At 41.8% G+C, this 72,089-nt stretch overlaps 1 long non-coding RNA gene across 1 annotated transcript; it reads right to left on the bottom strand.

The window, feature by feature from the left end:
- Positions 1-14,194: 14,194 nt before the first annotated feature.
- LOC136759589 (uncharacterized) lies at positions 14,195-41,942 on the bottom strand. The gene is made up of 2 exons (XR_010820055.1): positions 41,599-41,942; positions 14,195-14,793 (listed from the first exon to the last, which is right to left on the bottom strand). It is a non-coding gene; the product is annotated as an uncharacterized LOC136759589 (long non-coding RNA).
- Between the last annotated feature and the right edge of the window lie 30,147 nt (positions 41,943-72,089).

Below are 72,089 nucleotides of genomic sequence, written 5' to 3'. Positions count from 1 at the left end.
CCTCTCAGGTTTAAACACAATTGTTGTCAAGACATGTGTGTGTGTTTAATAATATGTGCCAGTCCGGTGATAAACAGGGAAATGTCTGAACTATTAGCAACAAGCTCTGCAATGAAAAATTCACGATATGTTGTGAAATATCACAAAAAAATATGGAATTGGTTAATGCTAATACATATTTAATCGGAGAGCCTTAATCTGCAACATGTTTCAGTGGCATTTGATATGAAATCATAATATATTAATACATTAAATAAATACTAAACAGACTTTTGTATACTTTAATTTTTACCTCTCTCTGTATTTTCTATAGGATTTCTGTCAGGACTCCCAGTGCTTCAAATATGGCGATTGTGCTGAACGCCACAAATATATAGACAGTGAATTCTATTTTATGTTCTGCAGTGGGTTGATTTTATTTGAAAAAGGACCCTTATAATGAAGAAGTATTGCTGAGCTGCCTCCTCACCCTATTACCACGAGGTCCCAGCGGCTGCCGTTGGAGCTCATAAGCAGAGTGTGATTATTTCAGAGGCTGTCTCTGGGTCTCGGGGGATCCCTGGCACTCCATTTCACTTCATAATGCAGTCATAAACAGTTAGACAGACATCACTTGCCTGTGCACAAGGACTCGGAGAGAGGGAGAGAGAGAGGGAGAGAGAGAGAGCTTGACAATGCTGAATACAATATGCATGCATACATTATATATAGGTGTGTAGATATATGCACGCACTCAGATTAATACACCGGTCACTCAGCGGGCAGGAGTACATCTTTATTTCTCTTACAGCCATTATTATTCCAGGCCATCAATTCTGATTCATATCGACAACATGAAATGCATCATATCTGGAAAACAGGTCAATAACTATATGTTGCATTTTAGGACTTGAAAGGAGAATAAAAGAGAAAGAAAAGGACAACAGGCACCCACACAAAGCACAAAATATGATGTATTGATGATTCCTGAGCATCGGTGCTAGGGCATCTTCAAATCCCCCATATTTGGGGAAAAGAAGGTTAAAAGCATCATATTTTCAGAAAGGAGGCACGTCTGATTACAAACAGAAGGAGAGAAGACAGGAACGGCCAGTATATCTCTTCTCTCATATTCAGACAGGTTTACATTTGACTTATGTGTCACCTGCTCGTCTGTGAAAGACAAATGTGTGTTCAGATTAACATTTGCAAGCGCTGCGAATAAACCACATGGTTAGCTACAGCACTGTTGATATAATAGTCATGCTCAGATGTAAATAATCCAGAAGAAAAGCTATTTAATTCATGCAATATACTTAGCTTAATTAGCTTTGGTCATGTACTGATTAAAACATACTGTCTTATATCTTCCTAATGTGATTGCAGTGTCTAATATAAGTGATATGTTGCTGTGTGCATCGCAGACACAGAGATGCATGTTCCGTGTGGTGGTGCAGGGTTTTGCATATTTTTTCTGATATAGTGGATTAATTAGTGTCCTTCACCTCTACATCTGCACTTTGACCCCTCCTGGACAGACGCACCCTACTGAGTAGTGATAACCTACAAACTACCGCCAGGTTTTTGGAGACAATCCCCAGTTGTCACTATTTCTCTGTCCCAAATGTTGCAAAGAGTTACACATAGTGGGGTCTCAGAACAGACAGTTGCTTTGGCTGTTTAAGGCACAACACACAGCATTTTGAATTACTTTGTTCACATCCTGATGGGTATTTTAACTTACAATCCCAACATCATCCCTTTGAACTTGCCCTCAAGAATGCTGTCCGACTGACGCCAATCAGACCTGCTACAGAGACACCTTTCTCCAGACCCGGATGTGAAGGACCTGCCTGTCTCTGGTCGGTAGCTGAGAAGGACATAAGACAGACAACAGAAACCACTCTGAGAAGCAACAGCAACCATTTCAAGAAGTTCAAAGACCATCGTGTACACATTACACATATTCATTAATTAGCAATAGCCAACACAACTTTCCTATGAGCAGAGTGTTCTGCACAGTTTCAGCCACAGAGCTCATCAAATTGATAGGTCATTCACAGAGCATGTCTCTGCTGCCGTTGTCAATATTTCTGTTGCCCTAAGAAAAGCTTCAGATGTCACGCAGATGAACATGACTCCAAATATGTACACCCAACAATAAAGTGCCGGATGTGAGGGAGATTCGCTGGGGTTATCTCTGAGCAGAAAACTAAAAGCAAACAAACCAACAACAACATTCAATCTGATCCTGATCTGCACTCGGAAAGTTGTGTTGAAACAACATGGGCACTAACAGTGTGCGGTTTGCGTTCTAGGGGATAATGAACAGAGTGTTTGTGTAAATTGCAATTTAATGTCTTTGCTTGTGTCAACCCTCGATGGCCGGAGACTGCAGGTCTTCACAGGGACGCTGACTGATTGCAGAGAGGGAAGCAGGGATGAAATACTGATCTCCGGACAGCAGAGCAATATGGATTCCCACTTAATTATTTTAACAAACGGGTTGTTAAATACATCTTTAAAACACTCAAACATTAAATAGTCATTTTGTATCCTCTGACCTCAGGCACATTGTCAGTATTCCCACAGAAGCCCAATGGAGCCGCTGTCAGCAGTTGCCGACTCTGGTCACATTATGATTGCTAATGATGTGATAATGGCTTTGACAGCGCTTATCTCTGTTAAGACTGTTAAACCTTACAAGCACCATCTAAGGTTTAATGCTCTTTACACTGTTAATCAATGCACAGGCAATGCTTTTACCAGTGGCTGACTATCCCTGGGTACTGTACAGACACTTGAACTTTATATATACATTCAAATCATTGTGGGAATGTAGTTTATATTTAAAGGCTTTTAAAGCATAGGTTCTCAAACCTTTTTACACGAGAACCCAAGACAAAAACTCACTGCTTTGTCAAGACACACCTTGCAAAGGAAATGTAAAAGGTTGGGAGTTACCTGAACTATACTACAGCAGCAAAGTCGCTGCACAAAAGCACACTGAGCTCATTTAGGTGATCAAATTGTACTGTTACAAACATAAGTATCTTTATTAATTTTACATTTACAATACATTTAAATAAAATGCACTTTGAATAGGTACTTGACTGCAGTCAGTCGTACATTATTTGGGGGGACAATTTACTGTTCTCTCACTCAACGTACACCAATGCAAAAGGCTGTGTGTTTTGTCTGTAGAAATCCACAGTAAAGTGTTGTTCTGCATCATTGTGTTATGATGTTAATGTTCTCAGTAGAAAATGCCATGAACCAAATCCATGTCTCTGATGAAGAAGCAGAAACAAATATCCCTGGGCACTTCAGCCCGTCGACTGCAGCAAAAACATACACGGTTAAGAAAAGGAAGTATAATATATACAGGGTGAAAATAACTAATGATTTTTCATTCTCTTAAAAAAGAGCAAAGATCTTTCATGATTACCTGAAGGGCAAACCAGCGAACAGAGCAGCCATTAATAAACCCGGCTTTATTGCTGGGTTGGGCTGTTTTCTCTGAATTACGAAATCCAATATCTGCCCGAACAAACACATTTCACATCGATAGAGCAATTCTTTGTTATGCATTAAATGTCTGACAAATTTGGTTTGAGCACCAGACTAAGCCCCTGTGGACGGGGAATCTGTAGTGCATTTGTAATGGTACTAAATACAGAGAATTTGGTGTAGAAAACTACGTAAAATGGAACTGTTTTTTTGATTGTATGTGAAATGTATTGGTATCCTCGTCTGTACTGTACTCTAGTTATTGTTATATAGACAGATCATCATGCTGTGACATCAGTTTCACTAATGTGAGGCTCAGTGCATTGCAGTCATTCATTTCCAATATCTCTGTCATCCAGTCGATGCTCACACAGCTACAGGGCAGCGTAGAGGAGCCAGTCGACAAAAGCAATGCGTGTTTGGGATGTGAGAGGAAACCGGAGCACCAGGCAAAACCCCACACGGCCACGGAAGCTCAACACTGGCAGATGCCCAGTGGGATCGATCCCAGGCACCGGGAGTTGTGAGGCTGGAGCGCTGACCAGTGCGTCACCATGCCAACCTGTATTTCTACATGTCAGACACACACAGACCTTAGAGACTGGCGTCTTGACGGAGCGACAGAAGTTTAATCTCAGTCGCTTGCCTCGACACATTAAGCCATTTCTCCCTTTAAAAAAAAGCTGTAGTAAAGATGGCCTCAAAGATGTTTCTAGTACATTATTAGAGACAAAACAGATTAATTTGCTACTCCATGGTTATTTTTAAGAACCAGAATAATGTTAATAAAGAAACAATATATATGTAATGTGCTGTAAAACACAACAGTAGACAAAAACTGGTCATTAGCGCTCAGTTTCTTCTAAGCGGTCATTGTCCTGGAGGCATCAACGGCAGCCAGTCACGGAGGCTTCGTCTGTAAACCACAGATCCACACTGATGACATGCAATCTGTGAGATTATCTTCAACATGATTTACTGCAGGAGGAAACAGGTCCTTGTGCTGTTATTTCACATAAGACAAACACAATATGAATGGCCTCCTGGTAATAATGTGTGGCGAACCAAGCTCATGAACACAATCCAGAACCCAGACTCGGTGCCGTCTGGACCCCATCGCTGCATGAGCCGAGGCTGGGGTCGACAATGACTTTAAACGAAAGCAGAATCTCTGGGGAGGTGGCTGTCACAGAAAGGACCATCCTCACATGCTGTAATCTAATCACGATGATAAGGACGTGGAAAGGTCTGCGGCGTTGGTACAATGTCAAGGGAAAGTTGTGTGATTTCTGGAATATATACAGCAGAGAGATTCACGCCTTGAACAGTGGGATGGATGGAAAGACTTGTGATGCGACACCTGGCCCTGATGGAAACTTCTCTCCACACATCCTCTCCTTGTCATCACATCTTCACACTTCAACCTGAGACCCAGCTTCACTGCATTTACTCACTTTTCACATCTGAATAGAGAGCATCGTGTGTAAGTTGTCATTTTCCTGCACATAATACCTCTGTTGCATTGTCAACCTTTTGTCAAACCCTTTGATAAGACTGCAGGTAAGGTGTCTACAAAGAATTAAATAATAATGACATGAAAATGATTTTAAATGCCTTCCTCCACAGCGACACTTCATTCTGCCACATCGCAATGTGTTAAACAATCATCATTCCACTTTCACAGAGTAATATTCCAGGAATGAAGATTATCTTTTACAAGGCTTTCAATCCAAACCACGGTTATTATGTGCCAAGCAGAAATATGCTGTTTAATACCTCTTTAGATTACATTTCTCCTTTTTAAATACATACACAGGTTATCCCTTCACTTCATGTGTTCCAGAGCGCCCAAGATTATGGAAAGTAAAGCCGTTCTCCATTTCTGATATTATTGTCCTATACACTCACCTAAAGGATTATTAGGAACACCATACTAATACTGTGTTTGACCCCCTTTCGCATTCAGAACTGCCTTAATTCTACGTGGCATTGATTCAACAAGGTGCTGAAAGCATTCTTTAGAAATGTTGGCCCATATTGATAGGATAGCATCTTGCAGTTGATGGAGATTTGAGGGATGCACATCCAGGGCACGAAGCTCCCGTTCCACCACATCCCAAAGATGCTCTATTGGGTTGAGATCTGGTGACTGTGGGGGCCAGTTTAGTACAGTGAACTCATTGTCATGTTCAAGAAACCAATTTGAAATGATTCGACCTTTGTGACATGGTGCATTATCCTGCTGGAAATAGCCATAAGAGGATGGGTACATGGTGGTCATAAAGGGACGGACATGGTCAGAAACAATGCTCAGGTAGTCCGTGGCATTTAAACGATGCCCAATTGGCACTAAGGGGCCTAAAGTGTGCCAAGAAAACATCCCCCACACCATTACACCACCACCACCAGCCTGCACAGTGGTAACAAGGTATGATGGATCCATGTTCTCATTCTGTTTACGCCAAATTCTGACTCTACCATCTGAATGTCTCAACAGAAATCGAGACTCATCAGACCAGGCAACATTTTTCCAGTCTTCAACTGTCCAATATTGGTGAGCTAATTGTAGCCTCTTTTTCCTATATGTAGTGGAGATGAGTGGTACCCGGTGGGGTCTTCTGCTGTTGTAGCCCATCCGCCTCAAGGTTGTACGTGTTGTGGCTTCACAAATGCTTTGCTGCTTATCACGGTTGTAACGAGTGGTTATTTCAGTCAAAGTTGCTCTTCTATCAGCTTGAATCAGTCGGCCCATTCTCCTCTGACCTCTAGCATCAACAAGGCATTTTCGCCCACAGGACTGCCGCATACTGGATGTTTTTCCCTTTTCACACCATTCTTTGTAAACCCTAGAAATGGTTGTGCGTGAAAATCCCAGTAACTGAGCAGATTGTGAAATACTCAGACCGGCCCGTCTGGCACCAACAAACATGCCACGCTCAAAATTGCTTAAATCACCTTTCTTTCCCATTCAGACATTCAGTTTGGAGTTCTGGAGATTGTCTTGACCAGGACCACACCCCTAAATGCATTGAAGCAACTGCCATGTGATTGGTTGGTTAGATAATTGCATTAATGAGAAATTGAACAGGTGTTCCTAATAATCCTTTAGGTGAGTGTATATCTTTTTAATGGAAGCACAATAGCGCTTACTGACACTCAAGAATTACAACACAACACGGCATCATTAAAGCACAAGTACTACACTGTGGATATTTTTTATATGTTTTATAATTACTGTCAGATATGACAATTCCTCACATCAGACTGATACACACAGACTGCCAATTGTGGTACACATTCATACATGTTTAGCACATACACAAATATTGTTTACCAATAGTTTTCACATTGCGATATATATATATAAGCATGACATCATCTTCAGTAGAAGATTTGGTATCGCCCAAGCTAAAGGTGGCGGCTGTGAAAACAATGGAGATCCTTGTCTTGGTCATAAATTATGGATAGAGTTTCTGCAACAACAAATTGTAAGTTTGCTTTTCAGATGCTGGGGTTGCAAACAGACACAGACTGAATAAAGGAAAAGCTCTTATCAAGACAGGATGTATTTTATTATTACATTAATAAATAGAAGTGTATTAATAGAAGGTGTTGATTATCAAGAACTTAAATTAAGAGGTATCTTGAGTGCAATGAAAATTATACAGACAAGATACATAATATAATATATAAACTATGTAGCATTGGTGCTTTTATTGTGTCTTATTGCATTGTGCTTGCATGTCCCAACAGAAGACATTACAACTTCTAACCCAAAAAATAAACCTAATCTCGTTGCCCTTCATTACAAAAACTGACAGTGAGAAGACGCTGGCAAAGACCAGCAGAGATAATGGAGGCCGTTTCCTTCAGAGATCAGACTCTGGGCATAAGTCAGCCTTGGCATTTACTCTCTTAGTGTCCAGCCAGACACCTCACCACCTCCGACCACCACTTGACCGGTGATTGTCACAGCGGGATGGCAATTCACTGGCCCTGGCACACGATCGCATCTGCCGTCTGACTCGATGGGAGTGTGTCAGCGTGCGTTATCATTCCAAGGCAGCACAGATATGACTGCCGGCATGTCAACATCACGAGAGCACAACGCCTTCGGTGGAGGAGGAAGGGAGAGGGCATTAACAGTTCATTAATGCCGACAGGAGTGATCGGCTCCCTTAGACCACAGAGTCGACCCGAACTCACCCGGGGTGATATTCAGTGGCTGGAGTGGAAACACCTGCCATAACATTGTCAAACAGAGTGGAGGGCCACAAGGGGCTTCGAGGAAGGAACTGATTTGACTGGACTGACAGGGCCGCTCCTCGGTGGGGCTCAGAATAGCAAGAGCTGGAAGAGTTCCCTTCGTCCTCTCCACACGCCTTATACACTCCAGAGAAATTGTCCTTGGGGGATGAGGGGGGGATGGCAATACAGCTGCTCTTTCAAAGATCACCTTAGTTCTGTCTTGAAATGATTCAGCCACTTATATTAGATCTCTCCGAGAGGATTTACGATGTTCTTGTCTATTATTCTGAGTCTATTATCATTAAGATCAGCTGCATCCTCCGAAGAGTTGACACCAGGAAACTCACTCTGCCCGGAGAGGAACCGGTCGCAGGAGTTGTTTATTGATGTTAATCTGTTTGCTACAGTATTTCTTATGTCAGAGCAGCTGAGGGAATCCCAAGGGCTCATAAATGCGCCACAGATTCATACTTGCATCGCCGTTGACTCGTCTGATTTTTTAAACCCTCTCATTTCATGCTACGTGTCAGATTTTACACTTTTCTTTTCTTGCTTGTTGGTTTTTCTGGACTGTAGTAATTTACAGATATTCCCGAATGCGCTGTGTGGAGGGAACAAAATGCATTCACTGCATATCTGTGCTAGGTGTGCCTGTAAGCAAGGAAAATTGTTTCGCAGCCCACATTTTTGGTTTTCCTCCTCACAGGAAACGTAAAGAAATAAAAAATGAAAGATGGTGTGAATATGAGTCTCCAGTGCCCCAGAAGAGGCCGGGTATGTTTTGTATTTATTTCGTGCATAAACATTGCTTTGTTTTATTTCACGGACTCTCCTAACTCCCGTGTCTAAATGAGCTGCAATCCCATAAGCCATGGCTGTTGGCAGACAATTTGTGCGCCTGGCCGAGGACTGAGGGGAACACCAAGCAATATTAACCAGCTCATATTTCGCTTATGTTACTTAGGGATCCAGAATAAACCTGTGCTATTACTTTCCTGAACTGTCAAGGTTCTGCATTTATATATTTTTACAAAATGCATGCCTTTCCAGACAAATTTGTTCTTCGAATAACATTAACGAGAGACATCCAATACCAATTTCGATTGTGATGGTGCTATGGTTAAAACCACACACAAACCAATCCAACGTACCAATGGCACACGAACACCCGGCGTGTTTCTGTCATCTGCCTTTTGTTTCAGAGAAAATGTTAGTTTTGTATTTCTTTATATAACGCTCACTTCTGCCTGTTAGATATCACAATTGACACAACCAGACTTATTCCAGGTCTGAAGGGAATGTCCTACTGAGAGACTGAGGAACTGAACCTTTTCACCCTGGAACAGAGGAGACTACGTGGGGACTTGATCCAAGTCTTCAAAATCATGAAAGGCATTGACCACATCAAACCAGAGGAGCTTTTCCAGATCAGCAGGGACACACGCACCCGGGGACACAAATGGAAACTGGGCTTCAAGGCATTCAAGACAGAAAACAGGAGACACTTCTTCACACAGAGAGGCGTAACAATCTGAACAAACTCCCCAGCGATGAGGCTGAAGAGACAATTTGGGAACATTCAAAAACAGACTGGATAGGATCCTTGATCACTTAGTTATTAATGGACACCAAACCAGCACGATGGGGCAAATGGGATCGTCTTGATTGGACACATATTTTAATGGTCTAAACATACGTACTTAAAATAATCATGTACCATCAATACAGGAGTACGGTCAAATTTGAAATGGTTGAAACGGAAGATCGGGCCATTATATCAAGGATTATTGCTGGATGCTGTGAAGAAGCTCAGTTTTAAAATGCCCTGTATCTTTACGCTCGGTCAAAGATAGTCCAATACACAGAAGAGCATTTTTCACAGGAATGAGACACAGATTGTGCAGGGGAAATCCGAACGACAAGGGCATCCGCCAAAGTGGTGTCTTTGACCCAGAAAACTTAATTTTTTTCACTTGTGTATGAATAAACCTCTTACCCAATCTCTCGTTAGAGGAGAATCACTCAAGCCCAGTTTAGAGTTGGACTTACTCTAGAAGTCTACATCGGTCTAAACATCTCCGCCTGGTTGCCTGTGAGATTCACTTCAACACAGAGGAGAGACCACGAGACATCCCCCAATCTCACACGCTGTCCGACTACTCGTCCTCCTCCTCTCCCCTTGAGTCGTTCTTCCAGTGGCTGACTCCATGTACGTCCCTCTCTGGTCTGTTCCCGTCGAGTCAAACTGTAAGCCTGGAAAGTAAGAGGTCATCTTTTGTTCCACCCAAGTGCCTTTAACGACGAGTGGGCAAGTGAAAGGCTGCTTCTCCGCCAAGCGTGAAGGAGAGAAAGAAAAAACGAAAACATGGTTACCTGAAGTGGAGCTTGTTAATTAAACTCCACCCCACTTCGAGCAGTGAGAGCCACGGCTGAATTATTATTCTGTCCCTTTGGTTCCTCTGCTCTCTACGAGATTGTGAATCCCAGGCTCTCGATATCTGTTTAAAGGTAGAGAAAGAAAGCGCAGGAATCTACTGATTATTATTGGACAATTGCAGGCGTTTGATATTCGGTGCTTTACATTGATAGGGTTTGTATTCGCTGTTTCAGCAAGGTCATTTAAGTGTGATTCTTTGTTATAGTAAAAACAAACACAGTGTAAGTGTGGAGGAGAATAAAGACACAGGGTTTCTGATCCTTTTAGTCCACTAAAGCACAGCGTTAGATTAAATTCCTCAGAACAGATATGATATGTGATCTGTGCGCACCAGATCATATGTGGCAGCTCCCAGCTTTTCATGCGTTCAAATACAAATTGAATGATGGCAGAATTATATTAATGTATTTATAAGTCTTTTTTTGTGCCAATGGTTCATATAAAGTGTTACTTAAGACACATTGTTTGTGTTCCTCGCCAGGGCAGGACAGATTATGGAAGAATAACATTAAGGACATCAAGGACAGGACGATGTATATTCTGAGTTTACAGATTGCTTTTCTTATTGTAATCTCCCGTTCGCTTCATCACAGTTCAGAAACATTTATGGGTGAATGCAGGGAAAAAGCTATGCTATTTAAATATCACGCAACAAATTAAATATGTGTGCTGCCCATCGGAGTGAGAGAATTATATTTAATAATGATAAGAGATAGATATACTAGCAGCCATATTCATATAAATAAATGTAGGAAGAGTTTTGTACTGAATCCTAATGAGCCCAGAATAGAAATATTTGGGTGTCTATGCATTTGTGTAAAGACAATAGGAAATGTGTAATTCTGCAAGTATTTAACACACATAAGGAAACATTAGCGTATGATTATTGATGTATGCTGGTTTCATGCCTCATATGAAGGTACAATACATCTTCCTCCTTGCAATGCGCTATTTTACTCACTTGGGAAATATAATATTCATGATGAGAGAGTTACCTGAGATAACCCCCGTTTGGCAAGAAGAGCATGTCTCCTCTCATGCAAAGGCACATACGAGTAGCATTGCAATATAGAAACGGGCTTTCAGCATCAAGAGATTTGCAATGTTGGTCCAAAAGGAAGCATAATGTCATATTTCAATTCTCTAAATCTATATAATAACACACATTACAATGTACCCTCCTCTCGTTAGAGCTGTTATTCATTGGATGCGTGAAAATGACCAAAATAAACTGACTTTGCTTTCTAGATCTCACAATTGTATTGTTTTATTGTTTGTCTGGAAAGGCTGGAGGTCAGTGTTCCACTTACATCACACTTTTAACTCACCAATTTTTTGTCTGCAATAAAATAATCAGCACTATTATTGCAAGAAATAAAGATATTGATGGTTTTCACTTTCCAAAGCTTTGTTGTGGGTGAATTGACGATGATTGACGTTTTTATACATTCATGGACGGGGTACACACTCCTTTACCAGATTCAGAAATACATGATTTTTAACTCCTCTTACAGGGGGGATTTAGATCAGGTTCGTCTAGGTCAGGTTAAGTTAAGTAGTCTGTAGACTTGAAAAGTGACCGGAATAAATTATATTTCAGGTATTGAGTATTTCCGAATCTGGTAAACGGGCGGAAGTCTTTACGGACTGTCATCTATACATAAAACATGCAATAATCATTATTCAAATTGTAGCTGTGGCTTTTCATATGATTTATCCCATTCCAGTAACATAGACCAAAATCTCCTTCAATCACCATCAAAAACTACCGGGCGTGTCACTTGTGATTGGTCGAAGGCGAGGTTGTGCTCAGTCACATGATCATTTTCACAGCAATGTCGAGTGATTGGGCACTAGATCTCCCAGAAAGCAGTGCGGCTCTGTGAGTGAGCCCTCATGGCAAGCCCTAACTACGACAGACACAAATTACTGTATACTGAGTATCAAGGAGAAGATAAATCACATTTGAAATGTTAAAAAAACAATTCAATTGATCATATACTTACATCACTAAATACAAATGACCTCATAATTGCAAACATGCCAGTCTGCTGAGACAGTTTGGGAAGGACTGCTGTAGGGTACAGAGGAACAAACACAGCATTGTGATTATCTTCTGGGAGAAGTATGAATTATTACAAAGAGCAAGAGAGCAATAAATATTTAAGTTAAATATTGCAGGGTCAGTACATATTGAATCAGGGATTAGAGGTATTCTCCGTGTTGTACTGCTTTCATCTTCACTCACAGAACTGTGGACACACACGGCTATTGCTTTCGCTTTTCTGAAAACATAATAATTACATATTAATGAAAATAAAGAGATTTGAGATTATTAATGAGGCAGGATGCTGCCTCCAGACTTGACTAGTTTTATGTTTAATCTATGAAATATGTTGTCACTCAGACGATGAAAGACAGGCTGGATTTAAATAAACTAGCTGAATTATTTTACTCGTGAATGAGCTTTTATAAATCATGTCAGCTTCCTGTGGTATAATATGTAATGATCCTCAGCATTTGTTATTTCTCTCAGGCTATTTTGCTAGCTTCGCTCTTTACAGCAGCATGGCGTCAGATTGGCATGGAAAAGACCGATTTGGGATTTGAACAGGACAAAATGTTGTTCCAGGCCGTCTTCTGTAAACAGGAAGTATCTAAGTGTCCAATCGAGAGGAGGCCATTCGCCCCATCGTGCTCGTTTGGTGTCCATTAATAACTAAGTGATCAAGGATCCTATCCAGTCTGTTTTTGAATGTTCCCAAATTGTCTCTTCAGCCACATCGCTGGGGAGTTTGTTCAGATTGTGACGCCTCTCTGTGTGAAGAAGTGTCTCCTGTTTTCTGTCTTGAATGCCTTGAAGCCCAATTTCCATTTGTGTCCCCGGGTGCGTGTGTCCCTGCTGATCTGGAAAAGCTCCTCTGGTTTGATGTGGTCGATGCCTTTCATGATTTTGAAGACTTGGATCAAGTCCCCCCGTAGTCTCCTCTGTTCCAGGGTGAAAAGGTTCAGTTCCTCAGTCTCTCAGTAGGACTTTCCCTTCAGACCTGGAATAAGTCTGGTTGCTCTCCTCTGAACTGCCTCTAGAGCAGCGATATCTTTCTTGAAGTGTGGAGCCCAGAACTGTCCACAGTATCCAGATGAGCTCTAACTAGTGCATTGTACAGTCTGAACATCAATGCCCTTGATCTCAATTCTACACTTTTGACAATATACCCTAGCAAACTTCTCCCAGTAAATATACATACACACATAAAAAAATATATAAAAAAACACTGACTAGGATTAATTGAACACCAGGAAACAGTGCTTAAGTTCCTCAAATGAAAGCAGGTTAAATATTACACATGTCTTAGATGGGTTCACTGGATTTTAACATGTTGTGCATAATAATCTAATGATTTATTCGCCGTTGTTAGACACAGGACTTCAAAACAACCTATACGGGAGCATAATTAAGACTCGCTCTGGGTTGAAAAAAGGTCCTCGCTTTATTGAATTAAAAGCTGCTGGAATGAAAGGCTAATAAGCGGCTGTGGGGATTTTCCACAGATCCCGTGCTGAAGACAGAAGGTCAGGCCTGCGACGGGGGAATCGGAGTTGATAACTTCTCGCCTTTTCCCAGGCGTGAGATCAGTCGGGACGAGACCCCCAGCTCCCTTAGGTGTTGATAGGAGTCTGTGAAAACGCGCCGTGTCTCTGTTATCCCGGGGCAGTCGAAGAAGCCCTGACACTTGACCCCTTGGGCAAAAATACACTCTGACATGTGCCCGCCCATCAACGCCAGCGCCACCACAGGTGTGTCTTAATTTAGAGACACGTCAACGCTGTGCCGAGCGATGTTTACAGAGGCTTTGTTCTTTTCGGCATCTCTGAGTCGTAGGGACCGAGATATCCGGCGCTGGGGGATTCTTGTACAGTCAGTAATGGGTAGCTACACTCTGAGAAGCTGTACTTTGGATCGGTGAGGGATAAAATCACTAGGTTTGGCTGGAAACTGTGGTTTAGCCCATGACCTACTGTACATCAATCAATCAATCAATTTTTATTTGTATAGGGCCCTTTTCAGGGTAGCCACAGAGCGCTTTACAGACTGGTAAACATACAACAAACGTACAGCAAAATAAAAAAACATAAATACAATAAAATCAAATATAGACCTGTAAACATTTTACATGATCTAGAATAAAGTGAGTGAACATTTCAGTAAATAAACTTAAAGTAAAATAAAAATTTAGGCACGGTGGAGAGAAAAACAAAAAACTCCTATGGATGGCATGTAGAAGAAAAAGAATCTCTGGGGGTCCACGGCTTAGGGCCCAGGCCTAATGGCTGCCTCCCCTCCAGGCAGTATAGTTATTACAGCAGCAAGGAGATCAGAAAGTTCTGTATCGGTGCTGCTGGCTGTGCTCTTCCCTCTGGAGGAGGCCTCTCTCTGGCCATCGGGGGTGGAGGGTTTGGACCATCAACAGGCTTTGGGTTGCGATGGCTCGTCAAACCTTGGGTGTGAATGCCCCGTTGACCCTCCGTGGTGGGGTGCTTCTGGGATGGGTTGTGCCTCATCAGACTTCCATGGTGGGGGACGAGGTGCCTCGTTGGACCCTCAGAGGAGGCTGTTGCTGGAAGACAAGAGGGCAGTCGTGCTCAGATACTGGTCATGCAGTGCAGGACATTTCCAAAGACATTTGTGCAATTGTATGTCCATGGCACACCGGCGGCACTATGGGCTACATGTGTCCAGCCCTCTCCAACACACTTTAATTGCAGGCGGAGGAAGCGTGTGCATGATTCCAGGTCACATAAACACACACACATGCAGTGCACTGTATTGGTGGGTGTGCGCAGCACTGGGCATATATCTCGTCCACAGTGCAGACGGAGGGGTTGTGTTTGTAGATGAGAAGTCATTAGGAATGTCACTGTCAGCAGGGCCTGTGAACGATCACTTCAGAGAACTCAATCAGCTGGAGGACGCAACGCACAGATCAACATCGCTGCTGCTGCTGCTGCTGCTCTCTTTTATTTCCAAGTACACAGTGATTTATGAAGCTGCAGAGATTATAAACTCACACACAAACACACACACACAGTCCTGCCCACAAAGGATAGTATTTCCCCTTTTTTATTTATCTTTGTTTCCCGGAGATGTGTGTGTTCAGGAATCTCACACTTTCTATCCTTATAGAACAATGCAAACAAAAAGAAAACATCTTAGTGTTTAATATAAGGATTGTGTACAATTCAGTGTAGTCTAAATGTCTGTTATTTTCAATGCAGTTTCAGCCTGTTTTGAAGAAGGGGCCCATTTTCTTTGCAAGGAAACAGTGAAATAGAGAACAAACTACAAGTGAAGGGTATAAGGCATCGCATTATTATCACTGGAAACAATCTCATTTGTTACTACACAATTGGCCTCCCTTGTCTGTTTAAGGTGGATAGAAATATATCACAACCCTTTAACAGAAAAGTGTTGTACTCACACTGAAATCTGTCACCTCCCTAATACACCTAACTTGCTTTAAACGATATGTCCAAAACCACGGCCCTAACGACGTCTAATAAACATGTATATCCCAACGACGGGAAGCCGAGAGTTAATAATCATCTCCCTTTGATATAATTAGCACGGCGGCCTTTAGAAAACTATGCAGATTCCATAAACAAAACGATGCGAGGCTTTGGCAGTTTTTGGGACGGACTCCCGCTGTTTCAGAAGAAAACACACACCGCTAATTGACTCCAAATTATCACATTACACAGATAAACCCCCCATCCTGTGGCCAGACCGATAGTGCAATTACCAGTTGTCAGACTTGGCTTACGCAAAACAATGAATTTAACAGGTGAATCAGAGATGGCCAGAAAGAACAGCTGTTAATTGTGTGAAACAAATTATGAAGATCTTGGATGATATGAACGGGCAGAAGGCCAGATCTTATCCCAGGGAAAAGCACGAAGATAAGTTGAGAGACGGGGTAAGGGATGGTGTTGATGTGGGGATATTTCAGAAGTTGGTTCATTTATAGAAAAGAAATTATCTGTGGCATCGCACCACAGACGGAGGATAATATTACTAGAGCCTGATATTCTCCAGATTACAGCTTGGCAGGGTAGATGTTAACAGTCGACTGTGTTGCAATAATTACCTGGACAAAAGCCACTGCAAAACTGGTATTTATATATTTATTATTTCAATAAAACTCGCTCCTGCGGACAATGCCATCCCACTTTAAATGCTTCAGTTAATCCCATATCCACAACGGATTACTCACTCAAGAATTGTTGATTGTGGCCTAAAACCTTTCCTGGGTGTCTGTGGTGAGAATGAAATTAGTATCGGTGGCGTAACTGCGCTGAACTGCTGAGTTTCAACACAATGGCTATTAAATGATCTATTCTATTGAAGGGGAATTAGACAGATACCCACAGTGCAGCAACGGCGCATAAATCGTGTCTTTACTGCGGAGTTTCCACGTAAACAGACCCACTGGTACCTGTCTACCTGCCGGTCTTTAGTAGCGAATGGAAAATAATGTCTGAAAAGCGGTCCAGTTGAGAGGGGTCTGTTTTCTGCTCACTGGGAGCCTTTTGAAGCCAAGAAATGGGGCATCGCTTGGCTGATTTAGATGTAGTTTGTTATTCTGTCGGTCTCGTAGTCCAGCTGAGTTTTTTTTTCCCCTCTACGCCTTAAAAGGCAGCTGAAATCGCCCTCCCGCAAGCTGGAAATATCCTTGAGCTCTCTAGACATGCTGACATCACACACAGCATCTGTTTGATCCTTCTTGAGAGGCTTTCTTCATCTGGACCCCGCGTCCTCTTTTCTCGATGTCTGCCACGGCCTATTGATGTGTTTACGGTACATTTATCACACACAATAACGGGGACGTTGGGTCACTCTTTCGAAGAACAAGCATGTTCTGAGAGAGCCGTGTCGGACGGATCCGGCCGCCCAGTCCTCGAGATGTCTAGGACAAAGGCAAGAGCTCGGAGTGCCAGACGAGAGCCTGAACACAGACCGAACAGCTCGGCTCGCTGCGTCTGTTTATTACAACATACGAGCTGCGAAATCCCGGGCACAATTGACTTGCATTAGAATTTTAAATCTTCTTATCCTGTTACAAACAGGGTCCCGGCGTTGTTCTGATAAGACGACGTCACAAAGGCTCACATTCACAGCTGTCTGAGTGAAAGTGACAGACAGGGGCTTCCTCGGGAACGCAGGCCAGGAGGAATAAACAAGATTTGTTTGACTTGCCGCTGGCGGGAGTGACGGAGAGAAGACAGCAATTATATGTTCAGGGCTCAGCACCTAATGCACAGCCTAGTCAAAATGTAAAAGTTAATACACTCTTATAGCTAATATAAATGCAAAGTTATTTTCCAAATTCATTGCTTCTATTTTCAAGCATATTACAGTAGGCAAGGACAACTTCTCTCAGTAAGCTCATGAAGGATAGAAGATTTTTGTTTACAGTTTTTGTTTCCATAAGTAAAGATCACCAGTTGTTTATACATGTACCATACGTTATAAATCACCAACCAATCACATACCTCTTACCTTGTGTGTAACTGTCATCCCTGTGTAGAATGATCAGATTTGAAAATGATCAGGACACTTAAATAAATGCTAGTGGTTCAAGTTTCACAGGATGTACGTTTGTTTTTAATAGTTTCCTAATGTTTGATTAGCATGAAAACACAACACCGTTCGGCTACCGAGGTCAGTCACAGCGGATCCCAGACAGAAACGTTTTTAGACAGAGAGGAAGGGAGTTGATTTCTAAATTTAATGGAAATAAACTTTGTGTGTGTCTAATCTTTACATGTGTGGTTTGTGCGGTTTGTGCAGCTTTGCTTCATGGTCGTCTCAGCCAAACTGCAAGAGAAGACATCTCTGATACAATATGAGACACCTTCACACGACCTATTAACTTACACAATAGTGTATGTTGTGTAGGTCCAATGCTCCTAATCAACGTCCTGGAGAGCTTTCATTCCATGGCAGCTCTCAATTGCATGACTGGTCTATGTATGATGGATGAGGGCTGTCTAGAGATGTTTCAAGGGCCACCAGTAGCAGTAGGCACTGCGTTGCACGCGAGTGGGGAAGAAGGTCGATCTCAATAGACAAAGAACAGATGACATAAAGAAACAAAAGGATGCTCTTGTGTAAGGTTGAAGTAAATGCATTGTGTTTCAAATATGGAAGACAAGAGAAAGGAATCATCTGCAGAAAATGACAGTGAACGTTCAGTGTCTCGCCAGCTCTCAAACCAGCGACACTTCAATCTGCAACATCATTCTTCAACCAGGAACCCCTTTACACAGAGATCTCCTTTAAAACACATGTGGTTTATTTTTTCTTACCGTGTTTTATTCTCCTTTTCATTGACCTAATAAACAAGCACCATTCGCTCTTGCGTGGCTTTACAGGAGAGCGTTGCCCTCAAACAGGAAAATGATAATTAAACAGACTAAAACCGTCCATTATGCAGATTACACTCCCAAGCTCTTACAAACCTGAGCACTAACACAAACACAAACACAACACCACTGTCGGCTCATTGGCTGTGGACAGAGATGGGGCATATTCACATACTTAAATTTTTACTCTTTTTTTGTGATATTTAAATAATACAAAAATTCAAATTTCACGGAGAGTAAAGTAAACCGATTCACTTTATTGGCAATATAATGCTGTGGTATTCACGTAGATTGAGGTCAAAAAGCAGAGTGAGGATTCTCCCACAGGGCGGTAAGCTGTCGTTTACTTTTCCATTGATGCAGCACAAAAAACAACTGGAAAAGAAAAGTGTTTGGCAGCAGCCTTTATTTTTCTATTTCTATCAGAACTGGCTGGACTTTAACACACATTTTTTTGGGGGGAGGCGACTCACGCTGTAGAGCAGGTGTCAACATTTAGAGCTAGAGGGCAAACTGGACTCACATCAAACTCAAAGATGTGATTTTGCTTTCCTGTCTCACAGTACGTATGGTTTGATGCCGGCAGTATTGATAATGATTACTGCATTATTGATTTTCAATAGGTATGTCTTGAAGGTGTTTTCTGTATTACAGGGAAATGCAAACAAACAAACAACAACCTTTTGTGCGGCAGGAGCGGCATCTTAAATGAATTGTGTATGATGTGTACATTAATTATTCCTGCTGTTGTTATTGTTGTAGTATTTATATTAGACATCATTAGAGTCGTAGTAGTAGCAGCCGCAGTAGTACCCGGGATAGTGTTCACATTATGTATCCTTTGTTTTCTTGAGACGACAATTATTTGCAAATTTGTAGAGTAATTGACCACATAAAAGGGGTAGCATGAGGCAATAAATCATTCTGTCACTTCCACATCAAGCAAGTGTTGCGCTGGCAGACCTGGAGCCGGGGGGATTGCGATTGTCAACAAGAGCTCAGTGTAAATTTCCATGTAAAGTCCTTCAACATTAAAAGTACAATCCCCAGCAACTCCCTCGCTTTAAGGCAAATGAGTTTCATTATCTGTTGGGGGATTTTTCCTGTGTCGGTGTGATTAAAGAAAGAGGGGATGAGGGGGAAAGCCAAGTTCATATCCCATACCTATATGTGTGTTAATATGTGTGTGTTAATGCTTTCGTCCTTAGCTGTAAAACCTTCCCATGCCAATATGAGTCCCGTCACCCTCCCTAAATCTGCGCTCCCGGCACCGCCCGGCGCAGGCTGACAGTTTAACGGTAATGAATTTCCTTCGGCAGTAATTAGGTTCACAGGAGTCCAGGTAATGTCTCCCTCCGTCCCCTGCTCTGACAGGCCGTCGCGGCCGAGGGTGAGCGCACGGAGCCGCGGATGAATTGACCATGTTTGATTTTGTAATTGTTTCTCGGCCCAGCAGTATCGACGCTTGTCCAAACATGGAGGCCCTGATTACGTCTGCGGGAAGGCGGCGGTTGGATTCCTCTCGTTCCCCGCAGGCTGCTCGAGCACAGTTTTCCACCGGCCGACTTAGTGACCTGTGTGTTTTAGCGAGGTGCAGGTAATCTAAAAAATACTGGCTGCTGGGGACGGTTATCATTTCCCCTGTAAATTGCTGTTGTCTAACCAGGGCTTTACGGTGGGAAAAGTCCATTGTCCTTTTCATTAAAACAATGCGAGCTGGGAAGATATGCCGACTGTAACAATCATTGCAGACCCACCTGTGTTATCAATACTAGTTGACCTAGTAGTCTGCTTTGGAAATTAAAGGTGCCGGTGGGTTATAAACAATCCAGGTTTCACTCTGAGACGTCGGGCACCAACAACGCCATGTTTAACCTCCACTATCTTCCAGAGTTATTTGAAAATGTATTTGCAAAACCACGAATGTGTTTCTTGACATTGTATAAATCATATTTCTGAACTGTGTATGAATACTAAAGGAGAGAAATGACACAGACACCCATACACAAAGGATATATAGGATTGGGGTATACAATCCAAACACTAGCACTATAAATACACACATCTTTGGGAATTCCTGCCTTTTCAATCTGTGTAGGATTTGTACTTCTCTAAACAACTACATTTAAATGACTCGAGACCACTCTGTGCTGTTATATGTTTAATTTAATTGATTAAGTGCCGAGAGGGATAATTACTGTACATAAATGTGCAAACTCATCACTTTTTTATTCTTCCTTTCAAAATACATCGATCTTGCAATATATCTGCTGATACGTTCAGTATGCAGGGCAATTAAAACCATCCTCTGTTTTACTGTCGTCGTTAATGCCGGATCCCAACAGTGATTGTATCAACACTCTGAACTAAAACAGGTATTTGTCTGCTGGCAACTCCAGCGCAATTTGTATTTTAATGGAAAACATGAAGACAAATCACATATTATTTAGTAGCAATTTCCCTTGTGTGTGTGTAACATTTAGGAAGTTTTGTTTTGCTTAAGTGGTACAGATAATGGTTTTAATTTATAAGAGCTGCAAAGTGTTTCATATCACTTTTCACAGACTCTGTCCGCTCAATCTGTTGTGTTTCTGTTCTGCTCCCCGTGTGAAATGCCAGCGTGTGAATGTGAGGGCGGTTGTTTGCTTGGCGGTTACGGTGACTTAAGTAGCTACACTGGGACAACCTCTGTTACACTGGTGCTGTGGGGAGCACTGGGATAGATCAGCCGAAGATGAACTCCTCTCCTCAGGGTTCAGTGCCTCCGAAATATTCAGCAGATCTGTTAATTGTGTGCAAAGGAGGGTCAGACGAGACGGTGAGACACGCAGGAGACGCTGCACCTCCGGCTCTGCTCCCCCGGCCACGGCGGTTGGGGATACGATCGCTCAGACGCTGGAAATGGGGCTTCGGATGAGGTGGTGGGGCTGGAAGTCAACATAAATGTCAAAGTAATGATGACTGGTGTTTGGAAGGTGCTCTGCACAGAGAGTGGTGCGATGCGGCTCGAGGTCTGCCACGGCGGCTCGGCGGGACTCGGCAGATGGGCACAGGCCTCCCCACACACTCCCTCACAAGCATACGTGCGTTTGTGTTCATTGATCAGCTATCATTAACGTGATTCATGAAAGGTTCGTTGCCCGTTTTGTTGTGTTTATGAAAATTGGCCCATTTCAACAGTACGAGCTGACAATTTCCTGTGAGGCCATGTAGCAAGTGCAGCACAATGACTGTGCCATGTCTACTGCAACACAGTACAGCTGTGCATCCGACTATGAACCGATCATGAGGAGTAGCTGTGGTAGTTATATGTAGTAGTTCACTAATGCTTGTGTCGGGTCTGAAGCATTTAAAAACTATCCACACTTTCAACACACACAACAGCTGTGAAATCATTGTAATTTGTTTAAGACTTTTAGTGGCTCTTTGGATGAACTTGCAGGTTATACTTTTAACAGAATTTAACCATACAATGTAACTAATGCTGCACAAAACCATTACTTGATTACTCAGAGAAGTTAAAAAGTAACTCACTGGGTTTAGTACGGGTAATGAGTAATGTCTGCATTAATCGTAAGGTCATACCAGACAATTAAAGTTGGTATTTTCCCAGAAAACACCAACTGAACAGTCAATTAATTGTTTGTGCAGCACTATCTATAATTGTTAGAGCCTGCAGACCGTGATGAGACACACTCCCACCAGTTTTCAAACCTCAGCAGAGCTCTCGGCAGGAATTTACACACAATCACAGTTTTGACTCTCAAATCAGACAGATTTCTGCTCAATACAGGCAAGAGACACATTCAGGATGATCACGGGAGGTGCCAGAAACTGTAACACGTTTGTATATTCTTTGTTGCTTTTAACAACAATCTTTCTGCAAAAAACAAAACGTCATAAAATAAGGAAAAAACAAATCTAGAAAAGTCAAAAATCGAAGGTGAGACAGACTTTCCTTTCTGAGATCCCTTCTATGGCAAGCCCGACTCTCATTTAGAGATATCTAAATAAGGTGCTTTTTAAAGATCTCTAAATGATTTGCAGATATCTCGAAATGATTTGAAAATATCTTTAAATGATTTAGAGATATCTGCAAATTACTTCCTATTCATTTAGAGATATGTCTAAATAATTTTGAGATATTTTCAAATGACTTCCTGTATTTTGGCTGAGATTATCACTTCCTGTTTCCTCATTCAGTTACATATGTTGATAATCTTGGTTTACATACAGGCAGTGATTTGGAGATATCTCTAAATCATTTAAAGAAATCTGCAAATAATTTAGAGATATCTCTACATGTACTTTTAAATGAGATATCTTTAAACGATTTGCAGATATCTCTAATTGATTTGCAGATATCTTTAAATGATTTAGAGATATCTTGAAATATTTGAAGATATCTAAAAATGAATTAAAGATATCTGTAAATGATAATTTGGCTAGTCATTTCCCTTCTGGGTGCTTGTTCTTTAAAGAGTGAGTAATGTACTGCTCAGAACGTGTCTAACACAGCTCAGTTCTGGGATGTTTCTTGCGGTGACCCGGTGAGAAGGAGTCTCTGCACACACCGGCCCAGTTTGGCTTTCGAACGGCGTTACTGCACTTGTGAAGGATTTTTCCTTTTGTGTCTTTCCTCCAGAATCTGCTAATTGATTAGAGAAGCGATCTCTGCGAGGCTGCAGAGCCAGGAAGGCAACTTGGCCGACGATCAGAACGAAAACGCAAAACTAATTAAAACATTGGCAATCATCACACAGAGCCCCAGCCAAAGAGAGTACAAAGTTAGTCTGAGGTGGAGGAGAGAGGGCTGTACACTGCTTTACCACAGGATCTCATATGTGGGTCAGTTCATAACAAAAAACAAAGAATTCGTCTGTTTAATTGTCAGCCTATTTCCCTGTTAGTTTGCTTCCTCAGCATTTCTGTTTCTGTAAAGGTCTCCAAAGGAATTGTGTCTACGATAAATGCAAATAGATTGTGTGTGTGTGTGTGTGCTGAACAGTTCTGGCACAACAGATTTATCAGAGTCATAACATATCTGGGGAATGTGGTTCACGTTCGGCACTTATGCACATTATTTTACACTCGATTCCGAAGTGTTCTAACGCTGATTCAGACACAATAAACTTCATTTAAAAGGTGCAACTAATTGCTGGGACTAAAAGTGTTTGTTTTTTAAATAGAGTCCCCCTACGCCAAAAGCAATCAAACAGAATTGACAAGTGAATTTGTTGTACCTTTATTTACAGTGCTTTGCAATATCTCCAAAACAGCTCCTTTGGGAAGTTACTGTGCTTATCTATTGGAGGTATTCACCCCCCTGGACTTTTGCATTTAAATGGAATTTGCGAATCAAAGGGAGGGGGGGGGGTCTAATTTAAATGCATCAAAATTTCAGGTTGTAACACAACAAAATGTGAAAGGTCTGAAGGGGGTTAACACGTCCTGCCGCTGTGTACAGTACTGCTAGTATTGTTGTTTTGTTGTCCAGGCAACTCATGTTAGTTGCACCCAGTTGTGGTTTGAACGACTTTCCTTTTTTTCACATGCTTCTGAAATATGACTTTTAATATTCTCCACTTTTTAAGAACAGCCACGAGTCCACATTTCTTTCTAAACGCGTCATGTGCGTTCTTTAAACGTTGGTCCCTGTGTCCTAATGCAGTTGCCCTCTGTGGGCTCAGCGTCTCACTGGTGTTGGTCTAGTAAGTGAGCGCATCCTCACAAGTACCCAGATGAAAGTTAATATTTTAATTAGGTTTGTCTATTTTATGTTGCCCTGGGAGGCTGCAGAAACTTTTCAGCGGCAACAACAGATCCATCTCCTCTGTAATCTTGGATCCAGAGAGTTGTGTACTGTGCTTGAGAAGCGCTTTGGTGAAAGCCAAAGAGCCCGGGGCTGTTACTGTCATTTGGAGATGCGATGCGATGAGGGAAGTCCACAGAGATTCCTACAATTGGTTAAACAAAAACAATGTTCTGCAGCTGTGTGCGTTTTCACAACAGAGGAATGAGCCGTTTCAACTTTTAAGTAGTTTCCTCACCCTGCACTACTATCACTGGCATCTACTCACAAGAGTGATGAAAACAAACACAAACAATGTGTCGTTTCATGCCGTAAGTAATTAGCTATATGCAGTGGAAACAGCTAACCAACAAATGAGGCACCACCAAGCTGATGTCATCAACCTTGACCACAGATAACTGGATTACAACATGTAGGGGTTACGGATGTTCTGCATGAAAAATACAGCTATGCTAACAATCCAGGCAGCAGTTTTGCATGTCACAAGCTTCTCTCAAACTTCAAACCAAACAGCCTGGATCTCTTCTCCTGCGCTGACATCTCCCTGAGTGGTTAGCAGCAAAGAAAACATGCTTCCCAAAAAAGTTTTGAACCGAGCTCTTCAAACAGATCTCTGGTAATTACACAGCGATGCTCTCGGGAGAAAGAGGAACTTCTCCTCTCCCTTGCCGCGTCCGCCCTCTGCCTCGCCGGCTCCCCACTAACAAAACCACGGCTTCCAACGCAGGGAACACTCCAGAGCGGCCGGCTGAGAGGTTTGGTGAGGTACAAAAATACCGCTCTAATGAGTTCAAATGACACCGAATAATCAAACTATACATTTGCATGAGGGAGACCAAAATCCCTAGCTGGCCTGGTTTCATGTCAACTACAAAAATGTACACAGTTAAGAGAGGTCTGTGATTATCCATTTCCCTCAAGAAGTCCTTGTAGATCAAATATGGGAACCGTGTGGGATTCTCCTGTATGATTAGTCACATGGAAACGAGACATAATGCTTTAGTGCTCCACCAGATCTGGCAGCGCTGAAGATGTCCCAGGAGGAGGGTGTTTGAGAAACAATATCATGTTTTTAAATATTGGGTCGTGATCAGTTAACCATTAATTTCTTCCAGATTTATGGTTGCAAAGACCACATCTTGGATTTAATGGCGCATTCCGGTGGCTTTTGAGAGGGGCTGTCCTTTTGACTGCCTGGCTTGTTTGTTTGCTTCATTCCACAGAGATCGTCTCTTCTGTGGACCATTATCTCTGTCAAAAAACATCGGGAGACTCAAAGCAAAGAGTGGGGATGGACCACAAGAAGCGAATCCACCGACCGCAGCCCTGCTCAGTTTGGGTAACAATGCATGCACGTCTCGATCTGCGGTCGTCCCTGCGATCTGTCCCAAGGTCGATGTGTTTTTGAAGCTCGGCTCTTGGACGGGGGCCACTATTGTAAGATGTCCAGGCCCAGGATGTAGGCTTCACTGTGGTCAGAGCATGTCATGTTCTTGCAGGGGAAGTGCTCTACTGCCAACCTTTGACAACGCCATTTTAAAAAAGGCAGTGGTAGATGATAAATGTTTAACCACAACTAGTGTACTCAGAGTGGGGGGGGATGAGTACAAAGTGTAGTTTTGACAGATGTAAAGTTCAAGTAAAAAGAAAAGCAGTAATTACTGTAGTAGAAAACTGTTTTAGCAGCAGATGTATAGAAAAAAACAAATATCTGTTTTGTAACTAGAATAACTTCTCAAGGTCATTTCTTTCCATTTCTAACATGCAGAAAGAGTTTGTCAGCCTTGTGATTGCTGTTGTTGTGTTCTTTGGGTTTATTGTTTTGACTGAAATGTGAAGTGGCTCCAGCGTGTTGTTTTGGGGGGACTCGGCAGTGTCTGAACTGCCAGTCATCTTGAAGAGTGTGACCGCGCTCTGGTTTGGGGACGCTGACAAGCTTCTCCGAGAGATTGGGACAAGGCGTCTGGCAGAAATGCCTTCTCTTTGTAGATAATTACTATGTTCTTGTCGCAAAGCAGATGGGGAAACGGTCCTCGGCCCTTTTCAATAATAGGAACACTTCCTGGCAGCGAGAACATTTCGTTTTTCCATCTCGCATGCAAGAGAACATATCATTTAATGACATTCGCAATATATATTAGTTTATAGGCATGAATGGTCACATTAGTGCAGTTTAGACCGCTTACATCAGCTTGTTCTGTAGTGATATTAATTTGGTCCATATCAGTTGCCAGTAGGAGTAAGTGGAAACATCTTGGGGAGGACTTCTTCCAACAGAGGATCGATACAGGCGGATGGTGATGGTACCAGAAATCTCGATATTCGTTTTTTCCAGACTTCTTCGAACCGTAAGCAGCAGTAAATCGTGCCTCAAATGTTTGTGTCAGAGTTCTCCTGGAAAGTGGCATTTTGGAAAATGGAAACAAAGTTGGTTTTGGCGGAGAAATGGAGCAGAGAGAAGCTTATAAAATACAGTATTTGAAACAACCCCTAAGTGCATTATGCTTGGCTGCAGAAAAAGATTATGGCATTATTTCTGTAGTCCACAGACCGTGAATAGCAAATACCATATATAGTACCAGATATTTTTTTTACTAATACACACGTACGCTCACACAAATGCTTACTGTAACTGTGTTCACTTGTAAAGCTGACATGAGTTAAAGGCTTGCCAGGAAAGGCACAGCCGATATTTCTGTTTTCATTCTGTTTTCAGATAATTACGTGTTTTTCGCCCTGTAAGAAAACCTCGCGATGATCGTCGTGCTTAATTTGTGAAATACATCTCTATTATGAGAGCACTTTGAGAGCAGGGCTGTGTGACTGGAATGGGATTTCAAAATCTTGTGTGACGCCCACCGCGCAGGGGTCGCCCGCAGGGGAGATAATGTCAGGACTCGGGGTCTCTGCCTATCCGATACGTGTGTCTTTCTCTGGGGAAACTAATTGCCGCCGTTGTGAAAAGGCGGCTCGTCTGCGTGGGATCGGCTCGGCGGTCCACCGAGGGTTAAGATTAACAAAACTCATTTCACTTCCACACTAAACCCGACCATTCAATTTAGCTTAGTTCGTGGCAGGTTTTTTTGTCTCCTCTCTGCTGATATCCTGTGATTTAGAAGCTTGACTAAAATAGCGACATTTTTAAATGGGCTAAATCTGCCCAATATTTTATATTTTATTGTCATTTATTTATTATGATTATTATTTCAGTAACACTGCTTTGGATTTAGGCTGAAATAGGATAGCATATGTGTAAGAACAGGATTATTCATTGTGTACTTAAGTTATTCTCTTCTGCCCCCCGAATAGGTGTTTTAGGTTCTTACAGATTTTCCAAAGTTCTCAGTTCATATTTTTAACGCTGATATTTTTAGCTTATTCAGCTGCTAATGTATATTGTTCCAGCCAAAAGGAATATTTCAGAATAAGTAGGAAAAAAGAAATCATGTGTGCCTTAATGAGCGTCTTATATAAGGATCATGTCATATAATATCAATATTCTACAGGAAAGCACCTGCTATTTATCTTTCTAAACCAGGCTAGGATAAGATCAGATTTGATACAAACATGTAAACCAGTGTCATCAGTTTTCAGTTTTTGTATTCTGTCTGTACACACACACACACACACACACACACACAAACATAGCTGCTTTGAAGCCAACTTTCAGATTTCAGCACAATAACGTAACCTCTCAGCTATGATTGGGCACTTTAATTTCCATCTGATAATTACGATGGACAGTTTCCCTAATTCTCCAGTGTATTTATTTCCAAGATACCCAGCCAACATGATCTGTGCTTTAGATTTCTCTTAAAGTACCTCATAGTTGTTCCCAAAAGGTATTCCTACTATGTTATTATTAAATTACAGAGAATATAACATTGTGAATATCGGATGGTATAGAATATCAGGGATGCTAATGCACTTAGGGGTTATTTAGTCCATTAAAAGTTTGGAGTTTACTTCACTGAACTTGTGTGATATATTCATTTCTTCTGTAGAAATCCCTTTTCAATAAGAGCAGTATTTGCTGTGGAAATATCAACGATAAAGTATAAACAAAACTAGTCCAATTGCAAACAAACTTTTATTTATGACTAATGTTCCCGTTCTTGTATAATGAATCCTTGTGTTTCACAACATCTGGATCTGTTTAGAAATATATATATACATACCTAACCTTTATCTGTATATGTGTGTAACTTGCCTGCAATGCAAGACTTTTTATTTTATATGATAAACATTGCAAATATAATATCTGGCTGCCTGTCATTAACTTTCAATCGTCTGTATCAAGATTCAGATTTACTTTAAGAAATGTTACGTGCAAAACTGAAATTTAATTCTGTTTGAGGGCGCTTGAATATATTTGTATTCTTCTTATGATTTATTTATTTGCAGACACCCTTATTCAGGGCAACATATGTGTTTTATATACTTCACAGCATGCCAACTAATATCAGAGATAATACTAGAGAAAAATCATGTCATAAACCTGTTTTATGTTATTATTTTGTACAAACCACAAATCTGTAACTTTATATCTTCTACTTAATACCAGCATCGTCGGTCATTTCTTACGTGTTCAGGAAGCCATGAGATTGAGGTGAAACAAACAGACGATACGGTGGACTTCAGACGGCATTTACCGAATCAACGGCTGCGATTTCCAGTAAGCGCTGCACATTAAGCGCAGTACGCGGTGTACGGGACACAAGAAACAAGGGGAAAATAACATGACAAAGGACACGTGTGTGTGTGTGTATAATATACGATTGCTCCGTTTTTAAAAGAAACCTCTTTTTCTCTTTTTTATTATTAAAAACATATCCGTGTCATTTTTCAACCTTGAGAAAAACAGAACACAATTTAATGTTGGCTACAGGCACATTTTGAAGCTTTTCCAGCGTGGAAGAGGTTTATCTTATTTCTTCAGGTGGGCAGAGAATAACAGATGAGACCAAATAAAAGGAGGAAGGAGACAGTGTGAATGAAGGAGGGATGCAGTCAGAGCCACTTTCTGGCCGCGGTGCTGGTTTATGGAGGCTTATCAACAGGGCCAGCGGGCTTTTAATTGAAATGTTACGCAAAGTACATTACTGTTGCATTTGTGTGGCTTTTTGTTGTGGCTTTGAAAGGGATGGCGATTCTGTTTGGTAGAATGTTTGATCATTATTATTTTTTATTTTATTTTTTGTATGGGTTGTTTTTGTTTTAAAGATATATTGAGTGAAGGAAAGGATTATATTATTTTAAGGAAATGAATGAAATGCTATGTTCCTTTAGAGCAACAGCTTATTTCGCTTTTGCTAGCTGTCAAAAAGTCACAGATTGTATTTACATATTTAAATCTTTTTTTTAACCCTGTATAGTGATTGTTTTTGGATAAACTTGCCACCCAAACAAACAAACAAACAAACAAACAAATAATCCTCTCCTCACAATCTCAGAGTTTTACCATTTTTAGTATGTTGCTTTTGTGATAAAAATGGCTACAAGAAAATCAGACATCGGTTTCATTTTGCACATTCTCTGACATGGAATAAGCTTTACAGACATTTACAATGAAAATGAGTCGAGTGAAACTAAGCAGAAACTGTAGTATTTACTTTGTGCTGCAAAAGGTAGACAAGTAAACAATTAAACTTGCACGTTATTTAAGATCCACAATGGCTTAAAGCAACAATACCAGCCGGTTTGAGTGTAATTGTGAATAGTACAGTATATCTTGCTCTGTTGTCTGTGTTTCATTATCTGATTTGCTTAAGCACATCCAATATTCATTGCCACCCTTCATGAAAGTCTGCATGAAACCTGTCAGCGTGTGGGATCGCTGTTTATCATGATTTTCCTCGGCAAGGAATGGAAAATCCCAGGTCATCTCCTGTCAGCCAGCCGCGTTCTTGGGAGATAATGATTCATTTCGGTCGGGGGCTCATTCTCACAGGCCGCATCGTCGGCGGGTCTCTCCTCTGCGGATGATCTCCTCTGCTGCAAATGAATGGAGTAGAACATTAGCTGGAAGAGCAGCCGTGCTGATCTGACGAGACGCAGCTCACGTTAATAAAGCGGCCGCTCATGCCGGTGAGGGGAGGCCAGGCAGGAGCAGAGGCATCATGCCAGGGCGAGGGCCCGTGCTGAGCCTCCTGGGGGGAGAGGACACAGGCGTTGTGTTGATCTGCTCTTTACAGCAGGGAGATGCGTGGCATCGTTTGTCCAAAAGCCCTCTGCGCTCGCCTGTAGTGTGATAGTGTGAGAATCATGATTCAGGATGATTCACTCAGGCCTAGATAATAATAACATAAGAAAGTGTTCAATGGAGAGGAGCCCATTCACCCCATCGTGCTGGTTTGGTGTCCATTCATAACTAAGTGATCAAGGATCCTATCCAGTCTGTTTTTGAATGTTCCCAAATTGTCTCTTCAGCCACATCGCTGGGGAGTTTGTTCAGATTGTGACGCCTCTCTGTGTGAAGAAGTGTCTCCTGTTTTCTGTCTTGAATGCCTTGAAGCCCAATTTCCATTTGTGTCCCCGGGTGCGTGTGTCCCTGCTGATCTGGAAAAGCTCCTCTGGTTTGATGTGGTCGATGCCTTTCATGATTTTGAGGACTTGGATCAAGTCCCCACGTAGTCTCCTCTGTTCCAGGGTGAAAAGGTTCAGTTCCTCAGTCTCTCAGTAGGACGTTCCCTTCAGACCTGGAATAAGTCTGGTTGCTCTCCTCTGAACTGCCTCTAGAGCAGCGATATCTTTCTTGAAGTGTGGAGCCCAGAACTGCACACAGTATCCAGATGAGGTAAATAATGTTACGTGATGCCGTACGGGAACGCATCAAAAGCCACCATCTAACAGTAATACTTACACCGATACTAGAACTAATAATTGTTAGATAACACACATGCTTCTCAAAATGATCAGAGCATCGTCATCTAACGTAAACAGTATTTCAGCCACATCAGCAGAAATCTCAGACAATTTTCTTTGACCCAACGCAAAATACTGACTACATCTCCAGAAATACTGTCAAAAGAGACTCTTACAGACACACACTGCACACAACCTGACAATCTGACAGACTGGCGGACTTGACACACACATCCAGACAAGTCCCGCCTAAACCAGTGATGAAATACGAGCTGACAGCATAGTTTACACACCTGTGCATCGTGGGAAATAATGTTTATTGTGACCTATGAAAGTAGGCTATAAATTCAGTCCACGGACGAGTATTTTGAATCAAGTGCTTCTACTCCTGTTTTATTTCACTGTTGCACTAATTAACTAACATTTGTTTATTTTGCATAACCGGTTGAATGTGGAAATATTGGATGGTGTGATTAGATTCCTATCTAACAGTCAAATTAGTTCATTATTCAGATATTGCTTGTTACACACGTTATTCAACAAGACTGCCTTGTGATTAGAGAAATAAAAAAACCTTCTTTAGAAACACAATTGTTCTATATGTATTCAGACTAAACTCACTGTGTTCAATTCAAAAGCACCCTTTCTTGCATGATTAACATAAGTAGCAGGTAATTACAGTAGCAGAGTATGAGTTTGCAGCTCCAATTTCAATCCTGGAAGAATTATTAATTGCATGACTATTTGCATGATAAAAGAATCATAATTTGTAGGTAAGATGATAATCGGTTGCTCTTTTAGCCCTGGAACTGACGTAAGTATTCGCAAAGAGGATGCAAAACCAAATTAAAACCTTCAGCGATCATATCTGACACAGTTTGAGTGATAGTCGGGTTTAACAAGAGGAGCTTCCTGTTTTCTGAAAACACAGCAAAAAGACAAAACATTCTCGGTCCGCGGCAGGTGACCGTTGACTGTTCATTGAGCATTAGAGACAGCTTTGGCTTATCCTGAAATTGCGTTATTGGCAGCCGAGCCTCACTCTGTTTGATTTGGTAACCAATCGAGCAACTTTTGAATCAGTCCCTGAGGTTCGAGACATTTGTTCTTTGTTGAAAAGTGCACTTCAAAGCTGCTCCTAACGTTAGCTATTATATGGGCAAATAAACAGATAATAAACAGTGCACAGTCTAATTCCCACACAGAAATTAAATTGCAAGACACTAATGAGCTCTTTCATGGCGTGTCTATAAAGTGAACATTGCTGAAGGCTACAGTTCTGTTCACAACAGCAGTTTTCCTTTTCCTTTTTCTGTTCCTTTTCAAAGAATACATCTGTAGACCCAAATTCTGTGTTTGGTTTATTGGTCTTCGGAGATTAAGACATAATACAACTAACCTCTGAACCCCTTCTTGACAGCCCATGAACCGTACGTGCCCTTCCTCTGTAAGGATATCTGTCCCGAAATGAGGGGAACAGGGAAGGTTAGAAAAATAATTGAACGTGTAAGCGGAATAAAAAATGATTTGCGATCTGAGGCGCCTTTATTTGCTGTGGGGATAATTAACGTGCTTTACTCTTGGTTAACTTATAATGGACGCGTCAGTGAATGAATTAAACGAGTGTAAAAACTTGAGTGTGCTTTATCACTCCTTGGCAACCGTAAAGAAAGGGATTATTTTTGTGCATGTGATTTCAATATAGAGAGGATCTTTACATTCTTACTTTCTGAGGTCAAAAAGCCCAATTGAGTCATTATATCACATTTTATATATTCGCCGTACGTTACACAGGCTCCCACGGCTGTTCTTAATGGGAAACGTGTAATAAATTTAACTCAGTGTGAAGGTCTGTATCCAATTTCCTCAGGGTACCGAGAGAACCAACACGGCAACTTGATCTCAAAATGAATGGAAAAAGGATATTTCAATATTTATCGCAAATTTGCAAGTAAACAGGTTCCCAAACACTGGCTGGATGTTTCCCAAAATGTTTCCACTTTGATCTACAGTTTCTCTTTTCCACGTCGCACCTGCATACACACACACACACACACACACACACAGCTTTTGTCTTAATTTATTTGTGGTGTAAGATTATGTAACTGCAGAAAAACCACACACACACACACAGACAAAACAGTATTACAGTGCTATAACTCTTACTAACCCGATCTCTTGAAACGCTACAACATTACACTGTCATGAGAAGCAACTGTAAATGTAGTGGATTAAGCAGGGAATTAAAGTGGCTCTCTGAGGGAATGCTTACCGACCAGTTTTAATAGATTCTCCGCAAGACAGAAAATTAATTAAAAACATTGAGTAAATCTAAAGGCAGGGAAAATAAGATGAGCCAAGATAAAGTAAATCAGAACATATCCGATACTTGGGAATCATTTATGCAGCCGATGTTATTTTTGTATAACTTCTGTGATTAAAAACAAAAGGCCAGGATATCAACTGGGACATACACTCACCTAAAGGATTATTAGGAACACCTGTTCAATTTCTCATTAATGCAATTATCTAACCAACCAATCACATGGCAGATGCTTCAATGCATTTAGGGGTGTGGTCCTGGTCAAGACAATCTCCTGAACTCCAAACTGAATGTCTGAATGGGAAAGAAAGGTGATTTAAGCAATTTTGAGCGTGGCATGGTTGTTGGTGCCAGACGGGCCGGTCTGAGTATTTCACAATCTGCTCAGTTACTGGGATTTTCACGCACAACCATTTCTAGGGTTTACAAAGAATGGTGTGAAAAGGGAAAAACATCCAGTATGCGGCAGTCCTGTGGGCGAAAATGCCTTGTTGATGCTAGAGGTCAGAGGAGAATGGGCCGACTGATTCAAGCTGATAGAAGAGCAACTTTGACTGAAATAACCACTCGTTACAACCGAGGTATGCAGCAAAGCATTTGTGAAGCCACAACACGTACAACCTTGAGGCGGATGGGCTACAACAGCAGGAGACCCCACCGGGTACCACTCATCTCCACTACAAATAGGAAAAAGAGGCTACAATTTGCACAAGCTCACCAAAATTGGACAGTTGAAGACTGGAAAAATGTTGCCTGGTCTGATGAGTCTCGATTTCTGTTGAGACATTCAGATGGTAGAGTCAGAATTTGGCGTAAACAGAATGAGAACATGGATCCATCGTGCCTTGTTACCACTGTACAGGCTGGTGGTGGTGGTGTAATGGTGTGGGGGATGTTTTCTTGGCACACTTTAGGCCCCTTAGTGCCAATTGGGCATCGTTTAAATGCCACGGCCTACCTGAGCATTGTTTCTGACCATGTCCATCCCTTTATGACCACCATGTACCCATCCTCTGATGGCTACTTCCAGCAGGATAATGCACCATGTCACAAAGGTGGAATCATTTCAAATTGGTTTCTTGAACATGACAATGAGTTCACTGTACTAAACTGGCCCCCACAGTCACCAGATCTCAACCCAATAGAGCATCTTTGGGATGTGGTGGAACGGGAGCTTCGTGCCCTGGATGTGCATCCCACAAATCTCCATCAACTGCAAGATGCTATCCTATCAATATGGGCCAACATTTCTAAAGAATGCTTTCAGCACCTTGTTGAATCAATGAATTAAGGCAGTTCTGAAGGCGAAAGGGGGTCAAACACAGTATTAGTATGGTGTTCCTAATAATCCTTTAGGTGAGTGTATATTAATACACAGAGTAACAAAGTGCTATGAGTGACACCTGAACAAATACAAACATACAATATAGAAATAGTCAAACATAACTAATCCCATCCTTCATCCAAAATAAACTTGGTGTACGAGTAGTTACCCCCACAATATGATCAGTGGACAGACACTGGAACCTTAAAGCTGAATATAAGAACATCAGAAAGTGTCCAGTCGAGAGGAGCCCATTCGCCCCATCGTGCTCGTTTGGTGTCCATTAATAACCGAGTGATCAAGGATCCTATCCAGTCTGTTTTTGAATGTTCCCAAATTGTCTCTTCAGCCACATCGCTGGTGAATTTGTTCAGATTGTGACGCCTCTCTGTGTGAAGAAGTGTCTCCTGTTTTCTGTCTTGAATGCCTTGAAGCCTAATTTTCATCTGTGTCCCCGGGTCCTTGTGTCCCTGCAGATCAGTAGTGTCTGCGCTGTTTGTATTTATTTCATTAGAAATGCACCGGCCCATGAGACAGTCGCTATTGAAGAGGACGGGTGTTAAAATCCACTTGTGACATGACTCAACATAAAATCAATACAGCGGCACCGTAGAGAAAATCCCTCTGAATGGATCACCTTCGCAGGAGTATTCAGCAAGACGGAGCGGTGGGCCGGTCTAAGTGACACCCAGATCAATCTGACATGGCAGCGCCGAGCTCTGCCCCAAAGTGACGGTGATGCATTGCCACTCCGGGGACGTCTGTCTCCTTCTAAGCACTCGGATCGCTTTGCTGCGCAGATAGCATCTCTGTGCGTTTGGGCCGCAAAGTGGCCAAGAGTAACAGCGTCGATATCAGTCTGGCTCTTGTCTTCTCATTGAGCCACAGCTGCACAATGTATAACATAACTTTCATGCACAGGAAAAGAAAAAAAGGTTTTAATAGCGTCTTGGCACCTCTACTTCGGTTTGATATTTGACTTAAGGTACAGTCATTAAATGTTATTACTGCACATTAACAGCTTTTTCAGGACCACATTTTGACTGACTCCTACGAATTGATAAACCTGTTAACGTGTTTTTTCCACCCTGAACTTCTCTCACGCTTGCTCTCCCACATAGTTAGAGAGCAGATGCACTTCCTGCTTCTGTGAGGCAGAGATATTGTAGAAAGCCACCCCATTAATCCCCAAACTGTCCTTGAGTCGCTTCCAACTTCCAACTATTGAATGTGTCTTTCACTGCCTTACGTAAACACAGACCAGAGGTGGTGGATATTCAGCCCCCAAACACCAACTGACACAGATCTCTTCAAATACAAGAAAAGCTGTTCCTATTGATCATAAGATTCAGTCTCTGTATAACAAGATTGATGAATGACTCAGTGGCGTATTGATTAGGCAACAACTGGAATTACCACAGCGATGGACGGACCTTTTTAGTTTGTCTGAATCAGATAGTCTGCTTTTAAAGAGATCAATGGTTCTCCATTGGATTTCAATTCCCAATGTCAACACATCGCTCCCTGGCTTAGCAGTCCGCAGGTACGGATTTACATACGGCACATAATAAATACCCTGCAATAAACTCAACAGTACTGGATCAGTTTTTCATTGCTTTCAATACATTTTTCAATGTTTGTAGTTTGGGCATTACTGGCAAATTAACTCCTACAAAGAAGGTAAATCAGCCAAACATCTTCTGAAGGCAAGACATTGTCTGTTTTTTGGGTTACATTTTTATTAACATTGGTATTATTTGAAATGTAATAATTTAACCAGAAAGTATCCAGAGTGTAAGCGATATATTCTTTATGTCACCTTCACTAACCATTTATCAATATTTGAATATATTGAAAGATACATTTGTTTTACCTACACTTAAAAAAAACACAACGTAGCACATTTAAAAGTTTATAAATATTGAATGGAGCTGGTTTATACAGGTCATTGTTATTTGGCAGCTTAATTGAAGGGTGGCGTTGGCGTTCAGCAGGTCCACGTGGGAACTGAAGAGCCATCAATGGCCTGTCCATGGTGCATTAATAGACGTTTACTCGAATATGGTTTTCCTCTTATTAGTCCCCAGTTGCTATTTATGGCTCGTCTGGTAATATGCCGCCACCTATTATTCTTTCGGATGCAGAGTTGTTGATGAAATCTTCCTCAGCCTCATTAAGTCATAATGAATCTATTTCCTTTTTAAACAGATACGCTCGTTGCGCTCATTCCCTCTGTCCTGTGAAGCAGAACTAATGGGTTTGTGAAAAGTTGACCTCCTAAGAGCACCGATCACCTCATGCTACGTTACACCGGCTGAAGGAGGTAATGGAGAGAATGGCCAGAGACCAAGCGCCAAGCCCGGGTTCACCAAGGCATCGTGGCCCCGGGTCTGGGGAGGCGGGAGACACTGGAACGGAATGATTCCGAGCATTCTTCAGCTGCTGTTATTGTTGATAGACTTATTTGTCTGGAGGGAGGTGATGGACAAATCTGTGCAATGGCACAGATGCAGGAAAAAGGTGCACAAAGTACTACTGTATGTACAGATTTTTTCGTTTGCTGAAAATGAACTTTCATCCCTTGCTTTTAGGTGGGAACATACCATTCTTCTGCTTGTCTTGAAACACACAGATGATAGTGTTTCCCTGGAATTCGTCTTGTGTTACACTTGAATAATTTCTACACAGATGTGATTAAAAACATCTAAATCAAACCTTACAGACAAAGCTTTTGCTACTAAGTTACATTTTCTTGAAGACTGATTGTTCAGCTCATTTGTTTTACAGTGAAGCTGGGCTAAATGGAAAAAGATGTTTTAGGCACATAGATGAGGTTGGATGCAAAATGCTTTTATGTTGCTGTAAAGAAATCTACAGAAGGGACCTGTACAAAACAAATACCAGCAAAAATAAAATGTAGCATGCAACCGTATAGTTTCTAAACATCCTGATGAGGAAATAGGCAACACTTTAGATTGCGTGGCCCAATTTAATATTCAATAGATACTCAATTAACATTAAAATTGCTTGATCATTACAATTTAATAGAACGTTAATTGAATATCTAACTATAGAAACAATAGCAAGACAGTCAACGTGAAGAAACACTGAAAGTGTCTAAAGTTACAAAATAGCTCAGCTGTCAAAGTGTGCCCCAATTGTCTCTTTTAACTTGGGTTTGAGATCTTCACTTTGATTGGCTGAACCATTTTGTAACTTGTGTTTTTTCACATTGACAATGCTTTTGATAGATAGATATTACATTAACTTTCTATTGATCTCTATGTGTCAAGCAGTTGAATGTTAATAGATTATTGATTGACTGCCTTATTTAATATTAAATCAGGCCATGCAATCTAAAGGGGTACCAGAAAATACTGCAAAAACATCCGATTTGTATTCAAACAATGCACTGCTGTGTGTTTTGGGGGTGGAGGATGTTTCTAAATTTCACAAATCCATAGTACAGCCCCACTGGCCCACATCCTTGTTCTTGGAGGAGCGTGTTGCTGAGCAGGCTGTTCTAGCGAAATCTTGTTTGTTTGTGGTTATTAAAGTATACTCAAATGTACCCTGAGCATATATGACTCAAAGGTGGAAAAATATATAAATTACAGAGGAAAATGGAGCAACCTTGCGATTACTAGGTCCTCCTTCATTATAAATTATACTCCAGGCCGTATTACCCTTCTTGGTACGGTGAGATAGATGGGCGATTTCTCACGGCAAAATTCAGCAGCCTGGAGATTAATATATATAATGTAAAATAATGTTATTTGCTTAACCGTGTAAATTAAAGTCAGCCATTTAAAAACGGATGCGTTTCGTTTCAATTATTATAATTTTGTTTGATTACTCTTAATGTAAACCTTAAAAAACATATTTAATGACGCATCAGATGTGTGGCGAAATGAGAGAATCGTGTCGCATTCAATCAGGAATGACTTATTTACATTCTGGACCACGGGAGCGATGTTGGCATTATTGTCGTTATACGAAATGTTTAATTGTACCATTGGGGGTCAGTCCTGTCTGGATGCCAGCGTTGTTCTGCATGGGTAACTGGGTGTAGCCGTCTCACATGCTATCTCATTATGTTTTATACTTGAGTACAGCTGTACGCATTAGGGTTTAGTTACACACTGTTACACACAGCTGTGTTGGCATTGACTTATACGATTGATCTCTGCAGGAACGAGGCGTGGAGGCGTCCAGATTCCATTAGTATGGTTTGGCTCATATTTTAGCTTGGGATATTACAACAATATAGCAAATAGTACACAAACAGAGGCTACAATACTCTGAAGGATGAAATTCATTAAAAGTTCAAGATTCAAATTAAATAGTTTGAGAGAAAGGAATGGAGAGAGAGGGAAGAAATCCATTACTTTGACCTAAATGTGAATTTTGACAACTTGTTCAAAACTAATTCAAGGCGTGTGTGTTTGTGTGTGTGTTGCTATGAAGATCCCTGTTTGGGACACTTCTGGATGCAAATATAAAAATGTATTAAACAGTGGGCCAGAAAATATGCTGTACAGGAAATGTGCAAATTGGCAGAGGGTTTAAAAGCCAGGTGTGTCTGCACAGTAACTTTGGCCGTTTCCTTCCAGATAACATTTGCTAACACTGTTCATGTGTAATACATTAATCACACGGACAGGCTGTTTACACGACCTAATGTATACAAGCACTTACATTTAATGGCCATGTAAAATAGTGACTTTTTATAGCAAGCCTAAAGGACTCCTTTCTTGATTCCACAGAAAGGGTCTCACTGCAGTAGCTAATTAATCATCAGGCTGTGGGCCATAAAGGAGATTTAGCTCCATCTTCCTTAAATCGGTTGGGTCATAATGGCCAGTTTGTTCTTGATTGTATTGATTTATTTATTCTTACTTGCCATTACTAGAATAAGCTAAACAAAATGGTGGAATGATCTGGTGTATTATAATGTAATTGTGCAAAAAATTGTTACATTATAACTAATAGAAATGTATATTCAGAAAGAGCGTATAGTAGTAAACAATCATATATATGTATCTATTGATTGATATATATTATTGTTAACTATTATCAGTTTGATAGTTGTATCCTGTTTATGTACTTATTTGTAATGTTCAATACTAAATTGGGCAGCCTCCATTACAATGACATTCATAAATTCCACACCTGCAAAGGTTACAAAACCCGAAACATCCTCGACCCGACACAGTGACACTTACACACGATTAAGCAGATTCCCTCTCACAACACCCTCCACCTCGCTACTATACAATTCAAGAAAAAACAGTGGAGGGACAGTGTCTGAAAATGATGATTTCTCAGTTGGTTAGTCTACTGAGAGGTCACAGGGTTGTGGAAGACTTGATCAAACAACAATAGGTTCCGGGGAAGGAATGAAAGAAACACATAATGATAGGATACATGGAGTGAGTCCAGAGCTTTGATTCGGAGGAGAGCTCAGCCTCTTTGGATATCCTTTTACAGCGGGCAGCACTAATGACGATCATGGATAAATTAGGGAGGCTGTCATTAGCAGGAGGGTCACGCTGTCAAAAACATTACGGAAAGCGCCTCGTGAAGATGGGCCTGAATAAGAGATACCATATTTAGACAGCTGGGTGGGAGTGCACATATGAGAGAGAGAGAGAGAGACAGAGAGCACGGGTAATTTCTTTCCCCAGATTAAGGAGCACTGAAATTGTAGATTGCACACCAGCTATATTGAGGTTAAGCAGAACTGGCAGGGGGAGCAAAACCAATGTACACATTTGACTTGATTATAGATATTATCGTTTCTGTGGAATTAAAATGATTAAGTTGGAAACAATATAATTGCCTTTCATACCTCCGATAGTTTTACATAAAGACAAAACCCAACTCCTCAGTAGAGTTTTATAAACTATTTTCTGCAAAGAAAAATGTAAACAAAATAAGTGCAGTTGTTCAGATTAATTAAGTAATAGGTTGAAGACTCCACATGCCGCACTAAACCACTGCACTTATTTTGTGTTTGTGTGCACTTAGGTTTAGTTTTAGTGGGACACCAAACTTGGTGCAAGTATTTTGTAGGTATTACATATAGTTTCTGTTTGAAAAATAATAAAAAAGCATCCTCCGCAAGCAACAGGAAAAAGGCAGATTTTGATGTACCCATTTCTTTAACAAAATCACAAAATGTTACCTGATATTCATTTTGGTATTGCGATTTGAAACAAAAAGCATCATCACCACGTGTCCTATTACAGCCCGGACAATAACATCGCAGTGCCGTCACCGTGTCTGTGGCATCGGCTCATTATGGCAAGCGCCGTTTTATCCACAATATAATAGTCTTTCCTTTCTCCGATCCTTTACAGCGAGCTACCTGTCCTTTAAGATGGTGTGCTGGTAATATCGCAACACCTAGCCAGTTTGCTTTCCGTCTCCGAACTCCGACTGCTTCAAACCTCGACTTCTGTGTATTCATTTTACGATAACCCCCTCCACAAAAAGCACAACATCGCCGGATTATCAGCACCTCGTTCAAGTCTTGCCACATTTGGTCAAGCTGCCAGGGATGGGAAACTAAAGGGGACGCGTCTCCGAGAGGGAAACAAACGCATCTCCCCAGTAAAGGAAGAAAAGGGAAAAAAGTAAATTGAAGCTGCAGCAATCTCGGGCAGATTATTTACCGAGTCCTGATGACAGCGTCGGCAGCCCGGCCATAGTGTTCCTGTCTGTTTCCGTGGCGATGATAATAGGAAATTTCGAGGAGCAAACACAGTGCCAGGCCTTATTATAGGCATGTTGCTGTGCTGTGCAATGAGTGAAGAAAGTCACTGATGACTTTATTAAGTGAAGTTACAGGCTATTTGTCATGTCAGTGTCTCTGTCCAAAGTTAAATGGAGCATGCCAGCTTGCCAGAGATGGCTGCCTTTGCTATCCTCTCTTGTTCAATTAGTCTGCAGATATGTCAGTCCAGATATGCAGATCCCATATAAATAAAGGTTAACCCTTTCCGTGTCGGCATTATTAAAACCACAGAGAATGCAGAGCTTGTCAGAGCTATGGGCTGCACAGTCTGGACTAGATGTGGTAACCATAGAGCACAGATAAGTGTCAGTGAGATATGCCGCACTTAAAAGCAATTTCCACGCTCACACCTCCAACGCTGGCCGGGAAGCTGCAGAGTTTGAAATAATTAGCAGAGTTTGTTTTCCTTTTTTCTTTGCAAATGAGAATGTCCTCAGATTGTAAGAGGTTGTCAAGATGAAATATAAACACATCGAACCAGTCGGGCGTGAAGGAGGTTTAAAAATGACTGCACCTCATTATAGCTTGCGTTGTTTATACATATTAATGGTTAACAATTTACAGTTAAGGGGGGAAACCAAACAACTTTTCTCTTTACTTCACATAAACACATTTCTACTCAGAAGCCAAACAAAATTAACTCCGATGGCATTTTTAATCCTATTTACGTTCTGAGTGGCATTATGTTTGACTCGAACTAAGTCAATTCACTAAACGGTTTAAAAACCGTAGCATTTTCACTGACAATTTTGATATGACACCATATCATACATACATATGCTTCCACAAGCACAGAACACGTTAGTTTGACACATGCATACATATTGCATATCAACAGCCCATTGGACCCCATTCCTAGCCCATGTTAGCCAAGCTGGCACGATTACTGCAGAGTTGCGACGTTTCATTTTTTTGACGATTTTATTCTCTATTTTTGCTTCGCACAAACGATGTGAGCGGGCACAGACCCTCCATGTGCACACTGCCCTCTTTGCAATGATGAACTACGGATGATAAATGGAGCAGAAGCTACAGTTTCTTTATAACTACCAGCTGTGATTATCCAGTGGCCTGGACTGCACCCCACAGCAGAATCATGATGTTGTTTTATTATTATATGTGTATGCTGGGAACACATGTAAACTGAAATAATAATAATAACTGGTCCAAAGCATAAACTGAAGGGAAACGATTGCTTAAAGGTGATGCATTTCCCTTTCGTAGGTGTCTATTATTGAACAAACATCTGTTGGGCTGAGTTTTCACTACTCTGATTGCGTAACAACCCAGATGGGAAATACGGTTGAATGGCAATCTGTTCTTCTAACAAAGGGGGAAATATATTACCTGGTTAAATCAATGTCCCCACAGTAAGCTTGAAGGAAGTGATATCATCAGAAGAAAGGTACCACTTGGCTGAAGCTCACACTTATCTCAGCATCGTAGAAAGGGAAACTCAAAAGCTCCTCGGATCAGTTTGGTGTGGGATGAAGACACTCTGGAAACATGTCAACTTCCAGGTCTTGCAGCCACATGTTGACTTTCTTCTTCTGCACAGAGAACTGGAATCAATTGTTGATATAACGTCTGTCTTGTCACAGTTCATTATGGGCTGGTGTTGCAAACAGATCTTTATCGTTGGGTCAAGAGGCCAGGAGACAGATTCCACTGAGCATGTATGTAGGCACGGCTGGCTCGCATTTCCAACACACAGGATTGAGACCAGGTTTAGACTCTCTTGGCTCACAAGGACGTCCTCCCTCGGTAATAGTTAGATTAATTGTTTAATAAAACTACTATCTAAGCTGATGGTTCTACTAAAGCAAAGGAAATGCGGATCTCTGTGAGTGGTGTATTAACAGACATCTTTAAATTATCTACATGCCTTTCAGACACATACAGAGGCACATTCCCGGCACTATAACTCTAATCATGTTATCGTAACTTCAGAAGAGGTCTTTTATGAGTCAGTCATTCCTCCCAACACCTCAGTCAAGATGTCCCCTTCACTGAGGATTTTGAAGTAAATTATTTAATCATCCTCGGCATGAAACGCATCGCTTTCAGGTTCGGTATGAAAATCAGACTCAGGCATTTGGCAGCCGTGCTGGAATATCTGTGATACGGGAGGAGTCCAACCACGGCCCTAATTACGGACCTCGTTCCAACAGACAGAGCCTGTTCCTCATTATGTTATCAGGAAGGTTTGGCTGCGTGTCATTGTTCAGGGTTTTGAGTTAGGTAAGCCACTAAACTTAAGGTTTTACTTTCCATAAATTGGCAGCATCGCACTCTGACATCACACTCACTGCGTTGCTTGAAGTTCTACACCTGTGTTAACTCTTCATGAAGCTAATGCGGTCATGTGATATGGTCCAGAAACGACTGCATGTATTTTGGGTGGTGGAGAATCACAGGCTCCAGAGCGGTCGATGTGGTGTAACCCAGCGTGTTTTTTAATTAGGGCAATATGCGAGACAGTCGATTCAGCATAAACACTTCATGAGAGTCAAAAACCATTCTTGTCATAAGCCAGACTTAACAGGCTTCAGTTAGGGTCCTAATTGAAAATGGGGTACTTGGAAAACATTCAAAGTTACTGTTAATTATCCACGGGAAAGTATCCTAGATTAGAGCAAATTAGCTGTATGTGTATATATAATATTTCCATGTTATTGCTCACATTGGCCGGTTTTACATGCACTTGAAATTCTCCTCCATTGTCATGTGCCTGTGCGTTGTGTTACCACACATATTTCTCACGGATATTCCTCATGAAAAAGCACATCTTTAAGGGCAGGGTCAATCGCTTTCTCACATCTAAAATAGCTTTAAAATTACCCAGTGAAGAGTGCCGGGTTTATTCGTGTGTCTCACGAGATTCCAGCTGTCGTGCCGTTTTCCCTTCTTAATTAAGAAAACACATGGAGCTCTCTGTGCAATATTAGGAGTCGTTCTTTGCTCAATTAGAAAGCGGGCAAAGATATATTAAATATCCCTTCCCCATACATTACTACAACTGGTGTGATTTACATTAGTAAGACCGATTTCTGTTCCCAAATCAGAACCGTATAGCAATGCAATGAAACCAAAACACCGGAAAAATGGTTATGACTTTTCCATGTGAACAGCGCAATTGTAGTCTCTCATTTGGGTGCAAGGTAACTCTCATACTCAGAGACAAGGACAAAAAGATCACTACAATTATACTTGGATGAATGATAAAAAAGGTCAGTGTATAGGTTTGTGTATTTTTCTTTTTTCTTTTAATCTACTGGAACACTGGTGGAAATCAGATGTTGTTTTTCAGGTAAAACATTGTTTTTCCCATAGTGCCCTGGTCCAATCAGGACAAATGAACCCTAATAAAAACATACTTTACGACAGCATGCTATTATGTGGTGGAGAAATATATATATATATGATTTAGGAGTATTAAATCGAGGTCTGCCACAATGTGGTACACTGCAGAGTGCTAATTATCTGAGGGACGCAGGTTGTAGAGGGAAATGTCTTGGTACATGAACACGCAGAATGTCAGCTTGAAGGTCTAATATATACAAGACACCGACAGTTGTCTGGACTCACATCGCACACTCCATGTGAAACAAAAGGGCTGTAATTTTCATCAGTGGAGATGCAATTATTTGAAGCCATCCGGTTTTAATTCCAGTGCCGTTTAATTGCGTTCCTACAACCTCCTCTGAAGAGATACACCGTAAGAAAAAACACTAGAAACTAATTTCTCTCTTTGCCACCAGACTGCCTTTGATGAGAACATAAGAATATAAGACAGTGTCCAAGCGAGAGGATCCCATTCGCCCCATCGTGCTCGTTTGGTGTCCATTAATAACTAAGTGATCCAAGGATCCTATCCAGTCTGTTTTTTAATGTTCCCAAATTGTCTCTTCAGCCACATCGCTGGGGAGTTTGTTCAGATTGTGACGCCTCTCTGTGTGAAGAAGTGTCTCCTGTTTTCTGTCTTGAATGCCTTGAAGCCCAATTTCCATTTGTGTCCCCGGGTGCGTGTGTCCCTGCTGATCTAGAAAAGCTCCTCTGGTTTGATGTGGTCGATGCCTTTCATGATTTTGAAGACTTGAATCAAGTCCCCACGTAGTCTCCTCTGTTCCAGGGTGAAAAGGTTCAGTTCCCTCAATGCAATGGATGTGGTCAGACCTTGCTCTTACTCCCTCGACTGAGACTCACCAAGCGTCTGACCTCCAAAACAAGGCGGCTATGCCTCGAGACCAGGCCCTGGTGTGGGGGGTTTGAGTGCTCTTCCAAGAATAAGGGAAGTGATGTCACCATAAAAGGCTCATATACAGAACGGGCCTTGTTACACAAATATAATCTGGGATTTCCAGGAGATGAGAATCGACAAACCACTGGTATTTTACCATTATTGCCAAAAACAGACATTCCACACATTTAAAAACAGATCATATGAACTCCAGATTCTATTGCTCCAATCCCATCACATGAGTAGTACCTCTGTACAACATATTGCTATCCTTATAAAGCTTCAGTTTACATCACAAATTCATTATGCAAACTTGCACAAAAATGCATTAAAAAATTAAGAGACATACATTATGCATCAGATATCTAAATTTAGTTTCTGTAACACTGTGCCGAGATAAGCCCAGCAAAGCGACAAAATAAGCTGACTTGTTTACAAAAGCAGCGATGTTCAGTCATGAAAATCCCCTCGGCACTGTGTTTTGTGTGGGGCTGTTTTGTTTCTCCGTGGTTGTGTGCCACTGACTCATCCCCCATCTGCACGAATCAGCAGATCATTGTTTGTCAGAGGTCTCCGGTGAGATAAGCATACCTCCGCACAGCACAGCGCGCTGGGGGTGAAGTGTGCTCCTCTACGACCGCACAAGCCCATCCCGAGAGCTCGAGGGAACAGAAATGTGGATGCTTTGTGTCCTCGAGTGCTTTGAAATGGTCTGGTTGTGAATAGAGAATGGAAGTGCGTGTGTGGGGGGTGCTTTGTATTCATTTTCAGCGGCAAAGGCTCAATTAGGACATACAATCAAAAGACGGTAACACTGTAAGATGTGAAAACTAGATTTTTACTTCAGGGTGACTGAGATCAGTTGCCTTGCTGTGATCTTTCCCTGCAGTTCATGGGGATTGCGTTGGAGAAAGCTCTCCGCACTCGGCCTTCGGAAAAATTAAAGGCTCGTCATAATAACCATTTTCACAGTAAATAACAAGTGATTCGATGTTACAGCAATCAATACCTGGAGCAAAGGGACCCGTGGGGTGGTGCCACTTGACATGTCGGTAAACAATTTCAAATCACAACATCCTGCGAATCGACAAGCATTCGAGAATATTCATTAGGTCAGCTCATATTTGTGTCTCTTTATAGCGTGAATTTTACTGCACCCAATTAGTATATCTATAACTTGGGCTTCAAGGCATTCAAGACCGAAAACAGGAGACACTTCTTCACACAGAGAGGCGTCACAATCTGAACAAACTCCCCAGCGATGTGACTGAAGAGACAATTTGGGAACATTCAAAAACAGACTGGATAGGATCCTTGATCACTTAGTTATTAATGGACACCAAACGAGCACGATGGGGCGAATGGGCTCCTCTCGATTGGACACTTTCTTATGTTCTTCTGTCTCTTACTAGTTATGAAATCCCTTCATACATTAAGCATTATGTACTGTTGTCTCTTTCTCTCTGTAACTTGTTGATTTCATATTGCCGTCTTCCAGGAGGTAGTTTCTCTCTCTCCTGGGATCCAGCGCAGTGTTTGTATAGTCCAGCGGTGACCCGTTCCCCCGGGCCGGTGTAGCCCCACTGCTATCGTAGTGTCTTCTGCCGCTCGGCTGTTTATATAATCCAAGTCGTTTATTTTTCTGTCTCTTCTTGTTATTCCGATCACACGCTTTTCCAGGCCTCCTTGTGTTATCTCTGGCTTTTCAGGGTTCTGGTTCTCAATCCACACTCCGGTACGTGCAGCACATTTTGGGAACTTTTCTCTTAACCTTTTCAAGGCCGGGTTAAGAACTGGAGGTTGGAATTCTGAGATGGTTTATGTCGGGATATCAAAAGGAAATCTGCACACTTGTGTCCAGGAGTTATACATCATTGAACATACTTTAAACCAATGATTCTTAGCCAAAAAAATATTGTGTTATTAATGTAGGAATACAAAACTGAGGAGAAACTAAATCAGTACAAAAATCATATGAACTTTAATTGCTAATTTATACAAGTGTTTTTTAACCTATTTACCAATCATTTATTATTTAAACCATCAAATAAAGTGTTCCCAAAAAGGTTTAAACCCCTGTTTTAGATCAGCCAGTAGTTAAATAATTGTATGGTGGGCAAGTCTGTACCTGATCCTCATTTGTTTTGATCTTGGTAAGGTTTGTGTTTCTCCCACATTGTCATCTACAGGACTGTTAAAAACATGCTTCCAACAGTTCTTAATTAACTGGCTGGCAGCCTTAGTACTTCTCATGTTAAAGACCTAATTTACACAATCTGTGCCCCAATTTTGCAGAAATGCCCAGAGTTCAAAATTCATCAACAGCTTAACAGCAAATACAAATTATTTCTGCAAAATGCAAAAGCATACACCTATTCAGTATGTACATCACACAGTATTCAGCCCTCAATATTTAAACATCATAGCAATGTAAATCGTTTTTATCCGACTTAATTCCCTTCCCGAGAAAAACGCAGCCGACTTTGCGTCTCATGTAACCCTTAGTAAATCTGTACCTGTCCGATCCAATGAATGCCTAAAGAGAGAACAACATGTCTGTGGCAAGAAGAGGCTTTTAATTCCGAGTATGCGAGCACAGTGTACATGGAAACGCAGACTTTAAGACAGTCAGTGCGTTCAGCTCCAGAGTTTACTGTCCTGTAAATACAAAACCCATTCCAGTGCCTCTGCAGTAATAAGAGCAGAGATGTGAAGATCTGTCACTGCAGCGCATTCCCACAAACTTTTCAAACAAACTTTTCATTGCTCTTCTGAGCGCTGCTTGCTCTTGCTGTTTTTTTAAATGCAGGCGTTTAAATAAAACATTCGAGACAGGAATGCAGTTATAAAACCAGTCATCTTTATCTGGAGGGGGAAAAACAATGCAAAATAACTGCAGTTAACATTTTTCTGTATTACCAATTGATTATACTTTTATTTTAGTCAGTTTAATTGTCAGAGGTGATATTTTTAATGCATTTTCACAGCAGGAAAATACATGATGTAGTACAATATAAATAAAACTATGTACAGAGGTAAGGAAACAGGCATAATCTCAGAGTTATTCATACATATCATATGTAAATAAACAAATAAAGAATGGTAGCAAAACATTATTCCATCAAATAACTGTAGCATGTTCGCTGCTTTGTTTTAAACATCAGCTTTACTTCGGGCAGTTGCCAGCACTCGAGCGAACGGCCCTGGAGAAAAACAACGACAGAGATATTCACTGCGACTCTGTTGGCCTCGCCACATTGCTGACCTCTGACGGGGTTAGGAGATGCCACCTTGCAGACATGGACCCGCGCTCCTTGGCATCATCATCCGGCACTGCGTTCTGTATTGTATTGAACTTTGCTTTTTTCCACATCACTATATATACAGATGGGTGACAAATTAAAAGAAACCCAACATAAAGTGTCTCAGTAAGGTGTTGGGCACCACGAGCCCCAGAACAGCTTCAATGCTCTTGGCACAGATTCTAGAGTCTCTGGACTCTACTGGAGGGATGAACACCATTCTTCCAAAAGATATTCCCTCATTTGGGGTTTTGATGATGGTGGTGGAGAGCACTGTCTAACACGTCAGTCCAGAATCTCCCACAGGTGTTCAATTGGGTTGAGATCTGTTGACTGTGAAGGCCATAGCATATGAGTCACATCATTGTCATACTCATCACACCATTCAGTGACCCCTTATGCTCTGTGGATGGGGCATTGTCATCCTGGAAGAGGCCACTCCCATCAGGAGAGAAATGTGTCACCACAGGATAAAGGTGATCACTCAGAATAACTGTGTCATGATTTGCATTGACCTTTCCCTCTAAGGGGACAAGTGGACCCAAACCATGCCAGGAAAATGCCCCCCACAGCATAACAGAGCCTCCGGACCCCCTCACTGTAGGGGTCCAGCAGTCAGGCCTGTCCCGTTCTCTTGGTGTCCCACACATGCACTCGCCCACTTGTTCAGAGCACGAGCCAGTTGAGTGTCTGTGACTGAAGCTCCTGCCATTCGTGCCACAATAATGACCCTCTTTCACAGTCACTTAGATACTTTCCTCTTGCCATCTTGATCCAAAATCGAGGTCAGCTGGGCTGCTCAGCATTTGGATACATGCCACAGAGCATGATAGGATGCTAATTGCTTAATTGTATCATGCAGTACAACAGTTTGGAGGCATCAGCATTCATTATGTCCCTCCACTCATTTATTTAGGGTTTTCCTTTAATTTGTCACCTGTCTGTATGTAACGTTTATGTAAGCATAAGCATGTGTATCCTATTCTTAGAGCTGTTTAGGTGTACGAGTGTCATTTATTATTATTACTATTACTATGACTGCTAATACTACAACTACCAAACGTTAATTCAGAAGAATCAGTCGATTCAAACCCTTTCTGTGCTCCAGAGCAGATGTTCAGACTGTCTGATATGAAATAAAGAAACCTATTCTCGAGTAGAAAGTGAGTAGAGTACAGGCACTCAATATGTATAAATAAAGTGTATTAATGCTTGCAGTGGCATATGTTTCGTTTCGGAAGTGGGGGGGACGTGCATTTAGTGTATTTCGTTTCAGTATTGGGGAGCGACCATACATTATTGGAGGAGACAATTTAACGTTTCTCAACATTGTGGGGAAGCCTAAATCCTCTTAAATCTATGTCAACAATGTCAATCCAAACCAAAATGAAAACAGCAGCACAGTTTTGTAGATTTCAACTAAAAGGTATGAACATTCAAAGCATTTTATTTGTTGCCCTCGTTTCTCCTAATAAACCTAATTATCAGCCAGACAGAGCTGGGAATAGTCTCTCGGCATCACAGTCTGAGTGCCTCATAGGCAGGTGTGGAAAATATTCACAGACACTTTCTGCAGTCAGTTAGTCTTCTCCTGTCTGTCTGCTTTGCATATCCATCGCTGCTTCAGAAAGAGCCGACACCCACTAGACTCTGCAAATTATATGAATGCCTCATATTAATTCTGCTTGACCAGGCTAAAATATGAAAATGCCCTTTGTATTGACTGTGGAGGGCACAGACCGCAGGCAACGGCACTCAGCTCTGAGAGAGAAAGCCAAGGAGACAAGATGACAGGAATCATTTTGGAAAGGCTAAATTTTGCTAGAGCCCTTTTATGAGTCACCGGGGAGCTGCAAGGACCTAATATTATCCAGTTAATTCACAGATTAACCACGATTCTCTGAAATACTTCTAATATACATCAAGTGGACGGTTCTATTTGCATAAATCTCACAAAAAGAGAAACGGCAGTAGCTTTTGCTTTGAAATAATACAAATCTATCCTGAAATAAAGTCTTACTGATATTTAATAATACTTACAATGGTTTATATACTATTTCTTAAACCTTTAAACAAAACATATATGCTTGGAAATGTAGTTCCCGTGAAGGAAGTGTGGCATCATTTGTTTACTTCCTGTTGTCCACATTTTATTTCTTAAAGACCACAATGTTATATATGGGACTTTGTTACAAACCTTGCTTGCTCTCATTGTGGGCTAAACATAATGTGTCATGTTCTATTTTATTTTATTGTACAGCAAATTATCAACAAAACACTCGAGAGATTATAATCGTTTGTAATCAAAACCGTTTTATTTTCCAGGTCACACCCAGGCACGTCTGAGCAAACACACTGTCAGATAACCTGTTTTAATCTACTTAGCGAGTTTAAAAAGTGTGATAATGTCAGATAAGGCATCCTAGTTTATAAAGTCATAACCGTCAAAAGTGTCGGGTCCAGAAGGCTTCAGCAAAACCACACAAAGGGCGCATTATCTCCCCGGCCGCCTGCCCGTTCTCCCCGGCTCGCTGTGTTGCTGAAATACATTTATTTATGGTGGCCGGCTCACCTTTTAAGTCCATCTTGAATCAGTTAAAGAGCAAAGCTGTTGGTGTGGCACTTAAATTCATGAATGGATGTTTGGCGCACACACAAAGAAGTAATTTGGTTCTTTGTTTCTGCCTTTTTATAAGGGGAATTAGTACAGGAGCTTTACCTTCTGCACATAAATTAATATCCGTGTACCCACACTGTGCTACATTATCTCACGGAAAAGACTCTGTACCCACAGCACAGGCCACGGTGTGCTTTTTTTCAGTGTCTATGATTTATATATTTTACTGCGGTGAGAAAATGCAAGGCTAGTCAAGGCTCATAATCTCTTGATGCATGTGTCTGTTCTTTCAAAGGACACCGCCTGCAGCCAGAACACGCCATTGATTTCTACAGTGCTGCGTCTCGAAGGTTTACACACCCGCGCCTCGGCTCAGACTCGGCGTTTCGTTAGGATTCATCAGGATTCAACACACTGATTTAGTTGCTAACTGAGTATCAGTGTATAGTAAATTGATCATCTGTATTAAACTAAATTAATCACCATATACACTCACCTAAAGGATTATTAGGAACACCATACTAATACTGTGTTTGACCTCCTTTCGCCTTCAGAACTGCCTTAATTCTACGTGGCATTGATTCAACAAGGTGCTGAAAGCATTCTTTAGAAATGTTGGCTCATATTGATAGGATAGCATCTTGCAGTTGATGGAGATTTATGGGATGCACATCCAGGGCACGAAGCTCCCGTTCCACCACATCCCAAAGATGCTCTATTGGGTTGAGATCTGGTGACTGTGGGGGCCAGTTTAGTACAGTGAACTCATTGTCATGTTCAAGAAACCAATTTGAAATGATTCGACCTTTGTGACATGGTGCATTATCCTGCTGGAAGTAGCCATCAGAGGATGGGTACATGGTGGTCATAAAGGGATGGACATGGTCAGAAACAATGCTCAGGTAGGCCGTGGCATTTAAACGATGCCCAATTGGCACTAAGGGGCCTAAAGTGTGCCAAGAAAACATCCCCCACACCATTACACCACCACCACCAGCCTGCACAGTGGTAACAAGGCATGATGGATCCATGTTCTCATTCTGTTTACGCCAAATTCTGACTCTACCATCTGAATGTCTCAACAGAAATCGAGACTCATCAGACCAGGCAACATTTTTCCAGTCTTCAACTGTCCAATTTTGGTGAGCTTGTGCAAATTGTAGCCTCTTTTTCCTATTTGTAGTGGAGATGAGTGGTACCCGGTGGGGTCTTCTGCTGTTGTAGCCCATCCGCCTCAAGGTTGTACGTGTTGTGGCTTCACAAATGCTTTGCTGCATACCTCGGTTGTAACGAGTGGTTATTTCAGTCAAAGTTGCTCTTCTATCAGCTTGAATCAGTCGGCCCATTCTCCTCTGACCTCTAGCATCAACAAGGCATTTTCGCCCACAGGACTGCCGCATACTGGATGTTTTTCCCTTTTCACACCATTCTTTGTAAACCCTAGAAATGGTTGTGCGTGAAAATCCCAGTAACTGAGCAGATTGTGAAATACTCAGACCGGCCCGTCTGGCACCAACAACCATGCCACGCTCAAAATTGCTTAAATCACCTTTCTTTCCCATTCAGACATTCAGTTTGGAGTTCAGGAGATTGTCTTGACCAGGACCACACCTCTAAATGCATTGAAGCAACTGCCATGTGATTGGTTGGTTACATAATTGCATGAGAAATTGAACAGATGTTCCTAATAATCCTTTAAGTGAGTGTATATATGTGTGTGTGTGTCTATTGTGTTCTTTATAGTATGTGGTGGTGACCGTCTGTTATAAAATATAGGAAAACTAAACAACAAAGACGTGCAACAGTACAATTAATGTTTTAGTAAGAAGCTGCTCGGACTGCTTAACCTGTCCATCAGGAGATAAACGCCATCTTAGGTATTGTTTATGTCACATGAAGGGATACAACAGCAAGTATATCCAGCAGAAGTTTGTATTTTAAACCCCTATTACTACACTGAACAAAACTGAGGGGAAAAGAAAGAAAAATAAATTGTATAAAACCAGGTGAACAGATATAAGTACTTCCTCTGCCTAGCAACTGAACAGCAGGTCGGCGTCGAGTTCCAGAGCAACAAATGGAAATACACAACTCTGCCCTCCGCTGTACGCATGCTGTATTAGTGTGACACGCGGGAGGAGGGGGTGAAATAAGCCTCGCATAGCAATTACAACACAATAGTCATGATTGCACTCTGGCTGAAAACCTCTTATCAGGGTGAAACCAATGCTGGGGGGTTGTGTACGTCTGTCCCTTTGCCAGATTGCTTTCGGTGACAAAATGTATCCAGAGCGCATTTCAGTTGAAAAACACCGTAATCATGGCGGACGTGTCACTGCTAATAATAATAATTAAACAAAGACAAAAGTGCGCGGCCGTGTTGTGCACTCTGCCTGCACTTTTATTTCGATGCTGGGGGTTGATGTGCAATTACTGAGCGGCCGATGCTACAATCACCCGGTCTGGGAGGACACAGGAAGACAGACGGAGCCCGTCTCTGTCGCCTGCGGCCCCTGTACGCTCACGTCCTCGATAGCAGATGTTGTGGGAAAGATGCTGGAGACCGTCTGACTGAGGCCACTGTGATATAAGAACATAAGAGATATAAGACAGTGTACAGTCGAGAGGAGGCCATTTGCCCCATCGTGCTCGTTTGTTGTTCATTAATAACTAAGTGATCAAGGATCCTATCCAGTCTGTTTTTGAATGATCCCAAATTGTCTCCTCAGCCACATCGCTGGGGAGTTTGATCAGATTGTGACACCTTCTGTTATCCAGCACAAAGATATAGACTGTCCTTCACAAGCCCTGTCATCAACAGTGCACCCCGAACTACAGGCTCCTGCTCAGATCAATAAAACAAAACAAACTTGATTGGTGCAATAAATAAATCCATCCATCTATCATTCTCAATCCTCAGTGAGTTATCGCTCCGACTGTTGCTGAAACCTCTCTCTTGGTTTAATGTAAATGTGTACAATAATATCACTACACTTGCTTGTTGCCTCATTAGATAGTTATATCATTTATATACAGAAGAAGGAGAAGGGTTTGCATGCATCAGGAGGTAATTATATTCCCAAGCGCTGTAATCTGCCATCTGGCACACGCACTTTCAGAAATGGAGAAGATTATTGTGATGGATTGAGGTTTTCTTTAATTCATTCTTTAATTAATATGTTTTATTTTGTATGCCGTTCCACATCGCTCTCGAAATAAATAAATAAACAATCATATAAATAAAACATGTCCCTTAAGTCCCTTTTATGAATTTGCTGTTATCCATAAGTCAGCACAGATATATTACAATAGAAAAAGCGAAGAGAAGATTTCTGTTGGGATGCAGAAGAATGGGCGACCCAGGAAAGTGTTCAGTGATGTTCCTCTGGTTGCACAAGTCAGGAGGGATGACAGGAAAGCTGGTTGTTTTCACAGCGGTACTGTAGAGCAATTCAATTGTGCAACATTGACCCTGATTACATTACTAGACATTACTGTTTCATCTTCATCAGACGCAGCGTGTAACCCAACAGAGGAATGAGATTAGAGATGTGCTGATAGCTAATTGGCTGCCCTCCTCTAAGAAACAATACAAATATATATACATTTATTCATATACTGAAGTAGATCAAAAGAAACGTGGAGAAGTCAACAGTGATGTCAGTCAACAATTCAGCACAGAGGGAGATTGAGGAGCGAAAGTGGGACGGAGCAGCAATACTGAACAGAAATCTCCCTCAAAGAGAAGTATTTAACCAGCGCATACAACCTGCGCACGTCCAGGACTCTGAGACCCATTCATTAGAGGCAAGATGTGCACAACAACTCTAGAGGCAATCAAGGATGATTTCTGGGAATAACAAGCAGAGGGAGAGACAGAGAGAGAAATGAACGGCTCAGGAAACAAAGATGTGTGAGATCAGATGGGCTGGACATGGTGCGAGAAAAGCAGATCAAAGACCGACAGGAGAAATAAAGGGAGGTATGGGATGGATTTCACTGATGAAAAGAATAAGGACGTGCACGTCCTTGAGTAGCCGAGTCAAAGTCCTGACCCGAGTCCTATTGACAATCTGTGGGGAGATCTGAAACCTGCTATCCATAAGAGAACCTCAAGCAAGTAGAGAGCACTGGAGCCAATCTGCCCAGAAGATCAGCATCTGTACTTTACATTTGTTGTGCATTTGTGAGTCTTCGGTCATTCACATTGCACATTCTGTATACTTTTGCACATGCCAGGAATTGTTTGATTCCATTGTAATTTAGGTTTAACAAAACAATATGCCCGCGGTTAAAACGTCAACTTCTTTCCCTCTCGGTGCATATTTGTGTCTATAGCAATACAAGAAAATGAAATTATTTCCAGACCGCAGAGCGTACAAAAAAAAGAAACTTGCAACGGGCCAACACAAACAACAAAATTAAAAATAATTACACTGGCACGGTGATTTGAAACCGAACACCGATGATAGAGATGAAAGTGCACTTTATAGTAAACCTTGTCGTCATCTGGCTTTTTTAGGAGCCGTAGTGACAGTTGAAAATGACCACCCTAAAATAATACGGTATAATCAGTACCCCCCTGACCCATCAGGACGAATGTGAGCTCCCAGTCAATGCCAATGCAGCCAATTCTGCGGTCCAATGTGATAAACAAACTGCGTTCATCAGAAGGCGTCCGTCTGAGATGAGTGGCGGCTCTGGTGAGTTTGGCTCGTGGTCACATGGGTTGGGAACTGAGATGGGAAGGTCTAGGCACGTTGACAGGCACACCCATCTTCTGTACCAACTTGCCTCCCTGCTACCACCTGGCAAGGCAGACTGAACGGTAGATACATGTGATAGGAGCCAACTGTTTGCTCTCAACCGAAATATTTCTGGAAGGTGTGTTCGCAGTTTTAGCTGCATATTTTATACCTCGACTGCTGAACAAGCAAAAGCTCTCTCACAGCCATGACAGAAGGGGGCTACGGCTCCGAGAAACCTCTCCGAGACGTTAATGTGTTGCTCTGTAATGCAACATCGCCTCCTTGTTTGCCAGGATTCTTTTATTCAAGTTCCCTTTGTGTCCCGGCAATGCTGTCTCTTTTGCACGTCCCCAAAACACACTCAGCACAGTAAATAGAGAAGAAGGACGAGTGAAACCACACACAGACTGAAACACGACTCACGTTCTAGTGTTTGGTTTAAAAATCAATTGATGAGGGAATGGCACTCGGTTCAGGAGAAATATTTAGCTGGATAGTTCAATGCAAAGCCAGTTATCATTTTGACCAATTGGCACAAAAGCTCTTAAACTGTATTTCAGTGAGAGGCCAGTAAAGCGTTAAATACAAAGACTGATATATTGAATTGGAAAGAAGACAGAAAGTAAAAAAATAAATAAAAAATCAAGGGAGTGAAAAACTGATTAAAATGATCAGCTCTGAGCATGTTCAAAGAAACAGACTCTTCCACGATGATTACATTGAAACAGATACAGATACTTTACAACTAATACGGGCATTTATTGTAGAAAATGCATTTTACAGCTGTTTTCATGACAAACTGTTGCCTTTGGAAATTATCCATAAATACAAACTCCTTTAGATGCAGTAGCTGGGCTGGACGACACTGGTGTAGCATATACATAATATTTACTAAATATGAAACAGTGATTGCCAGGAAATAGTATAGATTTCTCCATCTGTAATCATTCAGGTTTGATAGGAAAAATAATGGAAGTTTAGCAATCTAATCAATGAAATATTGTAAGAAATGTATCATTTATTATCATTATATATATGATTTCAACTATATTGGTTGCTGAGCTTATTATGATTATCATATGACATTTGTATTAAAAGTTTTTTTTTTTAATGAAACAGGATGTAATGTTGATCTGAACGGGCTGACTTGCATTACTGTTACTTGGACACAATTCAGAAGTGGAGTAATTAAAATGTAAAAGATTAAAATGTTATTGTTATTGACTCTCCCTCTTCTGCAATATGTCCTATCTCAGATTGAAGTACGGTTAATTCGCTGCTGTTGTGCTAATACTTTATTTGTATTTATTTATTTGTATTGTTATAGTAAAAACACTAGTTATATAATTTCCTTTGCAAAACAACCAAGGAATTAAACAAATACTGGAAATATCAGCAGCACCGTTCTGAGTGTTAAGTGTGTCTCGGGTTTCTCTGGTTCAGTGAACACATAGTTTGCAGACTTCCTTGGAGATTGTAATATTTTTATTCATATGCAATATAGAAAAAACAATTGCTCCACTTTCTGTACATTACACGGTTAGACGTGCATTTTCATCCAGTTTACTTCTAATGCTCCTCAAGAAGTCTAACAGTGTCCTCCAGTTATTTGTGTAGCCTTATTTCACTGTTTGTTCGGATGTAACGTAGAACGAAGTTGCTCACAGCTCTGTCTTTTATGGATGTTTTTTCTGTGTGTTGTATAATTACAGAGAAGCCTGAACAATTAGTCACTTATATTCCCACCACAAGTGACAGAGACATCTCCGAGTTTAGAATTTAATCCACTCCATTTTCATACCACATCAAGATCAGCATTTCCCTGGCCTTGACGTTTTCCATTATTTGTATTCGCACTTTCCCTGCAAACTCGCCAGGGTAAGAGCGGAAACTGGAGAGAGAGAGAGAGGGCCAGTGTGTGGGGACAGGCGATGCTTGCAGGAAGTTGTTGTGCTCGGTTAGGGCTCCATAAACACAGGCTACACAACAGGGAATCCTAGAAAATGAAACATCAGCACAATTTCCGCAGATCCTTCCAGGCCCCGAGCACGGCAGAAGTGAGTTATTTAGGTCAGTTGAACAAATTGATAATTCTGAACCCAATTGCCTTCTTTCTCGGTTACAATACAAGCTGAATTGCATACAGTGCTCGGTGCAGGTTTCTATAACAAGGGTCTATTGAATAATTTACACTTTCAATGCACATACGATGTCCAGACCTACTTCTGCATTCTGCCGTAGAACCGAGCCATATCTGCCACAACGGATTGTTTCACTACATCGTTGCGATTCTAGTAAACGCTGGGCGGTTTTCGAATTCGCTCCAATAATTTAACAAAGCTTTTAGCAAAACCGCTGTGGGCGCACAACTAGGAAAGCATGACTCCATTGTCATCACTGTAAGTTAAGGTACGGTCCATCACAAACAGTTTGAGTAATTAGGATTAACCCTATCTCTGTCACATGCTCCTGGTTTGTAATACACAAGGGCATTGACAATAAAATCCTTTTAAAATGTCTCCTGCCAACATTTTGGAGAGCAAAAATGTTTATTAGGATCTCTGAGGTTTTAATAATAATAGCTGAAACAGAGGACCCCCTCAATAAAAGACAACAACAAAAAGGCAAACTATTTTTAAATGAAACCGAGACAGGAATCCCACGTGTGTCAGAACCGCCGTTAGACACCGTCTCCCTTTGATTTTATATGTGCTTTTTTGACGCCAAGCAATAAAAAATGAATTGACTTGCTGGCTGTCTGGTTTTGCACGCACTTTGCAAATGCATGTGATTTCTTTAAACGGGAGATGAGTGAAGTATCTCATAAGACAGCTCGCCCTCTCTCTGTACAAGTGTCTGGAAAGGGAACGAACTAAATAAATAAATACGATGGAGACTTAGATCAGCGAGCGTCTGTGTCGGAGGGATGATTAATGCACGGCCAACAGAAGTCTTTTATTAGTCCTCAGCTCTTTGTTCCAGAGCAGATTCCGGAAGATTTCTGTCCTGTTATGTGAGCCACAGCAACACACCGAGTCTTTAAAGAGACGTGGCGATTGCATGCCGTCCTTTTCCAGAGCTGACAGGTAGCAGCTGTCTCTCTCGTGTGGAGGTATGCGTCAGTGGAAGGGCGTCGGTGTCTGTCCTGCTGCTGCAGAAACTGAATCGTTTGCACGTCGCTGTGGACTTTGTGGAGACACAACTCATCCGCCCAGCACTGTTGTGTTCTCCAGTCTCACAGAGAGGAAAACCTCACCCTTGGTGCCTACTGTAATCCATCTCTCTCCAACGCTGTCTGAAATAATCGTGAAGTTCTTGTGCCCTTTTTTTCCCCTCTCCCTCTCTCTCTCTCACATTCTCCTTCCCCTGTACAAACCCCTCGGCACAGTGTGATTGCCTGAAAGAATGAAGTTATTATTACACAAATGAGAAACCCAGACTAAGCATATGTGAGACAGCTGCTCGGCGTTAACCCCTCGCGTTCCCCAGGTTCGCGGCGCTGGGGCGGTTACTGTAGGCCTGTCACCTTGAGGAGAGGCGAGTTAAGAATCTAACGAGGCAAACCAGGAACCCAAGACCGAGATGTAAACCCAAACCCGAAGACCTGGGAAGGGGAATCGTGTCTCTTCCTGCTACATGAATACTAGTATACAGATTTACATGCGGACTTCTCTGTTCAGTGCATATGGAAATGTGTAACGATCGTCACAAACCCCAGGTAGGTTGTTTGTGTTGGCTGTGAAAGGGCAGCGTAGGTCGCACGGTTATAACCACTGCCTTGGGCTCTTCCCGAGCCAAGAACTGCGCCGTCTCAGTCGAGCACGCCTGTTAGAGGAGCCTAAGCATTCGCCAGAGATGGGCCAAGAGCTGTATCCGCATCTGAATATCACATGAAAAGATGCCATTATGTAATTGGTTTACTAACAGAAATGGAAATAAAAGAAACCTCCTCTTTCTCTCTCTCTCTCTTAAAAAAAGTATTGTAAACATAAAATTAGATCTCTAATTGAACAATATTATCCAACTCAGGCTTTATAAATGTATTGATTAATTGAAGCAGATATTTCCAGTTTAAGGGGTTCAAAAGCAATATCACAGCATTGATGTATATATGTATATATGTGCAGTATGTATGTATTAATTAAGGGGAAACAGCAGCTATTGTGCAATTACAATTTCGACAGTGTCCAAAACGGATCATTTCACACCCTCCGTTTCTGTTTAAACAGCCTGCATGTTTATTTGCTCAGCTATGGCCATCTCAGATTGGATCTCACCCTGGAAGTTGTCTGCTATTAATAAAAGGGGACTACGGCCACGGAGAGAGGGAGAGAGAGGGAGAGAGAGGGAGAGAGGGAGAGAGGGAGAGGGAGAGAAAGAGAGAGAGGGGGAGAGAGATAGAGAGACAGAGAGGGTCGTGGATGGCAGATGGTTTGCTTTATTCTCTCCCTCTCAGGAGCACGTGAGCTCGGAGACTCGATGCCAGTTTCTGCGCTATTATATTTCACTCGCAGTCCGAGTGGGAATGAGATTGCCGTGCGTTTGTGTGTGACCCAGGTGGCTCCATAATTATTAGCACTTCCATTCATCAAGAGGAGCAGGGCGGCCCGGGCTTATAATTCACGCCTTGTATTTCTCAAATGCGTTTTCGTGTCAAGTAAACCTCCCCAAAAAAGCATGAATGCCTCTCCACGTGCTCTTCCACAGGATTTGAAAACCTTTTGTGTTTTTCCTCCAATTGAACTGAATTACTGTGAATGTTCTTGAACTTTTTTTTAATATATATTTATATATATATACACAGTTTTGTTTCAATGCAGTTAAGTGCATGTTACGCTTTTGTTAATTTAAAAGTCCTTGAGATGACAATACACGTGAAATTATGCCGGTCACTCATGCTTCTGAAGTGCTTTACAAGTTACCTGGGAAGTTAATTATTATTTAATTGGTTCTCGAATCTGAAATCCCCAAATTTCCACTAATGAGCCTTTCTTTCTGTCCAGGAAATAAGGCACAAACTACACAAGCAGTGGATTGTTTCCTGTCTTTTGACCTTCAGCTTCTCCACCTGTTCTTGCGATCGTTAAAGACGCATTATTGCCTCTGAGGACGGGAGGACGGGTCACTGGCTTCACGCTCCACCGCAGGAATTTAACTCGAACACCGAATATGCATGTGCTTCGTCAACAGAGCAACCTGGGTCAGGAAGTGCCCCGTGCCAAGCGTAGGATCTGGTGTGTTGTTGTTTTACTTGGTTTTATACACATATATATATATATAGTGGTTTTCTAGTGGTTTTCTCTTCCTGTGTCCCCTCCCTGTGTGCAGCCCATCCATTGTGCTTGTGTGGGTGTTGTCTCTGAGGGTGAATATAGTGTTGGCCCAAGTAAAGCAAGGAAGGTCAGATGGAGCAGAGGTCGGGGGGATTTGAGTGAAGAAAGGGGCATTGTGGTGTAGAAATGTAATAAACCACCAGGCATAATCAAAACAGAATGAGACAGTAAGACATGGTTAAGAGAAACATTTTCAGTCCAAAACCATGGAGGCTTTATTATCTTTTAGCTGCCTGGGAATGATACACATCTTTGGAAAGCGAATATCATAATTGCTGATAAACTGCAGAACTTTGACTTGAGTTCATGGGCCATTGAGGTGAAATTATGCAGATGTTTCTTCCTCTGAACGCCTCTTGTGGGAACAGGCCTGCGTACGAGTTCAGCTCTGGCATCTTGTCTACTTTTCAAGGCACAAATTATCTATTCCCTGAATGCAATGTGAAGTTTAATGCAAGCAAACAATCATCAAATAAACAAATAACCTCAGGAGTTCCGAAAAAGACAAAAAGTTAACGGTTAAACACCTTCATTTTAAGTTGAGACCAGTTCATGATTGACAATTGCTATGATATCTTTAAAAAAAATTAACTGACCAAAATAAATGATTGTCTTTTCTAAAGACCAGAAAGCCTGAATCTGAGGGCACTGGACTGATCTGAATCGCGGAGCTCTTGCACACAGACATGTCAGGTGAGGTTTGGTTCGTCTCACACCAGGAGGATTCACTCGCTCTGTGTTTACTCGGCTCTTACTCACACTGCAGACGGGACGGTCCACAGTCACCTCTCAAAGAAGCGGCAGATTCAGAATGGCACTGGGTCACCTGCCATCTCTGGTCCTCGGTGACAAAAGCTAATGGGAAGGTATAAATGACTTCCCTGTGTGACCACGAAGTAATCAAGCCTGCCAGCACTGTATTACGCCATCAGCCTTTACAATTGTACACATTGCTGTACACATCGGAGGATGAGAAAGCAGTGAAAGTGTGTCTTCTCTGTTCCATTCAAATATCTGTGAACAAAGGATGGTTGTCTATACTTTATTATATTGACAAAAACAACGGAGGGATCCTCTGCAGGGGATTGTGGGTTTGGAAGAAGAACCAAAGCAACACCAATAATAAAAGTGATGGAAAGTGCATCAAGTCATGAAAATCCTTCCTCCAGATTATAAAGGGTGTGTGTTGTTGTGATGGCCTGCTCCCACGCAGACCTGGTCAAGGGACAACTGCATTCATTATCTCAAGTGGAAATACGTGGACCCCCGCAAGATCAACCCCTTCATCCTGGCTTTAATGTGATATCCCTGCTTTCAGATTGCTCCAGCGCTGCCTCTATCCATATTTAATGCGGTCCCTGCATTGTGGAGCCCAGGAAACACACCGAGCCGCCGGGTCGACCCCACGGAGAGTCCCGCCACAGCGAGAGGGAGGCGCGGCGAGGACTGACATTTAATTGACATCCGCAAACATTATTAATTTATTCAGTCAGATTCCCATCACTCCTGGGGTGAAGAACCAGAGGAGACTGACATTTTACCTGGATTTCCCATTTGTATTTTTCCACCACGAATCAAAAGGAGTATAAAAAGAAAATTCTGTTTCAAAGACATATTTACAGATTTATTATTATTATTATTATTATTATTATTATTATTATTATTATTATTATGTATTCATTGGCAGACGAATGTATCCAGGGTGGCTAACAGTTTACACAAGCTTTACAAAAGTGTCAGTAACAACATCTCAATCAATTACAAAGTAACTAAGAATTACACAAGTGCAGAAGTACAATTCAAAGTAAATACAAAGGATATGTCCGGGTTCACAGAGGTAACAAGTGCAGACCTGCTGTTGTGAAGTCCTGGGTATGTGCAGTTTTGTGTGCAATCACTTAGTTTGTTGTCTTCTGCGTTGACAAAGAATGTGAAAACACACATTTATTTCACACAAAGCAGGCGGGAGAAATAGTCAATGTTAGGATATAGCACTTCTTCTGCAATCATTTAACTTATTATATATAATATTATACCTTAAATACATGTGGTCTCCTGAACTTTGAACTGTGTGTGGGGTGGGAGTGTGGTACTGTGATAAAAGTATATTTAAACAACATCATTTGACAGAAAGAAAAAGGCACTAGCTACAATTGTATCCTTCAACGCCCCCCGACAGCCCCAGATCAGATGTTTTCTAGTGATGAAGTGAAGCACAAGTGGCATTGGATTTACCTGCACTCTGCTGCTCGAGAGCCGCTGTCTCGTCGCAGGGAGCAGATGGCAAGATTACAGTGTTCAGATGCATGGGGCGATCAGTCTGAGAGCGGTGTTTTACAGACCGGGCGCCTGTGGTGAGTGAGTTACTGCTCACCTGGCGCAGGAGGGAGGGTTTTGTCTGTCCTAGAGGGGGGACATGACCGGAGTCAGATGTCTGCCAGGCACACGTGGCAGAGAGGAGCGCCCCCCCCCCCCACAGTGAGGAGCGCCGCGTGGCATGATGGCACACAACTGCTCCGATCGCACACCTGCCGCACTGAACCTGCCATCAACATCGACCCTCCTGTGAACTTTTCTCAGTTCGTTAGTATTATTTGTTCCTTACTTTATAAGAGAGGGGCCCTATCATCAAACGAGGTTTTAAGGTTCAAGTTTACAATCTAGTGTTTAGATTTTGAAGGCAAATAAACACAATGGAGGATGAAAAGAGAAAGCTATATTAATAGCAGCCACCGCATCAAAGTTATCACTCGCACGGCTCCCTTATCAAAGCAAGTGACGTACTTTAAATGTTATCTCGGCTCACGTTATGTCATTGTTTCCTTGCATCTTTTTCCCGGCCTGCACCCAACGCCAATGTGAAGAGTTTCAGGGGAAGAGATAACACTTCTCCCGGCGAGATAACGGCGCGGAGTGGATAAGCAAAGAGGCGGACAGTTTATCTCTCTAGGAAGGCAAACAGTGCCAGACTGTCGATAACCTTCAACCTTTTGTAGACCAAAACTAACATTCCCTAAACAATACATATATAAAGTGCAGGTTATCTTTTTATTCACTCGCTTTAGTTTCATGTTTTTAGAGCGGTGCAAAACAGTTTTTTTTCTTCTCACAGTTACAAGCCAAAGATGCAGTAAACATCCTTATCGCATTGGCATGATATAGTCCCTTTCACAGTACAGGAAGACACATTTATCCTCATCGCTTATAGGGTTTATAACAGGCAGGTCGAGACAAATGCGGGCAAGAAAAATAAGTTACCCACGAGTTACCAATGATATGTGGGGTGTATATAAAACTTTATCCAATAAGAACATAAGAAAGTGTCCAATCGAGAGGAGCCCATTCGCCCCATCGTGCTCGTTTGGTGTCCATTAAGAACAAAGTGATCAAGGATCCTATCCAGTCTGTTTTTGAATGTTCCCAAATTGTCTCTTCAGCCACATCGCTGGGGAGTTTGTTCAGATTGTCGATGCCTTTCATGATTTTGAAGACTTGGATCAAGTCCCCACGTAGTCTCCTCTGTAAATAATGCAGTTTAATACAAAAACTAGAGAACATTTAATGACATTAGATGTAGCTTTTAAACCAGTTATTTGCACTGGTTCACCTAAAAACTTTCCACAGCTCTTCGTGATCGTCTATGCGTGGATTCAGATTCTAAAACATGTCTCATGTCAGTTTGATTTTGCTGATGTGTGTTTGCAGACATGGCTGGATCCGGTGGGATCCTGTGGGTGTTTTTGATGCTGCTCTTCCTTCTTCTGTTCAATGAGTGACAGGACAGATGTGTAGTCATCACCCGAACACAACCTACAGCTCCATGGCTTGTGGGAACGATCACGGCGGCTGTATTAATAACTGGGATGTTAAATTGAGAGATATGTAAATCACTCCTCCTCCTGTAAGCGCTCGCTTCACTCGGTAGAAATGTGTCATCCGTCCCTGAGTGAAGAGCTCACCGTCTGTCTGTTACATTTTAATTTTTAAAAACCACCTTTCATAAATCACCACAGCCTCAGTCCTAAAATAAATCCTCTGCTGAACGCTAGGAACCTCCCTCTGAAGAATCATAACAATTAACAGCAATTTGGAAACACTTTTATAAGTAGTCTTACCATTAGCATACCCCCAACCACCCCACCCCACACACACACACACACACACACACACACACACACACACAATAACAACAAAAACGCACTTTTGTTATCAGCCAACCTCAGTTTCAGTACCATTTCAAATCTCTGTGCAGATTATACTTTCCTCCCCCCTCGATATTTATGGTAAACCGTGGGCCTGTATTATCTCCGGCATCGTTTTGAAATGTGCGAAAGGAACAATGATTTAAAGAAAGTGCTTTAGTGTATAAATAATACATCAGATCAGAGCAGAACAGAATCGGTTTACACCCATTAGAAGCTGCCCGTGCATCAGTGCTGTGCAGACGGCCCCCTGCAATGCCCTGGAGCCCCCCAGGGACGTTCTGCCTGACAGAGTGCCTGCTGGAGGGGTGGCAGATAAAGATTTGTGCGTCGAGTTGGGATTAGGGTTAGCCTCTTCCCCTAAAGGAAGCCGACGTACTTCCATTCACACAATCCCATAATTCAATATGGTGAGTACTACAAGTTTTATAAATAATATTAAATAATTTACACTTAAACCTTGCAGAAGTAGTTACTTCAGGTTGTGAGTATAGGCACTACTATATAGACTTAGATAATATAAATAGTTAAACATTAAATATAATATAATTATATATATATATATATATATATATATATATTATATACGCTCACCTAAAGGATTATTAGGAACACCTGTTCAATTTCTCATTAATGCAATTATCTAACCAACCAATCACATGGCAGTTGCTTCAATGCATTTAGGGGTGTGGTCCTGGTCAAGACAATCTCCTGAACTCCAAACTGAATGTCTGAATGGGAAAGAAAGGTGATTTAAGCAATTTTGAGCGTGGCATGGTTGTTGGTGCCAGACGGGCCGGTCTGAGTATTTCACAATCTGCTCAGTTACTGGGATTTTCACGTACAACCATTTCTAGGGTTTACAAAGAATGGTGTGAAAAGGGAAAACATCCAGTATGCGGCAGTCCTGTGGGCGAAAATGCCTTGTTGATGCTAGAGGTCAGAGGAGAATGGGCCGACTGATTCAAGCTGATAGAAGAGCAACTTTGACTGAAATAACCACTCGTTACAACCGAGGTATGCAGCAAAGCATTTGTGAAGCCACAACACGTACAACCTTGAGGCGGATGGGCTACAACAGCAGAAGACCCCACCGGGTACCACTCATCTCCACTACAAATAGGAAAAAGAGGCTACAATTTGCACAAGCTCACCAAAATTGGACAGTTGACGACTGGAAAAATGTTGCCTGGTCTGATGAGTCTCGATTTCTGTTGAGACATTCAGATGTTCAGAATCTGAGTCAGAATTTGGCGTAAACAGAATGAGAACATGGATCCATCATGCCTTGTTACCACTGTGCAGGCTGGTGGTGGTGGTGTAATGGTGTGGGGGATGTTTTCTTGGCACACTTTAGGCCCCTTAGTACCAATTGGGCATCGTTTAAATGCCACGGCCTACCTGAGCATTGTTTCTGACCATGTCCATCCCTTTATGACCACCATGTACCCATCCTCTGATGGCTACTTCAAGCAGGATAATGCACCATGTCACAAAGGTCGAATCATTTCAAATTGGTTTCTTGAACATGACAATGAGTTCACTGTACTAAACTGGCCCCCACAGTCACCAGATCTCAACCCAATAGAGCATCTTTGGGATGTAGTGGAACGGGAGCTTCGTGACCTGGATGTGCATCCCACAAATCTCCATCAACTGCAAGATGCTATCCTATCAATATGGGCCAACATTTCTAAAGAATGCTTTCAGCACCTTGTTGAATCAATGCCACGTAGAATTAAGGCAGTTCTGAAGGCGAAAGGGGGTCAAACACAGTATTAGTATGGTGTTCTTAATAATCCTTTAGGTGAAAGTATATATATATATATATATATATATATATATATATATATATATATATATATATATATACATACAGACGGGTGACAAATTAAAGGAAAAACCTGAATAAATGAGTGGAGGAACATAACGAATGCAGACGCCTCCTAACAGGTGTACTGCATGACACAATTAAGCAATTAACATCCTATCAGGCTCTGTGTCATGTATGAAAATGCTGAGCAGCCCAGCTGACCTCATTTTGGATCAAGATGGCGAGAGGAAAGGATCTAAGTGACTGTGAAAGAGGGGTCATTATTGTGGCACGAATGGCAGGAGCTTCAGTCACACAGACGCTCAACTGGCTCGTGTTCTGGACAAGTGGGCGAGTGCATGTGTGGGACACCAAGAGAACGGGACAGGCCTGACTGCTGGACCCCTACAGTGAGGGGGTCCGGAGGCTCTGTTATGCTGTGGGGGGCATTTTCCTGGCATGGTTTGGGTCCACTTGTCCCCTTAGAGGGAAGGGTCACTGCAAATCATGACACAGTTATTCTGAGTGATCACCTTTATCCTGTGGTGACACATTTCTGTCCTGATGGGAGTGGTCTCTTCCAGGATGACAATGCCCCATCCACAGGGCACGAGGGTCACTGAATGGTGTGATGAGTATGACAATGATGTGACTCATATGCTATGGCCTTCGCAGTCAACAGATCTCAACCCAATTGAACACCTATGGGAGATTCTGGACCGACGTGTTAGACAGCGCTCTCCACCACCATCATCAAAACCCCAAATGAGGGAATATCTTTTGGAAGAATGGTGTTCATCCCTCCAGTAGAGTCCAGAGACTCATAGAATCTGTGCCAAGAGCGCTTAAGCTGTTCTGGGGCTCATGGTGCCCAACACCTCACTGAGACACTTTATGTGGGTTTTTCCTTTAATTTGTCACCCGTCTGTATATAGGCAGCACATTTCTTGTAAAGGTATATTTACATTAATATATTAAATTAAGTGTTTTGCCTGATGATACACCTGGTCAATCACTCTGCAATATGTATGTTACAAAGAATTGTGTTTGTGCCGAATATGTTATGACACATCCATTTTGTTTCTTCATTGCCGTAACTTTTTGCGTATGATTTTTTTTTCTTCCCAGGAAGCATAACTGTGGCATCGCAATAAAGTGGGTCTGTCTACATGTGCTTATGGTTAAATGAAGCTAAAATACCCTCGGCTTCAAAAGAGCATACTAAATATATCTAGAGACTAATTTACAGGACACACACATACATTCCTCTCAGCAGAAACAGCTGTATAATAAACCTGGATGTGTACATGTCCGATTAGCTTATCTGATGAATCTGATGCAGTCGTTATTCCTGAAAGCATGAGCCATCCCTCTTCCTAGGATCTTATTGGTTATTTATATCTGTTTTTATACAAAATACATACGGCTCTATGAGGCTGGCAGACATAAAGCAGCCATTTGTAGGACTGTCAGGGGAAGAGAGGCATTGCCTTCGATTTTCAGATGTGGGATCAGTCAAAAGAGAAGAATATTTAAAGAGGGGGAGATATAACCACCTCCACCTCTTTATCCTGCTGTAATTGGGAGGTCATCCCCAGAACAGAGCAGGCTTTCGCAGAAACGGAGAGGAATATTGTGAACAACTCTCCATGGATTGGATTCTCCACACGGCGCACTCTGCCAGTGGGCTGAAATCACGGCTTAATGCCTCGTTTGGGAGATGTGTCTCTTCGCAACCCTGCCCCGGATCAGTGTAGGTCAGGGGTGGACGCTGCCCCCTACTGAGCAGATCTCAGTACTGGATTAAAGCAGGGACGGCTGTGACTCAGCTACTGCCAGCAACACTGTGTTCCTGAAATAGGAAAAGGGCAGAATCTCTTCCAAAATATCCCGTATCCAGGGGCTTCTGATTCCAAGTCTGATACAAATATGTTGGCCATCGAGGTTTTGCAGAGGACTATATTTAGAGGGTGAAAGGCATGTGTATTTTTAGACCGAGTCTTTGAATGGGTTTCAGGTCGTTTCGTAACTCTCGTGTTATGTTCCTACGCTTGACATTTCTGTGTTTCCCTTTGTGAAGGGGGAGTTTTTTTCCGAGGAGCAGACAGAGCAGGAAACTTCTTAAAAACAAACAATATGGTATTTTTAAAGTTTGAAGTTCTCAACAAGCCAGGCAGCTTTTTATACTTTACATACTGTAAACTGGCAAAACACAATTTACAAAAGACAATATTTGTATGCTTTTGCTACCTATCCACTTGTTTTGGATGCTCATTTTTCTTGGCAGTCATCTGTTTTCACACCGAGCTGATTCCCTGCATGCCAATGTGCTCCTGAATGGAGACGCACACATTTGATTTGCCATGGACCAGTTGTAATGAAAAAAAAATATTTTCAAAATCAGGGATCGTGGAGAAAGTTAGAAAATAAAACACCCACTGCGATGCAAACCGGGAGACGCAATTACACTTTATAATCATATTGAGTTGTGTCTGAAATTCAAAACAAGCTGCGACTGGAGGCAAACAAAATAGTATATGTGTGTTCAATGTAACGATATCTATTCATAGGCACAGGGATGGAATGACCCCTTCTTCACAATATTTGTTTTTCATGTAGAGTCTGTTGTGTTTAGTGCTGCCCTCCCACAGCTACGCTTTGGCTGGGATGCATCCGAGTCTTAGATTTGCATCTGATTTGTGTTGCAGATTTCACGGAGAAGGCAAGCGGAGCTTCGGTAACGCTGGCGTGTGCTTATAGCGTGTTATGCTGTCTAAGTATGCGGGAGGAGATCTCCAGCTGCCCGGCAGAACTGAACCCAACCTGAGAGTTCAGCAAACTCCTACCTCACTGCAGTCCTTCTAATAATAACTGCCTCTAGACAAGCCGCCTACAGCCAGAGATCGCTCTGAAGTGGATACTTAAAGCCGGCAGATGACGCTTGTAAAAATGAGGTCCTTGCAGTTCTGAAATGTTTTCTGTGCAAAGATTGCACAGCAGACTCATTTATAGATAACTGTGTTTTCGGGGGCCTATATCTATATCTATAAAAACGTCTGTGAAGGTGTCTGTCTGCTGAACAGCTTTACATACAGGAACTCCCTCCCGAGCACCAGGCCTCAGAGACGATGCATATTAAACGTATATATTTTAATTTCAAATAAAGAGTACCGCGTTCCGATGCGGTGATCGAGAACATCTGTACACATCAATTGGATTCACAAACACATGGTTACAGTTTGCATGTGTCAGATACAGTCTCTGATATGCAAATCAATAAATAAATAAATGAAAAGGAGGCACGTACAGTAAATCTGCATCCAGACGACGACAGACTGAAAAGGTATGTCGCGGAACGAGATAAGCCTCGCCAGGAGGGATCGTGAGGCATGGACCTGTGGGGTCTGAAGCTCCTGCGCCCTCTTGATAACAAAAAACAGGAATTATCTAGTTGTAAGAGACAGCAGATAGGCCGGGAAATTAAACTCGGTGAATAGTGTTCGGGAGAAATAATAAGACCCTTCTACCAAAGTGCTGACCCCGTAGCCCCTCCGAATTGCGAGTCGCAGCTCTGAGCATGCGTCTCTCCCCCTTGAACGCCGGCTGCCGAGGTATGCCAGGAGGTATTGTTTTGTTGTGCGGTGGACGGCTGCCAGCTTAGGCCAAGGAGCTCGGAGACTCGCAAAGCTATTTTGATTTGTTATTGAGGCGATTTATAAGGAAATTGAGTCAGCCGGACACAATAACGCCGCGGCACGTGTGTCCCTTTAGCGATCCGCCTGACACTTTTGTCTGACCCGATTACTGGGAGTGTCTGCAAATCACTTAGACATTGCATACAAATGTGCGCCTGGTCCTGATGTAAACAGAATTCTCCTCTTCTGTTGGCTTCCCATTTCCTGCAGGTAGTTTTGATTTCTGCCATGAACTGGATTATTTTAGTATCACAAGGTGTTGTCTATAAAGGTAACAAAACCACACCCTACAGTATATCACAACAATCATATCACAATAGTAGTTTATGTATTTAAATAATAATACACACATAAAAATGTCCCATCTGAAGTCGGATATACTCTCAGAACTTTAATGCAATTTTCTTCCTTCTTTGATT

Source organism: Amia ocellicauda, chromosome 10 (assembly GCF_036373705.1).
Source record: "Amia ocellicauda isolate fAmiCal2 chromosome 10, fAmiCal2.hap1, whole genome shotgun sequence".
NCBI lineage: Eukaryota > Metazoa > Chordata > Actinopteri > Amiiformes > Amiidae > Amia > Amia ocellicauda.
Note: the sequence above shows the minus strand (reverse complement) of the source record. Positions and strands in the feature narration are given on the sequence as shown.